This window comes from Erithacus rubecula, assembly GCF_903797595.1.
Source record: "Erithacus rubecula genome assembly, chromosome: 1".
NCBI classification, from domain to species: domain Eukaryota; kingdom Metazoa; phylum Chordata; class Aves; order Passeriformes; family Muscicapidae; genus Erithacus; species Erithacus rubecula.
In genome coordinates, this window is record NC_136658.1 from 58,855,995 (window position 1) to 58,928,083 (window position 72,089).

The window sequence follows — 72,089 nt, forward strand, 5'->3', positions numbered from 1 at the left end:
AGTTCAGCAGTGTGGACCTGGACATAGAATCATGTAATTTCAGGCAATATGCATGTACAGTCTGAAACATAAACTAAAAAGGTTTTACTAAATCTTGATTAAATAAGTAAAATCTTATGGAGAAAGTAGACTACCATTTTGCACTTATAGCCCAGGAGGATGCTAGTAATCTTTGCATTGGTCTTTTTCTACCACAACAGAAAACATCAACATAAGATTTTAGGAATGTCTGAAGTGAGCTGAACTCAGGTACAGCTATAATTTATAGCTATAATCCTCACTAATTTATTATTAAATTAATTTATCTTATATCCTTATATTATTCCTTCTATTCCACTAAAGCTCTCTTTCCAAGTATTGTTCTACTAATACAGATTTTTTTTAAGTTGTTTTGTCTGATGAATTTTTATTATTTTGGTAATTTAATTTTTTTTTACAAAGTTTTATGAGACAAATTTAAGCAGAGTAGCCTGAAGTTTTTACCTACTAAAGAGCTTAATTCTATCTCAATCTAAAGAATTAACATAAAAATAGGAACAGAGTCATGCCAATGGTTCCTCATAATAGGTTGAGAAAATTCTCCTTTTAAGGATTCCCCTTTTAACATCCTTAGAATCTTAATGTTAACTTGCTTCCACTGGCTAGAGAGAGAAGTATATGATGGCTATGTTCATGATAACGTTGGCAACATGACTCCACCTTTATTTCCTTGGAAAAATAAAATCTGCACATCAGGGATTTTTGTTTTACATTATTTTATTGTTTCTAGTCTAGTTCATAATTTTAATCATCCTCTAAATCCAGCCACCACAGACGTAGTTGTAGTATTGCTCAGGGACTGAAGAGGGACTGAAGAGACCTTCTATACATATCTTTAATCTTTGTTTCCTCACAGTTTTCAGTGAAAGCTAAAAAAATCTCCAATTTGTTTTAAATCTTTGTATGTTATTAATTTCTTTTACATTCACGTCTTCTGGAACAACCTTAAAGCATTTAAGTCAGATATTAAACACAAGTTATTTTTTTAACAGTAGCTTTAACAGTACTTCTAAATTAATCAGGAGTTTAGGTACTCTGGGGAAGAATATATAGCAATATGAGGCTGATAATATATTGCAATGTTATACAATCCAGAGAGAATTGAAGACTCTTGCATTGATTATCTGTTGTTTCAAAACATCTTATCTTTTCTTTCCCCCCCCCAACTAATTCAAATTGGGTATTTGCGTATGCATAGCATGGCCAGTGTTATGGGAAAGTGTTGCTTACTTCAGAGCTTTATTTCCTTGAAGAAGAGCACGACAAAAACACACAGGTTTACAATTGTTTGAAAGCAGTGTAAACTTATTCACCACAAAAAAATGTAACAGGTTTCAGGCATGTTGAGTTGTGCTCTGTGAAAATAGTCAATTAAACAAAAACCACATCCCATTCTGAAAAAAAATACTTGTATGGCACGTAGAATAAGCTAGGAGATCATGTTCAGTATATCAAATTAAGTGGAATACTTTTGAATGAACAATTTTAAAAGTTAATTCTTTTACTTATTCTGATTAATCTATACTTACTAAGAGAGATGAGGTGAATAACAATGACATTCCTGATTCATAGGAATAGCCTAATAATACTAGAATGATTAGGACATCAAGGACACCTTGCTATATAATTTTTATTTGCGTAAAATCACAACTAGTCCAGACTGAGTGGAGTTAATTTTTAGATGTTTGAATTTTTTTAACACATATTTAACTATATGGATGATGGTGAAAAAATATCATGACCGTAGTTACTTGCAGATTTTTGTTTGTCTAAAAATGTTTTGCTGACATGTAATGATTTTTCCTTGTATTCGTTTGGAAATATACAGCAGTGCAAGAAAACTGTCTGTTGTCTCTACAGTCAAGCTACTGTAACAACTAAATTACCGCACAGAGAAGTTGGAACTAATTAAGGAATTTTGTTACTCTGAAAATTTCCGCAAGCAGAAATATGAAGATAGTAGGCATCTGTCATTTCAACAGATCATTTAACTTTGTATTAGTACATGAAAAAGCACATGGATTCTATACTCATATTTTTGGACTGAAGTGGACATCAGACCAGTTGATTTTTCTCAGTCTCTGTAGAAAAGGCACATAATACAGAAGACGTGGTGAAATTTTTTCCCAATATTTCTCTTCTCTTGAAAAAAATCATTGTAGTTATTTTAAGATGTAGATAACAAATCTGAAGTGAAGGATTAATTTCCTCTTCTAAGTATAAAGGTTTCTGGAATAATTATATTTGAAAATGTATATTTCAAGCTATCTAGCTTTTGTAATGTACCCAAATAAACTTTTGCTCATGTAAATGCTTGCAGTTTTTGGCTTAGTTTCTCACAATCCAAATAAATTTGAATGGACAATAATTTTATATCTTCCCACACTTTTTAAATTTTTCACTCTTCCCTCTTTTGTCTTTTGCCCATCCTTAAGCCTGTTTTCCCCTCTGTCTTTGGGGCCCAAACATGTCCTTCAGTGGGTCCTACAGAGGGCAGCCCCATTGCTCTGCACAGCTGCAGATGATCCAAATGTATATATGTAAAGTGTACAAAATACATAGAATATATTGTTCTGTGCACACATAAAAATATGTATATGCTTGTGTGTGAGTGTGTGTGCACATGAGGAAGTCTGGATGGATGGATGGATGGATGGATGGATGGATGGATGGATGGATGGATGGATGGATGGGTGGATGGGTGGATGGATGGATGCATGCATGCATGCATGCATGCATGGATGTCGCTAGTATCGAATTCTGTGCTTAAAAGTATAATTAATGTTAATTGGAAAGATAAAACAAAATAAACCTAACCCAAACCCGTCACTCAAAGCAAAAGTGCTGCTCCAAATTTGTTCATATTTTATTTACTTCAATTTCACTACCTCAATTTCACTACTTGAAGAGTAAGGCAAATTATGTTGAGAAGTAGGATGAAGTATGTGGTTTGATATAGATATAAAAAAAAGGAATAAAGCACAAAAAGAAAAGAGTTGTCCTTTATAATTTACAGAAAAGTTATACTCAGAGTGTTATCTAAATCCAAATCCATCTAAAGTAGGATCACACCTAGTCCTGTAATTAAGTGGGATTGTGTTAATATATAATGATTTATCCGAGGGTATCATAAGCAGTTCATCCCTCTGAAAATTTGACTCCATAATACCATCAGTGTCAGGAAGCCAGAATTGTTTCCGCTTGAGTTAATTTCAAGTAAGTTAAGTAATTTTTTAGATCTGAATAGTTTTGAGTGACCTATTTTTTTTTTTTTTAATTTTTGGTTTTACCTGTTTGTTGTGGGTGGCTTGAATTTTTACCAAGCTTTTCCTCCAAGTAGCAAGTATCTAAAACTACATACTATATGTACTGGCTATGTGTACAAAACAAAATATTGACAAAGCATAAATAAATTAAATTTGTGCATTATTGTATTATTTTATCTTTATAGTCTTGATTCAAAGCCTGTCAAAGTCAAAGGAAAGAATCTAATTATCTTCAAGTAAATTTGGGAGAATGCTTATATGGGATTGCAGCAGTTTGCCTCTTGTCAGCAACCATTAACTATGAATTGTGTCTCCTGCTAATAGCAGACAACTGAGACTTATATTTTATCATAACCCAGTTGGAAAAAATTATTCCAAGTTTCTTCAAAGTAGTAGAGCTTTCTTGTCCTGATTATTCTCCACAGAACATTTACTTACATTTTTGCAGCCTTACTTGGAGAAATTGATAATTCCATCTTTAAATACATAATTTTAAGAAATAATGTCATATAAAGACTCCCTTAGAATTCCTTGATTCTAACCTGTGATACTGAAATACCAGTGGAAGAATATGTTACTACATGCACATAAAAATTTTTTTCTTAGATCTCAATCATTAAACCAAAATTGGCTGGTCATTAGCAGACAGCATATTAGTTGATCTATATATGCTACTGACAATTTTGAATGACCGGATCAATTTTTCTAAGCCAAAATGCCTAACAAACACTGAATTGTCAGAGTGAACATCCAAAAATTTCCTTCAAAAGTTATTTTCAAAGCTGGCTGAAGTTAGCACATCCCTGTAGAGAGGTCATCTTAGCTAAATATTAAAAAATAATTACCTAAAATAGTAAAATGTCTCAAAAAAATTAAATATATTATTTTAACCTACTCTAAACCTTTTTCAAATATATTATACTTATAAACATTTTCACATATACATCCAGCACAACAGTTTTTCTCATTGTCCAATAAACTTCCCTCTTTCTGCTTTTCCAGATAATAGTTAGTAAAACATTATGCAAGGCTTATTACATTTCTTATCTTGGAAAAGGAGAAGAAGATACATGGAAAGGTACTACATGGCTCAAAGTTATTTATAAGGAAAATCTTGTAATTGTTCTAGTGCAAGAAATACATGATTAAAACTTTGATTAAGAAAGAATATTTCAAATAATATGATCTTATATAGGCTACGCAGTATCTGATCACTCGGGAATAAAAGCTCTTTTGATATTAGCAAGAGGTAAAATTTCAAAGCTATGCTAAGATGTTTTGCTCCCATTGATGTTGACAGGACTTGCCTGACCAACGTCATACACTATGTTTAAAATTGACCCTATTAATTAAAATACAAGACTTCATAAATATGTTTACATCCTAAAATGTCCCAGAGTAAGAATGCTTCTATAGAGTGTTTGCAGTGTCCTGGGGGTCATGACAGTCTTGCAATTTCAGAGAAAGTGAGTGTCCTTAAAAGTGCAAATGGGTCAATCCAATAATTCTGCCTGGAAAAAAAACAAAAACAGTCTTTTAAACAATTATCTTTGAACAGAGGAAAAGTATTTTGAATGCATATTTCTGATGTATAGAATCCTAATACAATAAATCATGCATGTATTTTATCCATTGGGTACCTATTTTCAACAAAAATATATAGCAAAACATAGAAAAACTTAGAAAAACAATTCTGTGTGGGCAGCTGTTAAATTGTATGGTATATACGAAAACACAATATCTTTTAATTCACAAAAGCTTCTCTTTTTCAACTCTACAGGTAATGCCACATAACTTTGCTCAATCTTGGAACATTAGTGTATATACAGTGTTGTAAAAGTGTTACTATTACTTTTCTTCTGTCTAAATATTTTACATGACAAAAATCTTCCTTCAACAGCAACACAGAAATATCCTGACTTGCCTGCCTCTCCCCACCACCCCTCCAATAAAAAAAATCCATAAAAAGACAAGCAAGAAGTAGGCAAACAGACTGATCTGCTGGATGCATTCTTTAAGGCAATGTCATTGGCTTACTGTCACAAAATAAAAAAAGTCGTATTTCTCTGTAAATAGAAAGCATGAGATTTTTTTCTACTTTAATAAAGAGCCATGCAAAATAAGCCCTAACATATTACCTCCTCATCTTCTTACACAATCAGGAGCACACTGACTCTAACTTGGGCTGTTGCTGTTTTTGTGCTACACAGGGCCAGACCATTAGCAGTGCACAGGTGAGTCAGTGTGAATCCAAGGAACTGAATCCTCGTTTGCAGATTAGTTGTGTCCGCAATGTTCATTTATAGATTATATCAGAACAATTCCTATCTTTTCACTAGACCTACATATATTTAAATTTTGGCTGAGCTTTGTGTGCAATGTACCCTTTGATAATGGTACATCTATATATTTCATTTTAGCAGTTGTTATCAGCTATGAAAGTGATCAGGAGCTACCTTCATCAAGATGTACAAACTCCTTTCATTGTTGCACTGATAAATTTGTATCTATCAGTCTTTCCACTGGAACCCCAATTACACCATCACAGGAATTTGTAGTTATGGCAAAACTGCAAAATTCTCCTCAGAACTCCCCTACATTCTAGTTCTGTTAAGAGTTTTCTAGATCACCATGACAGAACCAAAGGATTTTTCCTTTAATGGAATAGCTGTTCACCAGAAAAGGTTCTGTAAAAAAGTAAGATTTTGTAATGAAATATTGCTTCAATGTTTATCCCCAAGTTGCACCTTCCCTGGCGACAGCAGGCATAGATCTTTGTCTCAAATACCGTCATCACTTAATTTTCCCAGGAAACCAGTCTGATTTTTATTCCTCATTTTCTGTAACCATGTAAAAAAAAATAATAAATATTTGCGTCTTCCAGTGACAAAACAGTGAATACTGAAGTTCATACCTTAAGGTTTGGGGTCTTTTTATATGTATGTTGGCTTCATTAGACTTTTCAAGGCAATTTAAATGTCAAGTGTGCTTTTCTTCTGCTAGTTTTACTGAGATGTCAGAGTTTACTTTGGTGTGCCCTGGACACATTTATTTATTTATGGTTTCAATAAGTGAAAGATCCTGTGTGCAATAAAATAATCTAACTGAACAGTTATTAGTATTTTGATATGTGGTGAAATAAGTAGCTGTAAGAAACTCACCCACTCTGAAACTATTAATACAGCATTAGAGACTTCTGGCATTGCACTGCATATTTGTTCCAGTTTCTTCTGATATTTGGTCTGGATTTGTTTTCCATGGCATTTGAGCCAGTTAGCTTCCTGTTAAAGTATAAAGAAATAAAAGGAAAATCACCTCTTCTTTTTAAACTGATTTGCATTTTTTTCCTGGGAATATAAAGCCATTTGCAATAAAATTTAAATCACTCATGTTGCAGCTTCCTTGATAAGCATCCAAGACTTTCTGTGAGTCTTAAACCCTGTGTTTTTCCAGCATCCAGTTTTTAATGTAAATGTTTAGAGAATCTAATTGTAGAATAATTCATTAAGAAATGTAGGATTTAGAGAACATCCACCATAGCCGTTTGAGGCAAATTAAGAAGGAGGGAAAATTTCATTATTATGATTATTATTTTAAAGATTTTTTAAATAATGCCTATATTTCTTTGTAGTTCTAACTAGATAATGTCAAGCACTTAAGAATTAAAATTATATGAAAAGGTAAATTATGTTGCTATGGAAAGGTAAATTATATTGCAGATCACATGAGGAAATTTAGAGAGTAGAAAATTAGAGAAATTAGAGAAATAACTAAGAAGGAAGAAAAGCAGATATAAGAAAATAATATAAGAATTAATATAGACAGAAAAGGGTGGAAGTCCTCTATGGAAGCATAAGGAAAAATAAAAGCCAAAACATAGAAATATGAGGCAACAGAAAGGAATGAGGAGCAGGGTACTATTTAAATAGCTATGTCATCTCTGTATTTCATGACAAAATATCATTCTTAGTACTTATTTTATTAATTGATATGGTCTTCAATATTTTTCCTAATCCTTTATAGTTTTACACTTTTAGGGGGTTCCATTCACTTGTTTTTTGGGTTTTTTCCCCCTTATTTGTTCATTTCTACTCTGAACTACTTTTCTCATTGTTTGTTGGTCTTATATTTCAGTCCCATATTCATCCTCTTGCTACCAACTCAGTGATCATTTCAGAAGTGTCTTTAGTAGAACTTTTCTATTATTACCCTTGAAAAAAGAAACTGCTGAGATAAACAGATAAAGTACTAAAAGTATGTGAAGAAACCAACGTTTAACATTATAATAAAATGGCAGACTGAGATTTAGCCAAGATCATGCTATTTGCAAAACCTCTAAGGACAGTTTCAGATACTGTTGTATTTGTCATAAATTGAAATATTTTAATGAATATGTGTACAATATGAGACAAATTTTCAACAAAATCTCCAATTTCTTGTTAGTTTAATTTCTTCAACCTGTTTGTGCTTTGAGATGAAGATTATCTGGACATTGTAAGATATGTTTTATGTCATATAGAGACATTAAAAAAGTTAGTATTTTCAAACTAAAACTGCTTTATGTTTGCATAGCAATTTCCAATCTTGAACTAAATTTGGTTTCATATGGCATTCATAGACAAAAATTAGAGTTTTAGTGTTCCCAGAAATCACTTTCTTTTAGAATTGCTCATTTTAGAATCCAGTGAGTTTTTTCTCCCTGAGTGACATTAAACCAATGACACCTTGTCTGCAAGTGAATGCACATTACGACCTTGTCCTTCACATTTTTGTTTTTGCTACCTGTTTAGGTAATCAGTACAGTCTGAATGCTATTACTAATATCAATTAATTCAGGTCAAAAGCATAACAGCAGGAAAAAGAGATCAGTCAGTTACCATATGAAAACCCAAGACGCTGGGGCACCTTATGGTATGTGCAAACAATTCACTATACAATTTCTGGAGAGAGGAAACTGGCATACTGTTGAATACTGTTTTCCTTTGGGTAAAATTTTAATTAAAAAAGCTGCATGGATACAGGTTTTTGATCTCACTATTCAAATAGCTGAGATAGCTGTTTGAATTTTAAAATCTGATAAAGTATTTCTTTTTTAAAAAGAGCTCCTGTTATCTTAGCCTTTAAACTCTTTATAATATGATGGGCCTGAATTTATGAGTAAAGTTAAGCCTGAAGTACATCCTGAGAAAACTTATGATGGGATAATGAAAATTTGCAATTAGTCTTCTTAGGTCGAACTTTAAAATCCCTCAGATAATATTCTCAGTTGTAATGGACCCATAAGGATCAGTAAGTCCAACACTTGGCCCTGCACAAGACATCCCCAAGAGCCACACCATGTGCCTGAGAGCATTGTCCAAACACTTCTTGAACTCTGTCAGGCTGGTGCTGTGATCATTTCCCTGGGGAGCATTCCCAATGTCAAAATACCTTTTTCTATTATCCAACATAAACCTTCCCTAATAGAGCTTCAGGTCATTCCCTTGTGTCTTTTCACTTTTCATGACAGAGCAGAGATCAGTGTCTGCCCCTCCTCTTCCTCTCACAAGGAAGCTGGAGACTGCAGTGATGTCTCAGTCTCCTCCAGGCTGAACAGGCCAAGTGACCTCAGCTGCTTTTTGTACTGCTCCCCTCCACGCCCCTCACCATCCTCACTGCCCTCCTCTGGTCACTTTAATAACATCATATCTTTCTTATATGGTGCTGACTAAACTGCAGATAATATTCAAGGTGAATACTGTTTTCATATCTGAGGCATGAGGAAAGGTAACTCGTGTCATACACACCTGCTGTAATTCACAATGGCCAAGGATGTCCAGGGTCCTGCAATGTTCTGACATTCACCTGAGCCTTGAGAGACATACTTCTGTCTTATTGAGGAGACATGCAGCTGGATATTCCTATATCCACACAGCAGGGTCATGAAATGGAAACAGGGAGGAAAGGTCATGGAGGAGCCTTGTGTCCAACTTTTTAGGTGCATTTCTATGTAAGCATTTCTGCACGACCTTTTTCCACACTTCTGCTCTGCATTCTAAGGTGATCAAATTTGTATTCATATAATATATTTGTGTAAATAGAGTTCCATCAATATATGCTGTAGCCAAGGGTGAATATTAAAAAAGAAAAGTATACATTTTCTGTAAAGATTATTTTTCCTTTCTCAGTTTAATGTGGTTACTAGAGGCATATAAGCACTTAATTGACATCCTTTCAGTTTGTGAAGCACTAGGCATTTCTGGAATGGGTAAAAGCTTCATTAATTCTGATTTCTAAAGCCTGGGGGTATAGAAGCTAAAAGGATTTTTTTTCTTTATTTTCAAACCAAACAGCAGTTTGTGCTTACCTGTGGATATATAAAGATGTGATGTCTGCTTATTACCCACAGAAATGTAAATATAAAACTGGAATAGTTGCAGCAGTAAAGGTGAAGCATTTTAAAAAGTCAATATAACAAGAGATAATAAAAGGAAAAAGAAACATCTTACGTTCCTACTTCTAAGAGATGATAAAAGCAAAATCAGAAATATCCATGAGGTATATATAAAGAAAAGTTTAACTTGACAAAATTTGCAACTCACAGCTTCCAAAATATTTTTTGGATATGAATGACATTTAAAATGGATTCATTGTCTTTATTTTTGACATTTAAACTTAACTTTCTGTTTCTGAATCAACCATCTATGAAACCTTTATAGGAGTCAGAGTTAGAAGCATGTGAGCAGGAAAGTTATTTCACTATTTTTTTTTTCATTTATAATAAAATTTCAGCTACAGAGGGAATGCCTCTGAAACTCTGTGCATGTTTCAGTTTGTGTCCCAGATGTGGCTTGGCTCCATGTTAGAATTAAATCTGATGATTCACTGTTCCTCTTTCAATTCCTATATTTTTATAGAAAAAAGTGTCAAATGCATGAATTGGAAGATAGATATTGGGGAGAGCAAGCTCTCACCTGGATACAGGTCACATCCTCATCAAGTCACATCCTCACATTATTGGCATCAGCTGCACATCACAAATATAATTTTGACATGCCTCATAATAAACTTCTGGAGGTATTTACCTTTCTCCATTGATTGCAAATTCATAGAATTATAGAAGCATTTATGCTAGAAAAGACCCTTAGATGATCAAGTTGAACCATTAACCATGCACTGACACACCCTCCATAAAAATATGTCCTGAAATGCCACTGCTACTTGTCTTTTAAATACCTCCAGGAATGAGGATGCAACCACTTCCCTGAGCAGCCTATACCAATGCTTGAGAACTGTTTAGGTGAAGACAATTTTTTCCCAATATCCAATCTAAACTTCCCCTGGCACAAATGAAGTACTTACTCTTGATCACTTCTTGCTTGGGAAAAGAAGCTGACCCTGACCTCACTACAACTTCCTTTCAGGTAGCTGTAAAAATCAGTAAAGTCTCTCAGCCTCCTTTTCTACAGGATGAACAACCTCAGGTCCCTCTGCTTCTCCTTATATGACTTTTCTCTAGAGCCTTCAACAGCTGTGAATCTAGTCTGACTAGTTCAGACTCAGAGATCTAGAAGAGGTGATCCAATACCCCTTCAAATTCCCTAGATATCTTTCCTGACTGCCACATGTCTTTTATCCTCTGAAAATCTCATACAGCTGGTGGAAGCCATCTGAAAATGTAAAAACTAATATCTAAGGTCACATTACCATGAAAAGATTAAGAATCTAGAAATCAGTTGTTCCATATAGATAACTAGTCTGGTTTGGGATGGTTGGCTCCCATTTCATAGTTATACCTCCTGCAGAATAAGAGTGTGGTACAGATATATGTTGTGGAAGATTATGAACTACACAGGTAACATATTTAAGTATATATGTAGATATAAATTAATTTTTTATAGATATACATATAGCCAAAGATTTTAGATGGTATGTTTTTCAAACTCTTATCTGTGAAGTAATTTTTGTGACAGAGTTAAAGTAATAACATTGATTTCATTCTCATAATGAAACTATGTTACCTATTTGGTACCTGTAAGAGGTGTTTTTGTTATCTCAGTACCATGGGCTTCAAGTCTTTGTGTGACATACAGGAAAGAAAACTGAAACAGTATCTGTGGCAGAACATGTGGTAAATACATTCCTTCTGAAACCTGTATTATTCGCTTGTGCTTACAATTTATGGGATCAAGTTTTCAAGAAAACATAAATCTTAAAATTTCATGTTGTAGACAAGTTTGAGTGTCCAGTCAAGGACCTCTTATATGTTTAGTTTGTTACATTTTTGATCCATCCACCACTTTTCTGAAGACAACTGGCAATTAGGAAAGATGTATATTTTTTTTATATGTCATTCAGACTTGAAGAAAATAATTCCTCTGTATCCCTCACCAATTTCTTGGATTATTTCCAGCCCTAATTTTTTCTATTACCTTTCCTCTTGAATTTTTGCCATTCTTCTCAGTATCTATGTCTAAATATTGTCTTCAACAGTTCTCAGTTCCTGCCTTCTGTAAATACTGTCATAAATTAAAAACTTCCTATACAAAGGTTTGTTTTTGTAAAAATAGTGGAAGTTACTAAGCCTACCACAACCCCTTTTGTATGGCTATCTTGTAAGTCACATATCCTGTACACAATAAATTTCAATTAAAAAAAAAATAAATTACTGGTTCTATGAGAGTATTTTATACTTAATACCTCACCCCAAGATAGGGAAAATATTGTTAATTTAGGGAAACTATTTGATAATGCAAGCAAAATAAATGCCTACACCCAGAATATGGGATTTTTGCACATTGGAGGTGTTACTAATGTTATTTTCATTTATTGAATGGCTGTTTCAATAAAAAAAATGGATAATTTTTTAATATGGATATATAAAATAATCTATATTTTAAAAAATGGATGTTTAAGTTTATCTAGTTTTGGTGTTTTGTGAGAGTGTTGTATTTTAGGGTATTTGAAGGGAACTTGTTTGGGTTTTAAAAATATTTAGCAGCAATTTCCTTTGTGATATTTTCAAGTGAAACCTTGATAAAGAATTTTCCTCGGAGAAATTGTGCTGTTCTAAAGATTGGCTTTGAGAGAATTACTTCTAACAGATAGAAATTTACACAATCTTCTCAAGTTACACGCCTCCACTAACTAAATGGCAAAAGTACCTTACGAGATTTTATCTAAAATACTTCTCTGATTACAAGAATGAAATGTGGCTTTGTGAATTATCAGATAAATAGACATGCAAGAAATATGAGAAGACAGACATACCAAGAAGAAGATTTTAAATGCGTTTTTGGAATACTGTGGGTGTGTCTTCTGATTTAACTTTCTGGCCATTACATAAAAATTGTTTTCCAGTATGGAATACTCTGCAGGTACCCACTGTTACTCTTTTGGGTAGTGCTGTTATAAAAGGCCTTTCGTCCAATAGAAGCTGCACCTAGTCAGAACTTTGTTTATATAAATTATGCACATGCATAAGCTAAGCATACAGATTTATGTTTTGTGTGACCCTTTTAACTCTCTGTACTTGCTGTTAAGTTGTATATTTTTCCATAGGAACACTGTAACTCATAAGAAAATGACTAATGCTGAAAACTCAGTTAAGTCTCAAAAATAGGCATTAGTTTTGAGGCCTGGCACTCCTTTTGGGAAATCAAAGTTTTTATTGCCAGATAAATTAGTACTTCAAAAGTATGAATACAGATGCTGTTTGCAAATTTGTCACAATCTGTCTTCCAGCAGAAAGAATTTATACTGTATATAGTAATGGAAAACAGAAAACTGCATATTTCACTAAATTGCAGCTGTGTTGGGAAGATTTATATGGTTGTTTTGTGTCAGAGAAACATATAGGTCTGTCAGTACGCACTTCAGCATTCCACACAGGACTCTGGAATACTTATTTTAAAGTTATTTTATACTTTTTAATAGAATAAATAAAATACAGCACTTTTTGTTGAGAAAGTCATACATAATAACTATGTTTATCAAGGTTTATTGCAGAAGATGACTGTAGTAACTGTGTTATTCTCACTATAGGCTTGACAGACCATATGTAAGAATTGTAGTCTTCAACCCATTTTCATAATTCCTAAGTGTCCACTCAGTGCAGTATTAAATGTTTTAGAGGACTTGTATATCATCCTAGGTGGGCAATACTGGAAGAAATGCCTAGACTAAGTGACAAAGTCACAGCTTTATTTTTATTATAACCAAGTTCATTCATTTAGAGATTGAATATTCTCAGATAACAGAAAGCTGAACCCAGCAAGTTTCTTTTTCCTTGCATGCCTTTACATAATGGAGTCCTACTTTTACCTTCTTTTTTTCCTTTTGTTTTTTTCTTTCTTACTGTCAATTCCCTTACAGCAACCAGCCTTCAAAACAAGAGCTAACGCTTTTTTGCAGTTGTGAAGTATTGGATCCAATTACTTCCAGCAACAACAACAACAAAAAAAAACAGAGTTCATTTTAATAGGATTTGTAGTAAAACAAGGCATATAAAAATCAGATGCATAGGCAAAGAATTTTTCATCTTTAATCATTAAGCTACCAGTACAAATTGAGCCCTGCAGTTATTTCATTCCCAAAGGAGAACAGAGATTTAAAGAATTCAGAGGATTAAATATTTGTGTTTGAGTGAACATGCTAAGTGTTTTTGTGGCTGCTATCATTAAAACTGTATTTCAACACTTTATTTCAAATACATCCAGCACATGTTCTGTCTAAATAATAGCTTGAAACTCTTACTAGATATGGGGCATTAAGGTCACCTGTGTTATATCACCATCCTTTCCACAGATGCCCCTGTTTGTCTGGTTAATAACATATTATTACCCTTTGTCAATATAGACAATTTAAACTTAGCATTTTTTATGCAATAGAAAAGAGCTACATACAATCTTTTATTTCTAAGACAAAAAAAGTTATATATTGCCAGACAAAAGTTTGTTCCTCATTTGAACCCCTGAAAATCCAAATATGTTCTACCCAAATTATTCTCAATGTTTGTTATGCTTTCCCATGAGACTGTAAATGTGGGACAGGTGAAATTTTTATTACACTGCTATTGAAAAAGACTAAGAAGTTAATAGCAAGATAACAAAATATGTAACCATTGCGAGAGAAATTAGTGAGAACTTGTCAAATACAAAGCACCAACTTGCAATAGGCCAGATCAATGTCCTACACATATGGTTTAACATGTCTTGCAGAATGAATGCTTAATGACAATTATTCCCTTTTATTTATTTATTTATTTAATTTCTGCATATTTAGCATATTTCTGTATGCCTCAAAGGTATATCAAAATCTAAAATAGTCTGCTGGTTCTCCAGATAGCTATAGACCACCTAGTGGTCCGTTAATCTAATGTTTTAATTTATGTTAAAGTGTGTTTTGTCTGTTCACAATTTCTTTTTCCTTATGAGTCTTTAAGCTACTACTGCGACTCATGCCACATTTCCAGTTACATAGGAAGTGTGACAAAAAACCATTATTTTAATGATCTTTCTTCTTCCTTTTTATTTAGGGACTATTCATTTGGAGAGAGGAGTTAGGAAATGCTTCCCATTATAATGCATATGAAAATAATCCTCCTATATACAGCATTTCATGTAGTCTTCTCAAAAGTTTGGAGTGTAGAGTGGACTATATGTAATGTCTGTATCTAAATAAATGACTGTAACATTTTTGAGGGCAATTCATCCCATTATTAAACAGCCATTTACAAGCAGAGAAATGAATAATGACATTGCCAGTTCTGTCCAAAGATTGCAAAGACAGTCTGGATCTGTCAGGACATATATCCCAGTGATATTACTAAACTAAATGTTGTGTATAGGCTGCATATTTAGAATTGCCTTGCCCTAAACTCCAAGGTTGCATATTCAGGGTTCCACATGCACTTCAGCTGTTCAGTTTTCCAGTGTCCACAGTAAGAGACCCCCCAATAATATGTAGTGTTTTGAACATGAAAAAACTAAGACCTGACTAAACAAAACTTGGCATTCTTTAAATTCCAATTAATATATAATCTTTAAAAACTGCTTTGGAAAATATTCCCCTAAATGTTCACAGACTATCATCTCATCCATTGTCTAGGTATCATGGACAAGAATCTCTAACTAGCAGATATCTTGAAAAACTTTAATAATGCACACCAGCAGTGGTATCATCTTTGCATGAACAGAATAGAACTGATAGGGTTATCCCAATTCATGAGTTTGAGTTTTGTATAAAGATATCCAGATGGACTGGAATATGTACATGTGTAGGAGGGCAAGTGCAGGGTGTGCCTGAGAGATAGAGAGAAGCTGCAGATGGTGTTTGACTGTTGAACTGAGAATATGTATCTGTAATTTATCTGGAAGATGAGGTAAACAGCACATTAATTAAATTTGCAGATGATACCAAATTAGAATGTGTTGCAAACACCATTGAGAAATGATACAAAGCAAAGTGACCTAGAAAAGGTTAGAAACATATGCAAAACTTTAAAAAGTGATATATATATCTTGGGAATGGAAGCTAGTATATTTAAAAACAGACCTTAAATAAACTTGAGATAACTGAAAAGCAGTAATAGTAAGACAATTTAAAGCATGACAATAGTCATTGTGTGAGCAGTTTTAAATTTTCTTTTTTCTCTTGCCTTCTTTCCCACATTTTAATATTTTTATTTTTATTGGTTATTATTTGGTTGGTTGGTTGGTTTTGTTGTTGGTTGGTTTGTTTTGGTTGTTTTTCTGGGGGGGATTGTTTTGGCTTTTTTGTTTGTTTGTTTTTTGTTTTGTTTTGTTTTGTTTTGTTTTTTGGTAGAGAGTCTGCTATATTTTTATTGACTTATTAAAAGTGTAGTTTATATCAAGTGCAGAAAATTAATATCACAATCAGAAAGATACAGTCCCATATTTTTTATTTCACTGACCCAAAAATATACTGTTATGGCTATAAAAAAATGTGGCATTGGATGAAGATTGTCATTATCTTAGTGACTATAAGCAAAGCAACTTCTTTATAGTCTAAAACTAAGATTGGAACCTTTTCTTTTAAGGCCTTGCTCCCTGATACCATCATGTCTACTGCACAGGAAAGGGATTCCTTTCCTTGCATTTGGTGTAGCCAGTGTAAATATAATTAAACTCAGACAAGTTGTTGTCAGTTTGTATTTAAACTTGAAGTTTGCTACTTCTGTTAAAGAGAGAGAAAGTGCTTTAAAATATTTTTTATTTCTTTCATCTATGCTACTTATGTGAAGCATATCAACCTCCTCTAGAAACAGCATCTTACTTTTGCCACTGTGATTACAATAACATTGTGACTAACAGTAAGTTACATTATGAGAGTAATTTAATACCAGAATATCTAAAATTTGAAGAAATAAGCATCAATGTCTGTAATTATTATAACAGTCATCCAAGAAGTGAGAACTCAATTGTACTTCCTGCTCTGACAGAGTTTAATTTCTATTTATAGTCAAGTATGAAAATCACTTTTACAGGAAGTGTTAAAAACAAACAGGAATAAAATCAGAATAAAGACAAGCATTGAAGGAGGAGATGAGTTTACAGGTAATGACTCTTTCTTTTACTTTTTTCCCAAATGCTTACCCAGAAATCCCTTTACCACTCCAATAATTGCTTTCAGCTCTTAAGCTTTCTCCTCCCTGAAGTTAAATAAAGTAATAGCTCTGGAAAGTCAGATCAACATCCTTAGATAATTTGATTGCCAGGATACCTTTAACCTTTACCTTTTACCTCTATACCTTTAAGTTATGGCTATGTGGCCTATTAATCTATGTGACAATATTTGATATACATTGTATTTATGTTTCTGGCTGAACAGTAGCATCAGTTTAATAGCTGGATTACTCCACTGCTGAATATCCGTCATCATATTCTTTTTACAATCCTCAGGAAATCCACAGCTTCCTGTAACATTGAGAAGGCTGCTGCTTCTTTTTTTTTTTTCTTCCCAAAGAAAATATATTTGCTTTTACTATGCCTGGTGAAGTTTACATGTTAAATGCCTAAAACCAGTGTGGTGCATGGACAGACAAGTTTAGCGGGGTTTCAAGGTCCTCTTATACAGTACAAGAATACTCCTAAAATCTAAACCAAATGCCTGTACAAGTGACACCTTGATCAAAACTTATAACAGAAAACCTCAATAACAAGTCCTAGGATTTTTAAGAGAGGTTGACAAATGCTTAAAAGAGAAAAAAATCCCTGACTTAGTGGCATCTGTTAATATAGTTGGGAAACATTTCTGAAGTACATTGACTGCAGTAGTGGAAAAGCATGTATCCATAGTTCAAAATGTTTGGATTTTTTTCTGAGCAGGAAGAAAGACAAAGATTTAGAATCCATTTTTATTGATTTATTTGCAGAATGCATATTGAGTTTTTCCTGTCACACATGCAGAGCAACTCCACTTGCAAGAACAAGCGAGAAGTCACATCAAGAGACCAGGTTTTCATGTTCCAGTGTTGAAGACTAAAATAAAATGTTCTTGTTATGACTTTGAAGCCTTTTATTATCCTTGGCACAACTTAACAGAACCCTGAGACAAACATAAATTATATTTTTTTTCATTTTTGCATTGAAGCTGTATAAAAAAAATCAAGCATAATGCAACTAATAATAATGCATAACCATATAATATTGTTAATAATACAAATAAAATGCATAACCATTACAGCTTTTATAAAATACAAGCATTTCACAGCAGAATATAATCCATTTGATTTTGATGTTGTAAGGATCTAAGCAAAAATTTTTGGCAGACGAAGGTCAAGGTAATACCAAAGGACTAAAAATAAGCAGACTACCCTGCCAAAGAACCAAAACCCAGTATGATCAGCAATGGGAGAAGACCCTCCCATTCTTGAGGGGAGTGGGAGTGTTTGAATAAAACACTATACACCTGTGAAGAAAACTGGAGACGAAATAATATGCGATAACTTTAGCCTCGACTTAAAGAACTCTGAGCTCTAGTCAGCTTTAGCTCCGTGAAATGTCAAATACCACAGACAATAATGCTAAATAAATTTAACATTATGAGCTTTACAGCACTGTATATTGAGATCTAATTTAAGAAGTACTAAGGACTAAAAGTTTTGTGTTCATAATAGTGATGGTTAATAAGGTACAAAAAGTAATCAAGAACAAAGGTAATACTAATCAATTAACTTAGTAAAGTTTAAAATTTCAAACTGTCCTGCTTTATCAATCCTATGACATCATTATAAAGTCCTAATTTTCATATGTATGTATATATGTGTATATATATATACATCTATTTAATGGAAGTTCTTCTCCCCCAATGGTCTGACTGAATATTTTTCTTAAAGACTGGGATTATTCACCTTGTATCCTTATACTACTACTGCATTCCTCTACTCATTGCATTTTCCTTGAAATTACACTTAGCATTAAGCAATATAGCTTTGGTAAGAGTATTCTCAGAATCCCTTCGGTTAGCCTTGAGCTTTCTGTTGCCATGCAGCATGACCTTCTATTTTTGTGTGCATATGAAAGTTGTTTTGAACAGAGATAAAAATCTAGGGGAAAAAAATGATAATATTGCAGAGACATATGACTGAATCCAAATCTTTCTTTACAAAATGATTATCTGGCTTAAAATAACTATGAGATAAGTGATGAAAACCTAATAATTATCAGCAATTTATAATCACAATCACAGCTTCACTATCAGTTCAGTGAAATTATTTTAAATTATTTTCTTTTGAGGTATTAATGTCTCATGAGTTTTCCACAGTGTCTGATGGTAAAAGTTTGCAAGAGAATTTTTTTTTCCTGTAATAGACAAATAGACAATAGATTTTTATCATATGACAGATTACACTGTGGAGAAAATAATAACAAAAAAGATTCAATAAATCAGATAGGTCACAAACATTTTTTCTCCTTCAGCATCACTGACTATAGTGAAGTGATCTGCTTTTAAAGATCTTTAAGCTTATGGGTGGCAAAAATTTGTCCTAGTTTTTTGGTTTGGTATATTTTTTTTCTTTTTCTGGTATTTGTTTTTGGGTTTTCTGAGTGGTTTTGGTTGGTTGTGAATTTTTTTATTTTTTTTAAAATCTGCATACTTAGACCCTCTGCTGGTGACCTGAATGGAGTTGTGCCAATTTGCATTAACAGTGTTGACACATATTTGGCTGTGGATTAAACTAATGCATTTTTCATCTCATACATCTGCCCCAGCCTGTTATCAGAGGCTGCTGTCCCTATGGCAAGGGCAGACAAATGAAAACCTATTTCTTAATCAAAGCTAACCTGTTAAAGAAACTTAAATTCAGCATTAGCTTACCTGAATGCGACTGGTTGCAAGTTGAAGAAAATGCTGAAGATCAATTTAACTCTTCCTGCTCTTGTGGTGGCATCTTCCACAAGTAGAATAGGCAGCTAAGGGCTGGACACAGATTCAAATATCAAATCTCAACATGCTGCAATTTTTTTTTTTCTGACATGAAGTCTGGTGGAGACAGATTCAAATGTCAAATCTCAACATGACAATATTTTTTTCTTTCCCAAATGAAGTCTGCTTTGGGAGAAAATCTACTTGCAGCTGCTAGGGATGGATGGCTACTGTTGCTCACAGGTCTGTACTGTTCACGTGTCTAACCCTTCTTTGGGTTAGAAAGCAAACTGATAAATAAAAACCAAAAAACCAAAACCAAAAGACAACAACAGCAAACCCAAAAAAACCCTCCCAAAAAGCCCAAAACCCAAAAAAACCCCAAACAAAAAACCCAGCCAACCAACCAACCAACCAACCTACCAACCAATCAACCAACCAACCAACCAACCAAAATAATCTCCAAAAGCACAGTCAAAAAAAAAAAAAAGACAGCAAAATGTAAAAATTGAGAAAGAATTAACACTCTGTTAAGAAAGTAGTTGAAAATGGTAGGGCATATCCCACTACAGTGACTTGAGCTATAAAAAGTTTTAATATCTGATGAATCTTTGAAATGTTATCCATTTTCAAATTTTCATCAGTCTTTGATACTATGTTAGACATTCATTATCCTATATAAACTGGACAGTAATATGCAAGCAGATTAGAGATCATTAAGCAGGTGAAAAATCTTTTTTTTTTTTTTTTAATAAAAAAAATGTATTTTCAAAATTAAAAGTAAGAAAATAAGGCATGGAAAATTGTCCTGAACCCTTAAAACAGTCTGGGTTATTGTGTGTATTTCTCTTAATATCAACCTCATTAAAAGCTGGCTGGTTTACTCCTTAGAGTATTCTAAATAAAACATACCGAATTACAAGAGCATGTGAGAGGGCTCTGAATAATTCCCTAGGTAGTAAAAGTACATTTTCAATATTAAATTATCAAATATAGCACAATGGAATTTTACCAATCTTTCCAAAACACTGTGTTGAGGGTGAAAAAAAAGCATGAGAAATATCCTCCTGACAGGTAGTGAAATGAAAAGCATTTGAAAAATGCTGCTTTGAATGAAAATGCCATTCCAGCCCCAGCCATAGCACCACATTTCCAGCTCTACAGTCACTTGCTTCCTTGCAAATACGCCCCTGCCTTTGAACACAAGGCCTTTATTATTCATTCAACAGCCTTCCCAGGATGTTTGTTAAAACACAAGGAGGCATAAGGATTTTAAACAATAAATAAGTCACCTCAATACCACTTGGCTGTAGATGAAACACAGAGGTCACTGAAAGTAAAAACAGGATTTGACCTTCATTATTTCAGTACACATTGAGCAGAGCAATGCAGAGCAATGGGAGCCCGCAGCCTGAGCAAGCACCAGTACAACCTGCAAACAGCAGAAGGTGCTGCCTGTGCCACAGTCATCCACAGCTCTAGCACAGCAGCCTGCGTATTTTCAAACTGGATTTTACTATTATTGCTTCATTCCCTATAGTGGTGTAAGAGAATGTGAATTGGAATATCTGAAGAATAGAAATAAGACAGGGTTTCTTTTTTGCGTGTGGTATTTTGTTGTTCTAAATGACTTGGGATAGTTTCTCAGTTGATAGGAATTTTTTTCCTATCACTCTTGCTCAATACCTGGTCACACAGAGCTAAGGACACAAAAGTTACAAACAGTTTTGACAAGTCGGAATTGTTATTGATGTACCTATATAACATCAATTGTAAATCTACCACCCAGAATATACTTTAAATAAATTCATATACAACATATTACTGTATGTATTGGAAGTATTTGATTTGAATACATTCATGGAATGCAATACAGTTTGCTGATTTTTTTTTTTCTCTAATTTATGATTCTGTGTTTCAGAACACACAACAAATGCTCCTTTTGATAATTGTATCCACACATGCAGAAAAACATTGACAACTGCTTTGTATCATTAATCAAGACAGAGAAGTTTCCTTTTGATTTGAAGGTCTGTAGTGGGTAAAATTGCCTGGCTGCCAGATTTCCTGGCTTGCCAGAGCCAGAATGTGATCCTCTACAGGCTGCAGTGGGCACACTTGGCCTGGTGTGGTCTTCCATGAACTGCAGGGGAAACCCATCCAGTGCCTGAAGCACCTTCTCCCCTCCTCCTTCTTTCACTTTGGTGCCTACAGGGCTGTTTTTCTCACATTTTCTTACTCCTCTCACTCACAGCTGCTGTGTATTTTTTATCCTGTCATAAATATGATATCATAGAGAAACCAGCAGCATTACTGAACAGCTCAGCTTTGTGCAGTGGTGGGATCATCCCACAGCCAACTGAAGTGGGCTCTGAGGTACAACTTCTGATCTCACAGAAGGAACTGCAGCTCTTCTGCTACCAAAACTGTCCTGTAAACCAAGTTCTTTGCTGCTATTCACTTCTATTTCTTCCTTTATCTTGATTAATATCGAATTGTATTCCTATCCTGTAGTTTAAAAAAGAAGAATCTTTTTTATACATTTCTGTAATTGGTAGCAATATTTATATGTTTTCCTGCCTCATCCATTCCTAATTTCCATTTTTGTCAATGTCAAAACAGCTCATTCTCATACAAGAAGAATTGGCCAATATGTTATAAAACAATTGTCATCGGGTAGCCTCACTCAGAAACAGGGAAAAAATACAAAAAATAAATTGGACAATTTTGAATTACAGAATTGTACTTTTTTTTTTTTTTTTTTTAATTGCAGGAGATTTAATGGAATTGCACATTCTTATTACTGATGATGCAATTTTGGTCACTTGGGGACAGCTGGATGCCATGAAACTTTAGAAATATGTTTTTGTTTCTATGGATTAGGGTTTGCCAATGTATCTTATCTGTTCTGTAGCAGCTGTAATGATGGGGAGCTACTGAATACACACTTTTTTAATGTCAATAAATAAATAATGGATAATGAAAAGAGGATAAGTGCTTATAATGTAATTGTATATCTTGAACCTGCAAGGTGTCACTTTGCCAGTTGTTTGCAATTGTTCTCGAACAGGAAAACAAACTCGTAGCAAAACTAAACCCCAGAAGGATAATAACTACTGAATTTGCATCCACCAGTAAACACAGTTCCACATGTTTTCCCTGTATAAGATATGAATGAAGAATTATTAAATTTATACAGCACGAGAATTACATCATCAGCAGGAAGGGCATAGAAGAAGAAACCAACCAGGCAAGTTGAACTTTTGAGTGTTAAATGTCAAAAGAAAGGCCATATGCAGCAGCTGTGTTTCAGTGAATGAAAAGGATCCTCTTCAGAGACATCTACTATTTTATTGTGTCTAGTATTCAATGTGATGTAGTTGTGTATCATATAATAAAAGAAGACTGAAATAAAAAGAATAGAGAAATACAAAGCACCAACATTTCTTTCACACAAATTAAATTGTAAAATTACTGGTTCCCTCCATTTTCAGTAATCTTTAAGGCTGATAATTAGCAGAAGATTAGCAGTAATCTTCTGTACTCCAAAGATGTACCAATCCCAAACCAAAAAAAAACAAAAACAAACCAACCAAACTTAACTTTGTGGGATAAGTTTCCCCTGAGGAGGGCCACTTTATCCTCCACAGGAATTGAATTTGGCTGCACAGGTAGGCATCTAGTTCCTTAAGAAAGTAAGAAATTTATGCAAGAAGTGTAGAGATAAAAAAGGACCTATGGGAGATGCGTGTTCTTCTGAAGCAGAAGCTGGATGTCAGACAGGCTAACAGGTATCTGAAATGTTACTGAACATATGTTTGGTCAACTGGCACTCACTCGAATTTTTTTCAGAGCAATTAATGATATTTCACTCAGCTGCACACTCTACAGAGGCAGCTCATGACATCTTCAAACCATGCAGTTATCTAAAGCATGTGCACAGGGCTGACAGGGCATGTGTACAGTGCTGTCTGAAATATCCTACACAATTCCACCTGGCCTGGGACTGCTGACTGTTGGTTCAGAACAGAGTGAATTTCCCTTTTATTTTGTATTTTTCCCCCCACCTTTTTTAATACAGATAAATCTGAAATCCTAGAAAGTTTCAAATAACAGTAGACATCACTGTTCAGATGACTGCTGGAAGTGTTGGAACTGTTAGGCTTACAGAGGTCACGAGATTACTCTGGACATATGAATAAACTCTCCATTAACTATAATGAGAATTTAAAAACTTGGCTCATAGGCAAACACCTTTACTGAAAGAACTGAATTTTAGGATCAAGTGTTTGAAGATGCATTTCCTCTTTATATGGTTACTGAATATAGGCATGGTTTGTGTAGGTTGTTAAAGCTGTATGTTATTAAAGATATCCAACACTATGTAACAGTCTTTTCATTGACAGATTGCATAGGATCCCACAGGGTGACTCAAACAAGAAAATATAGTCTCTGTTCCAGCAATTAAATTCAGATCTGAATGCTGAGTAATATAGATGTCTTGACTTCCCTATGGCCAATATTTTACATTAGCTTGTAAGAAGTTCTTGATAAATATTAATAAACTATAGAAGTATTTTTGAAACATATACGTAAATAGAGTCCCTGTGATTATCTCCTCTAAAAATGTGATCGAATAGACACCCAAATCTTTATTAACATTCCATGCATTTCAATGCTGGATTTGTTTTCCATGTTGTATTTGTATTATTAATAATTTAAAAGATAATTATTTTCTTTACCTCTGTTGTTTTTGTCACTTTGTTGTGTAAAAATGTTTTGTGATAATTTTGTCTTTTGAGCATCATAAACAGTAACAAATGTTTTTTGATTCACTTACAAATTATAAGAGAAGAGCCATGAAATTTTCCTAACCTTTTCTCCAGCTCAATAAATCACAAACAGACAAGAAAGTTAAGCACTGCTTCAGTGGAAAATCAGCAGACAGATGTAGCACACATTCCCCTCAAAATAATTCAGAACCTGTTCCAATTTATCAAATGCCTACTTTATCTGTCAAAACAATGTCCTTTCTCAAATAAAGGGCATTGTTTCTGCAGCAAGAAAAAGGTTCTGATGTATTGTTATCTGCAAATGGATGGTGGAATAATGGAATAACAGGCAGCATTTCAAGCTAAGAGATCAAAGGGCAGAATACATTACAATTCTTGTTAAAATAAATTAGACTGAAATCATAATTTTAATAAAGACATTTATAACCTTATTTTTTGAGTTCCCAAATCAGCAGAAACAATAAGAAAATCCCTTTTAATATATAGGCTGATGCATTTCTTCCCATTGTGAGAACTTAAAATTTCAGTAATGTAATGTACATTAGTTGGTATCTTGTGCTGACATGACACTATCTTACATTTGCAGAGGAAATATTTTCAATTGCTTTATTCATTTTTTACTGTATTTTTATTTTACCATCATGCTGCAAAAACATGCTTAGATTTATAGATTAAGAATTTCTGTAAGCAAAATTTGGTATCTTGAAATCTTCTGGGATAATTTTGATCTTTAAATGTTCAATGATGTAAATATTAGAATCAAACTCCTCTTTATAAGCAGCCATCCTTTCCAAATTCCACTAATAAAATTAAATCAAGAATTAAATCCTTTTGAAGCCCTATCCTCTCTAGAGTAAATTAGAAAACAACAACAAAAAAAGTAAATTGTTAATAATTGTCAATTAGCCAAACACAGGCAGGAGTTTTAAGCATTTAGCAAATCTGTTTACTCAAACCTGGTTCTATTATTAAGCCATTGTAATGCTCAGATACTTCCTTTAACCTCAACATGTCAGATATTTATGAAGATTCCTGCAGCCAGCTTGATCCTGAGCTGAACTGTGACAACTTTGCACTGATGTATCTGTCTCTTCCATGATTGCATGTGGCTCTTTCATTCTTATATTCTTCCATTTTTCAATTCTTCTTTATGTAACTGTGACCTCTGCCAGTTATTAGGTTTTTCTCCTTATAATGCATTCTTTAATATCATAGAATCCTCTAAAAATACATGATTGAATCAACTCCTTTAGAAATTATTTATGTATAATTTGCTAATGACAGCTTCAAAAATTAACAATATTTCTTTTTTAAATAAACTGTTTACTTACTCCTTGATATTCATAATCTCTAAAATAGAATCTCAAGCATTCTATGAAAAGAAACCTGAGGATAAGAATTACAGAAAAGTAAAAATAGAGCCTTTTGTTATATATCCTCTGAGGTTAGATTTATTTCCAATCTAAGTTTTTATTTTGGTGCCATTCCAGGGCAAGGTAAAAACTAAGCTCATCATCTTTTAAACTTGGACATCTGTTAAAGCTCACTTGTGCCAGCTCTTGCTCAACTGCATAAGTAGATGTCTGTGATTATAAATAGTCCAGCTGAAATCAATTAGTCCTTGTACAGTGCAATACAGCTGATGGGGAATTCTAGAATTTTCCTAATTAAGATTAGACTAACCCAGAAAGATTACTGATATCATAACAAGCTTTGACCAGTGCGAAACTGGATAGAGTTCTGGAAGAGTCATTACATCCCCAGTTGCACATCAGCAGTTCCTGGCTCGAGGTAGTTCCACACACTCTCGTCATGTGAGAGCCTTCTCTGTTCTTTTGCAGGCTGGATTAAACAGCTGAATTCCGAAATTTGTACCACTGTGACTGATTTTGCCCACACATTGTGCTAGGGAGCACTCACATGAACAAAGCTACTGAAAAGCTGCAGGATGACTGCCAGCTAGTGGGTAGTGAGAAAAAACTTGGTGATAGAAATTGTCACTTCAGCACAGCCCAAATGAGAAGGGGTTGTGCATTTAAGTCTCAAAGGTATGCAGGATTGGGCTAGTACATGCAGACTACAATTCATTGAGAAATGAGGCATTCTTTTACTGTTTTTTGCTGCTGGAAGCATTAGAACAGCATTAGTTTGTCTTAACCAAGCAAAACACCATTTCTCAGGACAGTTTTGTTGTATTGATAAAAACAAATTTAAACCAACAGATAAATAAAGAATCTTGCTAGCAGAATGAATAAATACTAATGTTTTGACATTTAGACATACATATTCAAGAATCACTTCAAGATCTTCATCCCACCTATATTTTCAAGTAGTTGCCAATAGTTCTACCATTTTAAAAGCTCATAGCTGAAACTCAAGATAACTTTATATAAGGCATTTTGAATAGATAAATTCTTATGACTGATATTTAGACTCACAAGTGATGAAAATTAAGAACTGAGACACAACTACAAATGTCGTTTTAATTTAATAAAGATATTCTGTAGTTATTGACAAAAGAAAATGGTCATTAAATAAAGATTAATGAGGAAGTGTATTAAATTCAGTGAATGTAAAGATAAAATAAAAAATGTATCTGGAGAAAACAAACCTTTTTCTTCCAGATATTCCTAATCAAAATCAGAGACAAATTGAAATGGTTAATTAGGATCCAGGCTGAAATCTCTAGGCAACCAGAATGCCAGCTGAAATTACTGAGGTTTTCAGATGCACAGAAGATTAGGAATAGGATGATCCCAGATCAGTGGAGTTTATACATAGGACCACAATCTCTATTGAAATCTGACTTTGGGTTGCTCTGGAAGCAAGCTGGAAGAATAGAAAACATGCAATTTGAATATCAGCTATAAACTATCTGAAATCAAAATCAACAGAGATGCATCAGTGTAAATGGTTGGCAAAGAGTAAATAATTTGCTATAATCTCTGCAGACTGCAGCAGGAACTTTTCCTCAGAGTCATTTACAATGCTGAGAAAGCAAATTAGGACCTTGTTAACTCTAGTCTCTGCTGCCTTGCCCATTACATACTCACCCTTTTCCATGAAACAATCACAAAAGTGTGACTAAAAATGAATAGATAATTCTGATGTGATAGCACATTTCCCAGGGAAGGATGACATGACAAAGCACAGGAGACTGGGAACTAAACCTACCATATTTAGAACATGCAAAGTACCCTATGTCAAGTGAAAAAAATATCAGCAAACACACTAATATTTTCTGTGGAACCTTTTCAGATTCATGTTTCTTTATGACATTATATATAAAAAAATCATGCAGGATTTTTGGTTTGCAACAGTTTCCTACCTTTTGACTACATACTTCTTTTGCTTAAGGGAGAATTTTCTCAGCAAGAGTTCAAAAAGCCAATGCATAGCAAACAAAGTGAAAAAAATGTTAATTAGGGTGATCAAGACTATAAAGAGTACATTCTGTGTGAGAAAGAACACTCACAGAAAAAAAAAAGGTAAGAAAAAAATTGCCTTCTTAAGGAAGTTAAAGTATTCAGGAAATGTTTTATTCACTGATAGCCAAAAAAAACAGGATCTTGCCTCTTTACAATACAAAGTAATCAAGAATAAAATAAATTATATACAAGTGATTTGACAAAGCTTTTCCTAACTGTAGTAAAATTTCACAAGGTGGTCAAAAACCACATTGTTATCTACAATTTCCACTAATACAATTCTGCTCAATTATCATTTATGCTTTGAATGCTAGATTCACATTTTTGCAGATGTGAAAGAAAAATGAAGCCACGGGTGTCACTCTGCTTTCAAAAAAAAAGATCAACAAAGTGGTTTGTGGTTTGTATTTCCACTCTTTTCTAACAGAAATTCATAGGAAATCAAGTGTGAAACTGAATAGATACATAATATCCTTATTTTCCACTTGATATTCACGTGTTGATCTTGTAATTAGGGAAAGAAAATCAAGACAGTTTAATCTGGCTTCTCTCAGGAAAATGACTTGAAGAATACAAAGACCTGTATATAGTCATTAATTTAGAAGGCAACTGTGACTAATACTTAGATGAACACTCAGGCTTATGAAACCTTGATCTTGTCTGCTAAGTAGCTTTGTGAAAGGTAGTCCCAAATGGAGCTCTTTTTCCATATATCATTTAGTTTGAAAAGGAAAAACAACTCATTTAATTTACATTTCAACAAATTATGTTGACTTTGTTAGTGTATAGTATCAAATTAAATTGCTACACATCATATTTTTCTCCAAAGTTAAAATTAATTGTGACCTTGAGTAGATAGTTAAACATACAGTAAAATGACAATTTAAAAATGCAGTATTTCATTCTTAATTAAAAAAGGTTATTCATAACTTCCCATTTGGATTGTTTTACAGTTCTTTATCATTTGAGATATACATCAAAACATGAAAATAAAAACTATGGTTCTTCCAGTCTAATACACAGCTTACAGTAAAGGGAACTTTGAATATCCCCTTAGAGATTTCGGCAATGATTTTCCACTCCATTACACCAATTTCATACTGGGGTAAGTCCATTGATGTCAATGGTGTTACATCAGCTTAAAAACAATATGACAGAATAGAAGATCAAGGTTATTCAAGCTCTTATTTATGGTTATGGAAAATTACACACGTCTGATGTACATAACAAGACTCTTGTATTTTTTTTTGTTGTTTTGTATTTCTTCGATAATGAAAATGTCCTCGTATACAAAAAGGCAGAAAACTGAAGTTGAAACATAACAGATATTTACCAGCTAAACATACATAGGTGTAGACAGCAAGTGCTGGTTGTAAAATAACCATGCAGGATGACAGCTGTTCAGCTATACTAAAATTAAATGTGCGAAAAGTTTGAATAGACTGAATTTTCAGAATTTATGAAGTCCTAGGGAATTATAAATCAGGAGGATAATAAGTTTAGAATTATAATTACTTCTGCAGTACTAGTATTTTATATTTCTTTATTTACCTTAGTATTTTATTTTTATTTATTTTATATTTCTAGAAATTGAACCAGACTGATTATTGAGAATTTGTGAAATAGGTTGCTCTTGAAACATTAGCCCCACAAGTGAAAATGCTGTCATAGTCACAAAGTTAGTCTCCTTTCTGAATCATAAAATTGATATAACTGGCTGAATTTTCATCATAGCTAAAACACTTTACCTGAGAGCAGTCTGCATCTACTTCTAATACACAATGCTGCCCGAATATTCCACCGAACTGTTTGCACAACATGTCTGACCTGTGGCAGAGCATATCTGAGTTTTCTGTGAAAAACTCTCAAGTGTCTGTGGTGGGGAATTTACTTCTCTTTTCTTCTAGATACTATTGCCTTTCTCAAGAGCAGAGGAGATAGAGGCATAGGATTCTTCCTCTCCTAGCTCATGCTACAAGTAATGCTGGAAAGACTGCAAACCCTTAGGGATCAGTAGATTTATTCACAAAGGTTTGTAAGAAACATACACAGACAGTCAACATGGACTCATTCTCAACCAGAGCTGGGAATCATGCATTCAGGGAATCCTTGGTTGACTCATCTACCTTTTATTCACAGACCTTCCAGATTTTTTTCTACTAAAGTATTACCTAGCAATACCATCAATACCATCACCTGCCTTGTATTTGTGCAGTATTTTTTTTTTTTGTCTAAGAGCACTTTGCATTTTTACTTACTGAATTGCATGCTTTTCTTTAATACAGTTTTTCTAATTTTCCTAATTTATTTTATTCTAATGCTAAAACCGCTAAATGCCGAGACCTTTCTCTGTATCTTGTCATTTATAGGGTAAGACCCATCAGGAGCACATGCTCTTAAATAGTCAAAATCACTAACAGATAATTGTGACAGGCTTAGGTCATTCTCATCTCATTTTTCTCTTTCCTTCATTTTTCCAATATTATTGTGATTCTCTCTTTAACACTTTGTCAATAGTTTTCCAACTACATAATTTTTGGTATTGGAAAATATGACATGGGATTATGTCAACAGCTCAAAATTTACAACATTCACTGCTTTTTAATTCTCACAAAGCCTTCTCTCTCCACAAAGAAGAAATGATATGTCATTTGAAGATAAATATATGAATTGTTTCTTGTCACCTTAATGTTAAAATCTTTTACGTGGCTGGATTTTGGCCCAGGGGTTTTATTTACTTTCTGTCTGTAAACAGATACAGGCTTGGAATTCTATTATTACAAGGAATTGTGAATAAAGCTACCCTATAAATGCAGCAGTATCCACCAGTTGTTGTATTTTCTTCTGAAAATACTTTGGAGAAGAGCAAACAGTGTGACATCTTGGTATAAAGTCCTTTTATTTTATGAAGCATCACATTGCAGTATCTAAATTTAGTGATTTGCAGAGTATCTACTTATCAGGAGGAAACTCAATCTATTTGCCTAAACATACATATCTAATACCATCCAAAATAGAACAGCTAGTTTATCACACCCAACTTGTTCCAGAAAGGTATTTATTTCCAGTACATTCTTCATCATATCTTTCCCAAGTAAAAGGAAGCTTGGACATGTAGACCACATGTAGACTGATACACTCTAAATGCTAAATTTTGGTTTTTTGAATCTATGCTTGAGCTCAAAATAAATATGAGATTATTTAACTGAACTATTAAACAAACAAACAAAGCAAACAAAGCAAACAAAACAAACCCAAACAAAACAAAAAAAATAAGCAAAACCCAACCCTCAAACCTCAAATACTCTTGGAAGAAATAAAAACCAAGAAGCAATAAAAACTTAAACTTAATAACAGAATGTATAAAAATGGAAAAATATTGATGCAAACAAGAATGCACACTAATCTATAATAAATATACCACAGAGAACTTGGATATGCAGATACATATTGATTTAAAAAATACATTAAGTTAGTACAAAAGAATGGATAGTTTCCTGTTTCTCCTGGGTAAAAGTAGGCTAAATCAGATTGGACCCTCTGCCAGGTCTTTTATCCTATTACAGACTCATTTCACGCTGAACTGAGCCACCTTCTGGAAAGGTCTGTCTTTCTTATGCAATTTAGAATAAAAGTAGCCAAGTCTTTTACACTAACAGCTAACATTCAGATGGGTACAGTTCAGTAAGATTAAACCCATCCTGTCTATTCTCCTACTCCAATTGTTTTGTAGATTTAACCTTGTGTTTCAAAAGTTACATCAGTGGGGTAAAAGTAGATTGCCAGAAAGTAACTTCATTGCTTCCTGGGTTATTTAATTGGCCAGTGTTTTTATCAATGATATTTTAACAATTAGCAAGCTGTCTCTAAAATTAATTTTTCTTATTTAGCCCTTTGCAATCTTTGACAGACTGAGAGAGTTGGGGCTGTTCAGCTAAAGAAGAGAAGGCTCCAGGGAGACCTTACTGCAGCTAAGAACAGGCTGGAAAATGACTTTTTCAAGGGCAAGTAGTGATAGGCTTAAAACTGAAAGAGAGTAGATTTAGATTAGTTGTGAGGAAGAAATTCTTTACTGTGAGCCACTGGAACAGGTTGCCCAAAAAAATTGTGGACACCTCATTCCTGGAAGTGTTCAAGGCCAGAATGGATCAGGCTTTGAGTAGCTCCTGTCCAATGGAAGGTGTCCCTGCAGTGGGATTGGGATTCTTTCCTACCTAAGCTATTCTAGAAATTTCCAGAAGGTTTTGAGGATTAGTTTTGTTTTGATATTTGTATTAAACAAACTATTTCCCTGGTTTGTCAGATGCAGGTATTGGAGAAATAATGTTTTGAACATCATTTTTTGATGAAGTCAAGTTTGTAAACTGTTGCAGTTGTTCTTGGCTGGCTGTCAGAAGCCCATCCATCTGCTCTCTCACTCTCGATTCTGGACAGGATAGTGAGAAAAAAAGGTGGATGAGTGGAAACAGAGAGGGAGAGAGGAGAGAGAACTAAAATGAGTTTAGTTTATTGATAAGTTATAGAGCTCTCAGAAAGTGAGAAATAAGGGCTCTTGGCCCATGGGATTTTAACTCAGCATTTTCAACAGGGCAGGAGAGTGTCCTATGTACAACATACAGTGCAGGAGTTATGGACAGATATATGTGAAACATAGTGAGCACTTGCTACACTTTTGTTGAAGCCCTTTTGTTCTCTCGGGAAAAATTATTCTCACAGAAGTTAGTGCATGACTCTTACTTTAGTAGTTAGGACACACCTTAGAACCATATACAAGAATTTAATTCTTTTCTTCTTGATGTTTTAAACATTTTATAAGCTAATAGTTTTGCCAGCAAAACAGAAATACTCGTTCAAATTCAAAAGCATTCAAAGGAGACCAAAATGTTTGGAGACGTCTCTTTTACAAGGTGTATAAGTAATCTTCTTCCAGATTCAAATTTCAAATCAAATCATAAGTGCAGTCATCACAAAGAATTCTCAATTTTTCTTATATATTTAAAGCTAGAAAATTGCTTTATTTCTAATCAATTTTGTATTTCTGTGTTGAACAACCATTTTTCTTAATGCATATTGAGTCCAAAACTGCTGAATTGTCTCTGAGTCACTACAAACCAGCAACTATAAACCTGTCTTAAAAATCCAGTTTCTCTACTTTAGTAACACAGGAATAAGACCCGCATACCATTCCCTTCTTATCTCCTCGAGCAGCTGATTACACATGTGTCAGTTTGTTAAATTTTTAGAATCTGTAGTTCAAAATGGAGTTAAAAAGTCGTTAAAACCCACAGTGAACATCTTTCTCATATCCTTTGTGAAATACAATGCTAAGCACGTTCATGCTCAGGAGAGCATTTCCAAATGGAACAAACTGGGCGCTTTCAACTCTTTTGTGAACTGGTGTTTCAAAATTTTCCTGAGTGTTTTCTTCCTGATGTATATACTAATTTTTTTTTCCTGGAAGTTGAGCTAAATAAAATTTTTAATTCATCAAGAAATCAATTTTGTTCACACAGTTACATATTGTAAGCATTTATTTTAGTTATTTGGTTATTCACTTTAGTCATTTCATTAATGGGAACTCAGAAGAGAAAAAATATTCTTTCGGCTCAAATCAAAAGGAACATTTTTAAATGTATTTTTTGCAATTCAACACCTGAAATAATTTCTTTGAATAAATTTTTGCCTATTTCATCTTCAAGATTTTGACACTCTAAGGTTTATTATATTTCTTTTGAAAGGCAGTTAAAATTTAAAATAAAATTTTGTGTTGCAAAAAAAAAGGAAGAAAAATGTACATTACCCATGCCTTATTTCAATAATTATAAAGTTTATTTGATTTTTTTTCAGTTTTCAGAGGAGTATCTGTTTTCCACTGAATTTTGTAATATTCACATGACTATGAGGAAACAGGTAGCAACTATATCTTTGAGAATTTTCATAAATATAGGCATAAAAACCAATAAATTTTACCCTATACTTCCAGCATTACTATCTGGCTCTCTAATGCTGTATCTAATGCCAGCTTCAAATTAGTTTTGAATTGACTATCAAGACATATTCATTGGCAATCTCAGTCTTAATCGGATCTACTGATTCTGTTCTCATCTTTATTTCAGATTCCTACAATTCTTTTCTCAATTAACCTCTCAAAATTACAGCATCATTTGGCGTCGAACATGCTATACTATTTCCATGTTTCCATTTTTCTTTACTTTCTAATTAAAATCATATTTCTTGTTATTTTTTTCCTTGTAAAGCACTTCTCACCTTTTTCATTTTAGGAATAGAGTTTTCATTACTTCCCTTTGTTTCATTTAACAAAAAAAAATATATCAAAATGCTCTACAGCCTCAGAATGAAAGACTTTTTAAAACTAAATGTGTTTCTTACCTTCCCCTTAGCTGGCACTCATTTTGTTTTTGTATAAAGAATGAAGTGTTTTCTAAACAACTTACAGTTGTTCTCTTTATGAAGTAAGAGGATCACCCATTTTACAGTAATTTTATTAGTTCACAAGTACTCCAGTTAAAGTATGACAACAATTATTCAAAACCAGGTATCAGGTCTGGCAGTGGTTCCTACTAATAACAACTCATCTTCTCAAAAAATATGTTTGAGAGAGATAAATATTCTTTTCACGAGGCCACCTTCCTTTCTTCCTTTTTTTTTTTTTTTTGGGGGGGGGGGGTTTGTTTTGTTTTGTTTTGTGCACAGGAAAGACTTGACACAATAGCTCACACTTCAGCATGATTGATGTTTGAAATCACTGGAAAGGACCCTGTGTAGTCCTATGCTGTTCACACAGCTCTTCTGCAGTCTTCTGTCATTCAATGCAAAAGTCTCAAAGATTATTTCAATGATACTTGACACATAGTTTAGGCTGTTTTATAAAGATCATAGTGCAAATACCAGCTCCAAATTGGCATCTACCTTTGGTCAGGTTATTTGGCAATACTGACGGAAATCTGGACTCAGTTTCTGATACCACTTCTTGATTTTTTATTTTACAGTTCATTCTTAATTGCTACTGTTGATATTTAGACAATATTTTTCCAATGCAGTTATAAACAAGAAAAAACTCTCACAAACTGGGAATAACATCCTGACACCAAAAAAGTAAACAGGGATGAGATTTATATTTCTTGAAGTTCAGCCCAGAAATCAATTGCTGAAACAGAGATATCTGGTGAGGTGTGAGAGAACTGAGGGCACTAACCTGACTTGCAGTTCCTCACCAGAAGCACACACGTTTCCTGCAGATCCTGAGTATCCTGGTATCCTGAGATACCAGCTGCATGCACAACACCTCAGATGTCATGTGTCATTTCAGATAGATCTCACTACCTAGGCTTCAGGAACTGAATCACACTACTTCTGAGAGGTAGGTAAAATACATCTTCTGTGTATTTATAAAACACAGCCAAATCATACAAAATAAACATTAAAGTAATTCTAGGAAGTTTATGTAAGATCTCCCTTAAATGCAGGTACGCATAGTTCAATTATTATTTATATGCTGATGAAATAGTTTTGTCTGTGGCAGAATTAAGTGAACATGCTCTCACACTCTTCTTCCCAAGTCATCTATTGGTTAGATATGAACATTTTGGTTTAAACTAGTGCTTTTCCTATGCATTTAATCAGAAAGTGACTTGAAACAAGAGAAAGAAATTATGATTACCTTTTTTGTGAAATTTAATTAGAAATCCCATGGAGTCAGCATGTCCATACCTTGAGGGAGGGTAGCAACAAGCCATCTGGTCTCTTTAGAAGAAATGCTGACAGAGTTTCAAGTTTCCTTGGCCAGAGGAAGAGACTGTGGTCTTATTTATTTATTGAGAGAGACGTAAGTATCACTTTATCACTGGAATCATACTGTTTATGCAACTTTTCTTAAAAATCCACTTTGGAGAAAGATTTATGAGCATTATGCATCCTAAGGTTATTCCAAGTCTCGGTGTGGCCTGACAAGTGCATAAAAAGGGAAAATCATAGAACATAGGCCACCTCCCATACCAATGAAGTGACTAGATTGGTAGACAGAGAAAGCAACAGGTTAATGGGTTATACTTTCACAGCAGATGTGATATTCTACTTTCTCTACACTGTGAGAGAACTGTAAGGGTCACTATTTATCTCATGTGCTGTTATTCACTATGCAAATATAACTTAAAATTTCGTGACTATAGATTTAGAGATAAATATTCAGAACTAAACAGTGTGTCTTTGTTGCTGAGATGAAGACAGTTTAATATGTCTCATACAAATGTTCCCATTTATAACAGTATTCTGCTTTGAAATTTAGGTCATTATCAATACACCATCAACTGAGTGACAGAAATACTAAGATCTTACAGCAGTCCAGAGAAAAGAAAAGCTTCTCATACTCAAGAAAAATGAGATATCAAGGGAAATACTGAAGCTTTTCTTTACTTTGAGAGCCTGGAACTCAGAGTATTTCTCTCTATAGCAGAAAAAAATGTAGAAAAGTTTAGAAGGAATAACCGCACTGTCAGAAAATGCAAGTTGTGTCTCTAAGCCTCTCCAATTTTCACTACAATGTGTTATGTTAGAAGAATTGTCATTAAAAATTTAGAATTGCATGAGTTGGATGGATCTTAAGATCATTTAGTTCCAACCCCTCTGCCATGGGCAGGAACACCTTCCACTAGACCAAGCTGCCTATCCAACCTGACACCTAAAACCAGCAGGAATGAGGCATCCACAGCTTCTCTGGGCAACCTGTTCCAGTGTTTCACTACCTTCACTGTAATAAGTTTCTTCCTAGTATCTAATCTAAACCTGCTGTCTTTCAGTTTAAAACCATTCTTCCCTGTTCTGTCACTACATGCTCTCGTTTAAAGTCCCTCTCTGGCTGTCTTGTAGACCCCCTTTAGACACTGGAAGGTATCCTAAGATGCCCCCAGAGGCTTCTCTTCTCCAGTCTGAACACTAATTATTTCTGCCCTGTGTGTGAATTTCACTGATAAATATCAGGGTTTTTTTAACTTTCTCAATGTACTGCACTACAAAAATCTGAATTATGAAAGAATAAGACTTTATTAATATTCCTTAAATGACACAAATTGTCTGTATTCTGTCTTTGCTTCAGAAAGCCACAAGAAACTGTGATTGAAAATCCTCTTTGCTCCATTACAAAGTTCTTCATTTGACAAGGATGAGTCCTTGCACCTGAGAGGTGTTAAGTGTCTTTGGAAGCTCACACATTTGCTGTTGAATTAAGAAGCTTCATATGCTGAAAACCTCAGATTAGAATCTCTCTTACTGTTAGTGCATTCAGCTTGCTGAGGGGCTTCTTCTCTTCCACTAATGAAAACTATATTCTTTATACATTTGTTTTGTCATAATTTTTGTGGTCTGATCCACACACTAGCTTCAGTACAAGGACATTTGGTTGGATAAGCTACTGAAAGATTCTTTGTAGTTCATGTTACTTTTCATTAGGTAGGAGAGGATATTTCTGTTTCATCTAACAGCATGATAAAACACATTTGGGGGTTGAATTACATGGTCACAGTCATCACAAAGTAATTGTCATCAAGTAGCTGTGCCACTGAGGGTCTACAGAGAAGAACAATGCACTTTAAGACTACACTTTTGTCTCTTAAGTTGGGCTTCTTCCATAAGCCAGCAGAAGAAGATCTTTAAACAAGTTATCAGGGTCAGGGTTGTTTTGAACAATGTTCCAATGTTTCCCTGATAATTGCTTGAATTCTGCCTATCTATTCTTTAACCTAGTGACATGGCTAATAGAAAGTTATTTGTGTTTTGATGCAGAGTTTTTTCAGTAAGAGCTCCACTTGTGCTTTTTTAACTCCAGGTTTATTCTAGGCATGAGGGAATTGTGCTTAAGGCAAGAACCTATAAAATAAATAAAACTTGTTTCTCAGCCCATCAGACCTTTTCAATAAAGGCCTTTATGTTAGAGAATCACTTGAATATAAAATGTTATTTAATCAGTAAGTCCCAGCTTTTATTAAAGCAAGCAATTTTAGTATGCTTTTTGTTCTTATGAATAGGTATATTTTCTATGATAGGCAATATTTCATCTTGAAACTTTTTAGTAAAACTATGTATCAAAATAATGTCCCTTTTTTCCATTATGTTCAATATGGAGATGAAATATTTTATGATTTTTCTCTGCACTTGTCAAAATAAACAAAATATAATTTCTAGGATAATTTGTAATGAATTTTAAACTTTGTTTTTTTCTTGGCAAGTTACATTTTCATCTTTACAATGTGGAAATAAAGAAGATTCATGTATGTTTTTCTCTGGATATATAACACGCCACTTTGACACAAATAAACGAATAAGCTTACAGTAAGGTATATAACATCTACTAAGTAATGCAACAATTATTATGTGTACTGTTATTATTTATTATTTTGGAAATGAAATAACTTGCATGTTAATTATACTTCCACACTTATTTAAATGCTATTTTCAACATATTTGTCTTGGTAAGAAAAAAATCCATGTAAAGCCTATATTTTGATTTATGATGATGAAAAGCAAAACATAATAAGTTTCCCTCCATTTCTGACAGAAACAGCAGTTTTATTCTTTATATCAGTGCTAGAATTCCAGCTCCTTCTTTGGAAGAAACTCTGGGAGTTTTTATGTTAAATGAAGAATGTTTTCTTCTATACCTACTGGAATTAACATTCCCATTGAACTAGATGATCTTAAAAGACTCTTCCAACCTGGATGGTTCTGTGATTAAAAAACAAACAATAAGCCCAAAACCATAAAACCCACAAAATATTGAAAGACAACACTTGTATTTGAAGTGAGTATCAATTGTGACTAAAATTATTGTGGAAAACATTCAAAAGGGCATTGAAAGTGCTTGTAAAGCACCTGAAAAGTAGTTTTGAAAGAATTTTTCAAACCATAGTGATGTTAGCCAGAAATTGATGACAAACTAAATAAACTCTCTATATACAAAACTGGGAGAGAGTTTACCATTTGGAATACAGAGCCCAAATTAATCATTTGTGTAATTTGAATTAAGACAGTTGGAATTATCTGAGAAATTAATATAGCCAAATTTGTTAAAGATATGGTACTGTAAATACTGCATTGTCAGATGTACATCTGCTCAACAACTGCCTCAGATAAATAAATAAGAGACTCTTTCCCCTCAACTAAAAGGAACTTAAACTTAACCCAGACTATCCCAGTGCAGAAGTGGCCTTCAAACAAAGTATCTGTATTTTTCACTTGGAATCAAACAGGCATCTAAAAATGATATAAAGAAAGAAAAGAAACCAAAATAAAAGAGAAGAAATTACCAAAGATCAGAAAGGAATAAAGGAAGGAGGGCAGCATGAAGGGGTACTCAGAATACAGCATTCAGTCACTAGCAGTCTGATCTTCAAAGGATTTCAACCAAGTCATTAAAATAGGAGGTTAGTTTTTAATGAGAAGGTATACAAGATGCCTAGTATAATTAGACAGTGGGCTCTGAGGATTTACAGGACTTATGAATTTTTTAAAGAGAATAAATAGCTGAGCAAACTGAGTTTAACAAGTACAATCCCTAACATTTTGCAACCTGCACATCTGTAAATTGTTTTAATGTTATTGTTTTTCAACCCCAGCTGGCAACCAAGCCCCACACAGCCGCCTGCTCACTCTCTCACCAGTGGGATGTGGGAGAGAGCAGAAAGAATAAAAGTGAGAAAACTCATAGATTAAGATGGTTTAAGAGGTAAAACAAGAGTTGTGTGGACACAGGCAAAGCAAGACAAGGAATTAATTCACCACTTCTCATGGGCAGGCAGGTGTTCAGCCAGGAGAGCAGTCACATGTGACTGTGTCTTGAGAAGACAAACACCACCACTTTGAACAGCCCCTTCCCTCTACCTCCTCCTCCCCCAGCTTTATATGCTGAGCATTACACTGTAAAGTCTGGAATATGCCTTAGGTCAGCTGGGGTCAGCTGTCCTGGCTGTGTCCCCTCCCAGCTTCTTGCACGCTCTCAGACTTCTGCTAGTGTTGTGGGGTGAGGGGCACAAAAACCTTGACTCTGTTTAAGCCCTGCTCAGCAATAGCTAAAAGATCCCTGAATTATTCACACTGTTTTCAGCACAAATTCAAAACAGAGTTCTATACAGCTTACAGAAAAATAAGTGTACCCCAGCCAAAACCAGCACAAATACATATACTTTGAACCTTATGAGGCACTGTAAAACAAGTTCCTTCCTTACCAGCAGTTTAATTGGAAAATCCTACCATGGGTTGCATTGGATCCTCTCATCTTCTCTCCCCACCATTCTCACACAGTGAAAGCTATTCTTTTTTCACTAGACAATCCATCATGTGTACTTTACTTATGTACAAAAGAGTTTAGTAGGGTCAGTAAGTGAGAGCAAGGCCGTGCTTTCATGGAGGATTTTTTCCCCTTTGTTTACTGCTATGCAGTTAAAAGGCTCAAGATTTACACAAATGCATCATTTACTTGAAATGTTGATAAGTTCTCCTAGTGATCATCACTTCTAAATGCTAGACAATGACAAACATTTGAGGTAGAGTAAAAAAAAAGTAAGAATTGGTATTTATAGAGAGAAACTTTAAACTGTATCTTGCTCACACATATATGAAGCCTACAGAAGCATTGTTTAGAGTTCTATTTCTCACTAGCTTGATCTAGTAAATCTAGTAGAGATGCTTTTTTCTTTTCCATGTCATGGACCCTCTTCCTTTACTTTGCTTTTGTTTTCCATGCCTGGCTGTGGTGGCTTCCTTCTTGAGCTCTGTGCCTCTCTATTTTTGCCATATGAGAAGGATTTTTGCATATAAGCATTTACCAACCTTTTTTATTTTTAGGAAATAAAAGAGCTGAATGCACATTTTAATACATTTTTAATGGCTGTTGCTGACAGACAAGAGACTTTGTTGGTATTGTCTTACATTACTATTATGTTACAAGACTTTTATTTTTATCAATATCTATTGTGCCGTCTGGTTAAAATGACAAAGACTCCCACGCTGAGAAAATTGAACAAGCTTTTCACTTCATTGAAGAAAAGGACCAGTTCGGGCTGCAATGGCTTTTTTTTAGGAGAGGGGGAGTCATTGTTCACATTCTATTGACTCTATAGTTCCTGTTAAATAATGTTCATGTATTATTAAGAGAATATTCATCTTTAGGGTACAAATAACTTTTTTAAACCACTGTTCCATCTATCGCGTTTCCTCATGAGACTTGGTCTTCTGCTGCCACCTATAGCCAATATAAGGTATTATTGCATGGAGTGCCTTGCGCAATGAAAATCATAGGGGCATGTTAAACAGTTTCAGAGATATTCCTCCAGTTTTTCTGTCAGCATAATTTTGTTTATAAAATACCTTGGAGACAGTCATGTAGAGATACAGCAAGGGAAATCACAGAACTGGGCAAAACCATTCTCATTTACCTGTAGTCATTAACTTTTTGTTATAGGATCAGCATATTCTAGTCTAATTATTGTCCCTCCAAAAATGAAAAGAGTTCCATCTTTTGACTACATACATCAGTTCTCTTCTGTGTTTGATCATTGTTTTTTGTGCTCCTTGTGTTCAAGATAGCACTTAGTGATAAGGTTTTCTTGCATCCCACTCTAAGCTGGTGAAATATCCTTTTCTTTGTCCTTCATGCTCATCATTCTTTTGCTGTATCAGATTGTGAGGAAAATTCAGACTGGTGGTTTTCTTCTCTTGTTTGTAGCACACAGTACAGATTAAATTCCGCCAGGGTCCAGGCCTCCTGGAGCTGTAAATCTCACAACAGGCACTGCACAGATGTCAGAAGGAATACCAACATTTGCTTCCTTCTGCTGAACCTCTGTAGGCACTATGAAAGAAACTTCTGCTAAGAAATTGTACAACACAATGAAGTTCTAAAAAGGTGTAAAAATGAGAAAACCTCAGTATATTGCCCTTTACTTAAACGTGGTGATTACCATCTACGGAGGATTGAGATCAAAATGACTCCACCTGTTCCATCTCTGGGGTCTTGCTCCAGCAGCAGAAACAAGTTCCAGACCATAGCATATTGTAGCAATATAGCTGCAATGCAGCTGGAGCCAACTCTTTCCTATGCAGAAGAAAAACAATAGCTTAGACTGTGAACACTGAAAGGAAACAGGTAGTTTTGTGTGTATCTGTGTTTTGAGGAAAGGGGAGGATATGCCTCAAAATCTGAACTTTTGAATATTCAAGAGGAAGCCTGCTACATGCTAGTTAAGACTGGGATAGGCTAGCTGTAATTTTCTTATTTGAATTTGACTATAAAAATGTCACTTCCAGAATCCTGCAGTTTATTAAAGAGGCATGAGACAGAACCACCAGCTGATACAATAAGCACGTTTCTGCATTTAAATTACTTAAATTGGGAAAACTGGAGATAGAAGTTCAGGTAAAGGAGGGGAAAAGAAATGAAAAGAGCAAGTGACTTCAGGAAACTAGAGGCAGCCTCGAAAAAATAAGGTGAAAATCACTGCTGGAGGAAAGGTCTGAGAAGCAAGTGAAGATTCCAAATGTCATATACATGGAGGAGGTGACATGGGAATTGTCAGGGGCCTTGTCTGATGTCCCCCAAGGTGGCTGTCAGCAGCAGCATGGTGTAAGAGGCACAACTTCCTGCCTGATTTTCCCAGACCAGCAGCAATCTCAGTGTGGCACTGGGAAGATGAACCTAGAAAGTGTAATACAGAGGAAAGTGAGCAGGTGTGCATCATAACCGGTGGAGTGAAAGCTCTCATTCTCAGGGTTCACTACTTTTGATATATCTTAAATAAATATCAGTTTACATATCCACTATGGTTTTTACTCTCTCTGGTCTCTATCAGCATGACAGACCATCTCATGCACAGGAGTAGAAGTTGAAAATACACAGAATCCCTGGTAATATCCCTACAAACTCAGTAGTTCCCAGCTATTGTTTGTTCTGCTCTCTGTTTTCTTTGAAGCAAAAATTATTCACAAACCAAGAAGTAAATGCCTTATATATAAGCATAATGCTTATGTTGAGCACTACAAATTAAATTGGTCTAGTCACTGTGAAACAAGATCAGGGAACTTCTGAGGAATTTAGAACTGAAGAACCTTAGGCTTAGATGTCTGTGCCTGGTGGGTACAGAGAAACTAAAAAACATTACCAATTTAAAAAATATTTTAAAAGAGGAGGTTTTTTTCCTGATGAAGGAATAATTGGTGGTGACATCTTTTCCTGTTAGACCAACATTATTTTATCCATCAAATAGATCTAAATTTTAAAAATATCCCTTTTAAAAAACACCCCTTACTCTCATCATAATTTTCTTTCTTGCTCACCTCCTCATTTTTATAAATTTCAAGGCCTGAAAGTCCCATGAAATTTCTGATTGACCTTCTTCTTAGCACAATTTTTAACCCTGTTCAGTGGCTTCTCACAATAACACATTTGCATAACTGTGTTTATCAGCTACAATGACCTTCCTCTTGCCTTCTACCAGTCATTGTAATTTAACACAAGAGGTACTTCATATACTACAGATTTTAATATGCCTTTTGCTGAAGAAGGTCTCATTTGTAAACACAGCCAGAATGTAAGTTTCATGGTTAAAATTACTCATAGATGTGCATTGTGTCTTTCACAGATTCATTATATCAATCTGGTGAATTTTATTTCAAATAATATTTTTACCTGCAGAGAAATAAGTTTTATTTCCTTTGTTTTCATTCTTAGTAGTAAAATATAAAAAAAATTAATTGAAAACCACCAATAGCAGATTTGACATAGCAGATTCTTATAGGCATAATACTAATGTTTTCTGCTTTATCTTACAGTAAAAAACAGGAAATAGTATGCCGACTCAGAGTAGAAACAAATTGCACCAAAGGGATAATAGGGCAAGTATTTTCCAGATTATTTCTATATATTAAAACATAAACTGTGAAATAAAATATTGGCATAGTTCATAAATGTCTTCTTTGGACTCTTTTTTTCACCCTCAAAAAATTACACCAGTTGGTATTAATTCTCTCTAATTTTAATTATGTGCTGATAGAAATTACAAGTGTTAATTGTTGTATACTTTCAGAAACACATATACTACATATTTTGATGTTGCCATTTTGAAGTGAATTAAACTGCTAAATGAGAACATGTACAAGAAGAATCTGAATTTTTCATTTTGATGGAAAAAACTAAACCAATGTTTCTTCCACAGGAAATAATTATTTTTAAATTATGCAATAAATAATGTCCAGACTGTGGTTCTCTTTTCAGATTATTAATATGAATTTTTACAGGCTCTTCAAAAATGCTGCAAAATTATAATATATTATATAATGTAATAAATATTATTTGTTCCTGTGTGAATAGTGTAAATATATATTAAAGAATTTATTCCTTATCAGCCAAAGTGCTTGTTCATTACTCACCTCCAACTGACTTCTTTGCCTGAGAACTTATATCTTTATTCATCTTAATGAAGGAGTTAACAGTATTCCATTGGCATGAATGGCTACTATGAAAAGAGTCTGAGAAATCAATCCTGGATTAAGGACTGAAGGATTTTGGCCCAATCTGTATGAAATATAAGAATATAATTCAGGGAAGATGAATTATCATAATCTATTGTCTGTTGATGGACTCTGTGATGACTGCACAACATGGCACTCTGGATAGCAGTAAATGACTATTGTACTTGAGAAGTCAGATTTATTTTGCACATGTAAGACATTATTTTCATTCTTGGTCTTCAAGGACTCTTTGCTCAGAATCTAAAATGTTTCATCAAACAATGTAGCATCTGTTAAAATCATAATCACTTGCACCAAAATTCATATAAAAATTTAAACTGTGCTTTACTTTCTTTGTATTTATTGTCCCCCCAAAATAAGTGCCTTAACAGTTTGGGAGTTATATATCTGGTTTATATGGTGGAAAAAAAGTGTTTCACTATATTTTAGTTTTTAGCTAACATCAGAAGTGCAGCAATGTTAATTTAGAAAAATAAATGTGCTTTAACTGTTTTTATGGGCCATGCAAAGACAGAGTAATAAAACAAGCATGTGGGCTTTATTAATCTATCATGAATAATGTTATTAGCATGAATATATTATGCAAACTTTAGTCGATTTGCAGTGTGATTTGTAAGAAATTAAACCACAGCTTGTTAGTGTGTAGGTAAAGAGGAATCTTAAATTCTACTAGACCTAGCTGTTGAATCTTAACTGTACGTAAAAAACTCAGGAAACCAAGAAGAGATGAAAGAAAGGATCAAAGAATGTCAAAGATATCTATTGCTGCCTAGTAATTGTCATTTTGGCATCCAGTAACCATTGTCTTTTTAAAATCACACTAAAGTCGTGAAAATACAAATATTAGCTTAATAGTAACAGCCTAATCTGTTTTGAAGTTCTGAATCTCCTTTTAAATTGTCTTTTATGTCTTCATGCACTACATCATTCTGTGCATATTTGTTTTTAACCCAGGGACATGATAATAAATGATAAGGTAAAATCTACTTTTTTGTTTTGTTTTGTTTTGTTGGTTTTTTTGGGTTTTTTTAATAGTCTTTTCTGGGTTTTTTTTAATTTCTTTTCATTTTCTCTAAGGTTGTGAAAGTCCTTTAAGATTCTGTTTCTTTTTGGAGAAGCATAGTTTGGAAACACACAAATTTTCAAATGGTATTCTCCCTGTACATCAGGAATATTCTCTTGAATAGCAGGAGGGACATGAAGAGAAATTTAGTCTTACAGAAAATATTCAGAGATTGCACAGTCCTTTGACTTGACTGAGAGCAATTTGACTTAACACATTTCTGTTTGAGAAACACCCAGTGATATCCAGGGTTGAAAATCCATTGTATAAACATAAAAGGGGACCTGTATGTACTTCAATGTTAGTATTCAAATTAAAGTAAAATGTTTAAAAATATTTAGTAGCCCAGTAAATCGGTACAAAAGCCACATTGTCTCTTTGGAATTTAAATTCTTTTTCCTTAGGAGGTAAAATGAATTATTTATGGAAATGACTTGGTGAAAGAATTCTGTCATTTTACCTGTAAGTTGGGTAAGTAATAAGTCTTTTACACCTCCCAAAGAAGAATCAAAAAACCTTGCCCAACAAAGATCCTGAAGTTCATTGAAATAATAACAAGTGAAAGAAAAACAAGAAGTTTAGAGTTGTGGCTGAACCTCAGTGCTTTATGCATACACACATGGACATGAAATACAAAACACTTTTAATGGACTTTATTCTACTTGAGTATTACACAAGCTTAATTAGGTCACTCAATTTAGAGCAGATCTAAACATTGTACAATGAGGTTGTACATGACTCTGTGAAGTGACCATCTTATTTTCTACTTATTCCCTATTCCGACTTTGATTTTCAAAATTGATGTAAATAATATTTAAAATACTTAAGAAATCTTGAGTCTATCAAAACCTCAAAAATAAAACATGATACAATTAAATGGTACATGTGTCATATCAAAACAATTGGAAACATATCTCAAGAGGACAAAAAAAAATCACAAAAGATTAGGGACATATTTCAAAATACAGCACCGAAGCAATCAACAATCATTAAAATGAACAACATATCACCATAGGGAGTCCTAAATTAAAAATCCTTCATACTTCAGAAGTCAGTATAGTTAGTGTTGGCAATGGTACACTTGGGATTATTTTAATATACTATAGGATCTATCTGTTTGGTTGATATGCATAGTTAACTCTTTGATCAGTTATCATTTGTAATTTCCATTTGATTTTTTTTATCATTATTTTGCAGATAATACTTATGGTGATTTATCATCATCAGCCCCCTGTTTTAATGGAACAGTTATTATTTATTGTTTAGAATTTGTTATATATATTGTTTTAAAATTGTTTTACCTCTCAGAAACAGAATGGATTACCTTGTCATTTATTTTTAGGAAAAAAGAAGAGGCAGTTTGCCATATTTCATATTGTCCAACTTCTGTCTAATGGTGAGGACATTTACCTAAAGATCCTTGCTGTTGGCTACAATTCCACTAGCCATACTGCAGAAGAAAACAAGTTTGATCCAGCATTTTTTTCTAGGGTTTTTGAGTCCCAATATATAGAAACATCAATGCCATTCAGTCCTGGCTTTACCTATTAAAAAAAAAAAAAAAGAAAATAAAGTTAGTGGATTGAGGATTTAATCTGTGTCTCTTTTGTAGACACTGTTTCTATGACTTTTTTCTGTTTCACTTGAGCAGAGGTTGAGTCAAAAAGAGGGAAGCATTTTCCATTTTATTCCCATCTGATATAATCTGTGTGAAGATTCAAGACTGAAATAATTTAGATATTCAGAAGAATAAATATTCACGGCATGGAAAATAATGCATTTTAAAAAATGGTGCAGATATGTACTTTATAATAAAGAGATGGTAGCAGGAGAAAGATACGTTCATAAAAATATTGTAAATAAAACTTGAGAAATATTCTCAAATTTTGTTTCATTGTCATTTATAAATAGTGATGAAGGAGCTTTTCAAAAGGAAGAAATTACATCAAAAATTGTGCGACTGAAGGGAAATAGTTGATATTTATTTTAAGAGCTAAGGTTTAGACAATCCAACTTATAGTTATTCAAGTCATGAGTGATATGGTGGTGTTGGACTAGAAGGTTCTAGCACTCTATTTGCTGTTATAGTGCCATTAAATTTAGAGAAGAAATGCTGGAGCTGGAAGTAATTTCTGCTTGTGTTTCTGTTTTGATATTATGAAGTGCATTCCATGAAGAACAAGACTGATTGTACTAAGATAAACACAGTGTTAGCCACTTCTGCAAAGAGCAACAATGATCTCTAGTGGCAGCAAGTTTTATTTCAAGCTTAGTGAAAATAAGAAGGTATTCTGAATCCCCATTTAATTTACATTGTGTGTGTTGATTGTGATAAAATTTCCTTTTTTTTAAAAAAAAGGCACTCAAGCAACAGAAGTTAATGAAACTTGATTCCATTTATTCAGTATTTCTCTCCTCTCAATAAGTATTCAAGTTCCCAAATCCAGCAGCCCTTTTGAAAATAATCCAGTTTTACACATGCAATTTATTTTCACAAACATATTCAGATATATTATTTCATAACACTTTCAGCTGAGGCCTAAAAATCTCTGAGTTACTGTTGGTATAACACAGAAAACAACAAAATGCTAAATTAACTCTCCCCTTTATACAGAGTAGCTTTATATAGTCATGTATATGTCTGTATGTCTGCATGTCTATATGCCTGTAATTTATTTTCCTTCAAAAATATAAGGTTTTAGTCACCCTAACCAGCAGCATTGTTATTTAGGAATACATTATTAAAAGTATGATTAGGAATTCTTGTAAAATTTTTGTAATTAATGGGTATTCAGGATAATATGATATTAGGTTTTCTGTTAGTTTTGAAGGAAGAGAAGAAAGAAAAAAAAAAATCAAAGATCAAAATTCTATTCTTTCCCTATGCTGTCCTCATTTGGTTTCAGAAATATTCCCATGGCCCACTCCTCAAGCTTGTCCAGGTCCCTGTGGGTGGCATCTTGTTCTTCAGGTGTGTTAACCACGCTGCTCAGCTTGGTGCCATCTGCCAATTTTTAAACTATTGACATTTTCTGTCTAATTGCAACAGTCAAACCAATTCCTTATTCATCAGAGTTCACACACTGAATCCATCTCTCTCCAATAAAAGAGAAAGATGGTGTGGGGGACCATGTCAAAGTCTTCACAGAAGTCCAGATTAATGACATCTGTAGTCCTTCTCTGGTCTGCTGATGCAGCCACTCGTTCATAGAAGCCACTGGGTTGGTCAGGGCAGACTTGCAGGACTTGCCCTTGGTGAAGCCATACTGGCTGTCCCAAATCACCTCCCTGTTCCCCATGTGCCTTAGAAATGCTTCTAGGAGGATCTTCCCACAGAAGGGGACTGACAGGTCACTAGTTCCCACTAGTCCTCCCTTTCACCCTTTTGAAAGATAGTTCAAGAAAAGTAAGATATTCTCTTTTATTACTATGTTTCAAAGAAGTTACAGTATCAAAAAATATGTTGTTGATTAATTGTTTATCTATTTTTATGAGCAAGGAACTCAGGATCTAAAAAGACACATGTGGTGAAACATATTCATGAAATACATGAAATTAAATCCCACATCCTAAGATAGGTGTTAGGAATATGTACAATAACAGAAAAAACATCATGTTTCAATATGGGTCCCAAAGCAGCTGGTAATATGAACAATGTTTCCTAATGACATAGTCTGCTTGGAGTTAGTGGAGAAACATTGAGAGCCAAAAAATCTTCACGTTTCAATCTGAGGCCTTTTTCCTGTTTTGTGATGAGATGCTTTTCTGTAAAAAACTCGATCTTTCTCCAAAAGCAGACAACCCTGTATACTGTATAGTATACAGTACAGAAATGGCCTTCTTTCCAAGACCATGAAAGAAAGTCTTTTCAGGCTGCAGTGCCATAACCTGTCTGAGCAGTATTAATGCCCTACCTCTTTTTTCCTTGTAAGACTTCCAAAGTGCCAGCTATGTTAAAGAGGGCTTTCTTCACCTCTTACCTTCAAAAATTCTAGCAGTGCTATCTTCTGAGTCAGAAAAAAAGAGAGGAAAGAAAGAGAGAAAGAAAAGAAGAGAAAGAAGTAAAGAAGGAAAAAGGAAAAAAAGGAAAGAAGAAAAGAAAGAAAGAAAGAAAGAAAGAAAGAAAGAAAGAAAGAAAGAAAGAAAGAAAGAAAGAAAGAAAGAAAGAAAGAAAGAAAGAAAGAAAGAAAGAAAGAAAGAAAGAAAGAGAAAGAGAGAAAGAAAGAGAAAGAGAGAGAGAAAGAAAGAAAGAAAGAAAGAAAGAAAGAAAGAAAGAAAGAAAGAAAGAAAGAAAGAAAGAAAGAAAGAAAGAAAGAAAGAAAGAAAGAAAGAAAGAAAGAAAGAAAGAGAAAGAAAAATAATCATTGCTATTTTAGCCTCAACAACTTGTGACACAGTGTAGTAATGATGGTGTTTTGAGGCAAAAGTTTTTTTATTAATTTTTAAAAAAGGACATTTTTGTATAGGTTATATATTCCCTCACTAGCATTACTGGTAAGATAAATTTGGAGCCTAAAAGTTCTACTGGCTAACTGATGATTTTATTTAGATTTGTATTTATGTGACTTTTACAAAAATTCTAGTAATTACTCAGTAGATAAACTAGTACACAGATATTTTCCTGTCTTTTACACTACATCTCCACACAACTTTTGCTACTTTGATAAAGATGAAGAAGATACATTCAGTAAAGAAACTGTTTTCTTGCTTAGAAGATGTAGTCAAAATTAGCTTATTACTGCAGGGCTTCCAAGTTACCACTATCTCCACACGTTTGTGGGTTCTATTCAATGTATTAATATTTAATTGCTCCTTAGTATACTGAATACTTAGGGTTTAGCTCCTCTGAAGCCTCTTTTCTTCTTTGTATTAATACAACAATAGAGATCATTTGATGTGATATAATTCTAGGTCCGTGGATATTTACATTTTGGATGTAAAGTAGACTGTTTCAAATGAAAATTGTTTGACTGCACATATATTTTACTGATGATCCTTCCAGCCAGCTATTTTCATTCAGTGTTTAACCTGAAGCAAACTCTGGTCTTCATCTACACAATATTTTTTACTTTTTTTTTGTTTGTTTTTGTTTTTGTTTTTTTTTTAAGTCTGTGCACAGACAGGTGACACAAAAGGGAAATCAGAGTTGGGCAAAAGAACAGAAAAGGTGTAAAGTACTTCCATTCACTCAAATTGCCTGCAGCTTCTTTTCCTTGTAATCCTTCCCTTTCACTCTAATCACCTCCTGTCACTGAAGTAGCAGGTGAATTCTTGTCTCATGGTAAAGGCTGTCTTCTTTTCCTCCCTAGTGTTTTTCTTGTTTCTCTCCACTCTAGCATCAACATTTCAGACCCACTAAATTCCTTTCAGCCTTCCTCATTCACCACCTGTTCTGTCACCACTTCCTATATCACTGCAGAGCCTGGAGCTGGCTCTGTTAACAGCCTTTTGACTACAACAATTTTACATAAACTTTGCCATCCTTTCTAGCATAATTGCTGATCATAGCTGGTTGTGCAGGCATTATGAGCACGTGTGCATGTATTTAATTATACATATTAGTCTAATAGTGCTTAGATCCCAAAAGAAAAATATTTGAACATGGACAGCATACTACCATCTGGGATAACAAAATGGAATGACAGCAGTTTCCCACTGGAAGATAGTCTAAAGGCCTAAAGGGTTGTTAATACTTCAATTAAAATATTTTCATAATATAAACAAAAAGACAGACACCAAAAGTCAAAATTTAACAGATGTTTATCCCTTTATCCTGCAGAATTCTAGAGTTACAAATCCCAGTTTGCTACATCTAAGAGAATGCCTTCAGGTGTTGAGAAGAAGGCTCAGAGGAGGAATATTGTGTCTCAGAGTGCTTTCTAAGTTATTTATTTGCATGAACTCTATGACTGGCAATTTGATGTGCCTGATTTCATATAGACTGATAAAAGGTACTTGTGATAATCCAGCTAGAGCTCAAATCTGGGATACTACCACAGCATCAGTCACCCTCAAGGATTTTCTTGACTCATTCAGTAACTGTACATGGTCAAATGATTTAGTTTCCAAGTTAGTTTGTATAATGTTGAACCCCCTTGATTAAATAAATAAATAAATAACAATCAGTTCTCCATGCTATGTAGACATGAATTGTCTCTTTCACTCCATTTTCTGGTCAAGTAACAACTCATGGAAGAAAAAATTGGGTGAAGACTTAATAATAGTTACTGTAAAGGTTATTTTCTAAGAACCATATGAAAATCTTGCTTCATGTTTAGTTATCTTCAGTATAAGTTTTTCTACATTACCTAAAGGGATTTCTGTCTTTGAATCCTCTTTGTCATCACAAGGTGTGTAAAATATATGGTTTGAAATGCCTTGGTGGGAGGATATGACAGCTTTTTCAGAAACTCCATGTGGTTCTTCAGAACCTCACAGATATTTTCATCTGAAAAATTCAAGATACGGAGAAACTAATATTAATGTTTTAAGTCTACAAGTATGCCACAAGATGCCTCCCTATTCAAGTGATCTGAAACTCCAGAGCCTTACTCAGTTGTTCTCCATCATGTTCATTTTGTTAAGGCATGCATAAACACTGCCACCAAAAGTATTTGCTAATATAAGCTGGAGAAGATTGTGGTCCCTGGTACATTACTGAGATCCACAAATCCTGAAGTTCATCCTATACAATTTAAGGGAACAACTGAAAAACTGAAGCATCACCAGCAATTTTGTCTACTTAGGGATTAAGGCTGCAGTCTGAAAAGTTCTATTTCTTTCTGTTGAGTACGTGAAGATGTAACTGGGATCTGAAAGCTCAGTTATGATTTCCATCTTTGTTGACATTTCATGGTAAGAATTAGCCATTAAGAACAGGATCCACACAAATCAGCAGGCTGAGCAAGATATTACGTAAGAGTAGGGTAAGAGCTATTATTTAATGTCGACCATGAGCTCTCAATGGAAAAGGCACTTAACTGTGTCCATTATTTCTCACAAGATGCACCTGCAAGATCCAAATTAAAATCTTTTTACTTTTGGGTACAGGATTTAAAGACGCATCTCCTAAACTGGTCTATTACTTTAAGGTACTGTTCCCATAATCTTAATCACAGCCATTCCCCTGTATAAATTTAATACACTGCCCATAGTAATTAGGTCAAAGAGACAGGAGAAAGGTTCAACACGGGTTTGTGCTTCAATGCATACTTGTTTTTTAATCCTGAATGGGACTGAGTGTACAGAACACATTTGGGATGTTTTTGCAACTCAGGCATGTTCTGATAATTGCCAGCCAGTCACTACAGATAAACACACGGAGACAAACAGAAATAACATTTCAATTGTAAAAATATAAAAACCAAGCAGTAAATACAAATTAGATAATTTATCTGTAGTCAGCAGAAATATTGACAACTGGTGATTAAGGCATACACAGAATTAAGCAATGCTGAGAGAACGAGTTGTGAGCTCTGTCTTGTCCCTTGTATTTAAACTCAGAAGTAATTTGCCACTGAGGAACAAATGCTAAATTACTCAGGATCTAAAGTGTGCAAGCACTGTACCTCACCATAGTTTTTTGAAATGCAATAAATTTTGCAGTTTCTGAGCAGTATTAGAAGAAGGAAATTTATATATTAAATACAATAAAATCTGATCCCAGCATATTAACAACTATCTTATAATTTTGGGTTTTTTTAGTTTCTCTTGTTATTTCAGTTTATTTTAATTTTTATGTGATGAAACGACCACTCTTTGTGTTCTGAAATATTCTGAGATGTTATGGAAATATGATCTTGTGAAAATCTTTTTCAACAATATAAAAGACAAATAGTCTTGCAAAAGAAATATTGCAGAAAGCAATTATTTAGAATGGCAGTTACTTTCTATACCCGTTTGACCTGGAAATAAAGAATAGTATTGTTAATTTTGGCATTTTATTTAAATGGATAACCAGTATATCCTAGTATAATTACTATGCATTTTAAATAAGTTTTAGTAAATGAAACTTAATACAACTTATATATTCCTAGCAAAACACCTGCTGGAATTTTTGTTGATTCTTTCCTCTAAATTTCAAAAATGCACAAACTTATTTGAAAAAGTGAAAAAATTATAGTCCTTTAGTACTTTCTCTGACTTTGTGAAAAGCATCTTTAAAAATGAGAGATATATAAGTGAAGAAGCATGTAATTTTAGGAATTTGTATTTTCAAAAGCCACCAGATGCATTTTGTGTAGTATATATGGCAGCAAGTGAAAAACAGAAGAAAAAGATTTTGAGACGTATTTTATATTTCGATAGGAAAGAAGTATAAAATAAAGTATAAATAAAAGAGAAACATGGCCTAGCTGGATTTCTAATGTATGGATGCTGCTTTAAGTTGGCAATGAGAATTGGACATATAGATTGGCTCTGCTACCAAAATGAAATTTCTCAGGTGTCAACAGAAGTGGTGCTTTAATTGATAAAATTGTCTGTCATTTACTCATAGGTATTTAATTTTTTCATGCTTCAGGAATGTAACTCTAATATAGTATATATATGTGTGTGTGTGTGTGTGTGTGTGTGTGTGTGTGTGTGTGTGTGTGTGTATAATATGATACTTACAACATCTTCAATTATCCAATTTTCCAAAGTGCTGAGTATATGAACTTTCACTGAACAATTTGGCTGCATTATCTGCCCCACCTTTTATGTGCCTTCTCAAAGAGGATATCTGAAAGATTAAAGCAGTTTGATTGTTCATGTCAAGCTGATATTTTTATTGGAAATTTTCAATTCAACATTTACAGCATAGACAGTGGAAGGTCTGTCATAAGATAATAGTATATAAATATAATTGTGAGTAAGTGAGTTCATTGTTTATTCACTATGGATTATGGATTCTGGACTTATCTACTGAAAAGTCATGCAGTGATGATAACTAGAAACAATCACTTTAGTTTCAATTCAGTCTGGGTTTATCTCTACTCAGAATTGCACAGAGATGCCTGAAATAGCTATCAGGAAAGAAAGGCAAAAACTAATTGCTAGATCCTCAAAAGGGCTAAAAAGATGAGTATTAGTGTAGACAAAAGAAAACAGATTCCTATTAATATCTGTGACCTATTTCATTATTGTTTTTTATCCTGACTCTTGCTAATGAAAGAAAGTATTGGGAAAGTATTTTTGTTGGGAAAGTATTATTACATTAAATTTGCAGTTCCAGTGTAGTGCAAATCACTGTCTCTGTGGAAAGATAGTTCAGAATGCTTATAAGTGGCTTTTGACTACTTACCTTATATTATCTCAGAAAATTTCTGTTGAAAGGACAGCAAAATTTGTTAGGAATTTTTTAGAAAGTGACATGCAGTAAGATCTGTAGAGGTAAAGAAACCAGCATACTGACAGATAAGACTACAGCTAGCATGGCACCGCAAGAACTTTTGGAAGATATGGAAGAACACTATTGTGGAACTTCCACTATTTGGACTGTGAATACTATCATAACACATGAAACCTAATGAGTACTGTTGGAAAAGTAGCTCCCTAATTAAGCAAATTAAAAATATTTTCATCATCTTCATCATCAAATTGTAGAATAGTGCAAGTTGGAAGGATCTGAAAGATCATCTATTTCAAATTCCCTGATCGTGAGCAGGTACATCTTCAAATATACCTGTTTACTTAAACACCATCCAAGTGTGAACACAATAAACTAAGCCAAGTCCTCTAAATACTTTTGTTGTGGTGTGTAGCACAGGAATATGGATATGCAATTCCAATAAAGCCATTGTGAAATTGGACATTTAACTTAAACATCTGTAATGCTGGACTGAAAAAGAAAGATTTTTCTGTATTAGCTTTATTTTGTCACGGTTTGATTATTAAGAATAAAATCCATACATAAACAGAGATAATTCATATTGTTTATAAGAAGCTGAAATATTAAGTGCTCCATTACCACAATCAATATTATGAAATAAACAGATTAAAAATCACAAATCCAGCCTACCATCAAAACCATAAGAAATCAAATAAAATCAATCACCTTATAACCTTGCTTTATGCATTCTTGCTGACTCTTTGTTAGATCTTCTGCCTGAATATACATGAATACAAGCAACTAACTTCTGGTAAATCCAGTGGTTCTCAGGGATACAAAAAATATTGGTTTTAGTCAACATAATTTGCCTGCTATGCATTTAAGCCTCTGAAAACCAAAAGTGACTGCAGTTGGTTGACTCTGCCTGAGTGTGAGGCCCCACCAAGACACTCTCTCCCTGCCCTCCTCAATTGGAAAAAAAAATATGATGAAAGACTCATGAGTTATGGACACAGAGTGATCACTCATCAATTACTATCATGGACAAAACAGACACACCTTGGGGAAATGGATATATTAGCCATCAGAGCAGAACAAGTTACTGAGAAATAAACCTAAACATTAATGCCATCTTCCCCATATTCCTCCCTTCTTCCTGGGCTTAAATTCACTCACTGATGTATTTTCACTACCTCATCCAAAATGGTGCAGGGGGATAGGGCTGTAATCTGCCACTCCTCCCTTCTCATTCTGTTCCACTCATCCAGCATGGGATCTATTCCATAGAAGACTCCTCCACAAACTTCTTCAATGTAAGTTCATAATGAACTGCTCAATTGTGGTCACTGTTCATAGACTGGAGACCTTCAGTAACAAAATACGTCAGTGTGGGTCCTTCCCACAGGATCACAAGTCCTGCCCACACGTGTTCCAGTATAGGCCACTGTCTCCATGGGGGAACAGTCCTGCCAGGAGCTTTCCCAGTGTGGCCTTCCCACAGGGTCACAGCCTTTTTTCTGGCATCCACCGGGCCTGTCATGGGGTACCCAATGGGCTGAGGGAGAATCTCTGCTCTCCCCGCTATGGGACAGGGGCACAGCTGCCTTACCATGGTCAGCACCACGGGCTGCAGGGGAATCTCTGCTCTGGCGCCTGGAGCATGGCCTCCCCCTCCGCCTTCACTGACCTTGGTAGAATAGCCTTTCTCAGATGTTTTCAGTCCTCTCTGGCTGAAGTGTAACAGTTTTCTCGCCCTTCTCAAATCTGTTTTCTCAGAGATGTTATCACCATGGTGGATGGGCTTGGCCTTGGCCAGCAGTGGATCCCTCTTGGAGCTGGTTGGCATTAACTGTGTTGGACATGGGGAAACTTTTGGCATGTTCTCAGAGAACTCGCTGCAGTAACAGCCCTACCACCAAATCTTTGCCACATAATCCAAATATAACTCTACTACTACTCATAATAGAGCAAAGTAAAATTAAGGCTGACTTCATCTCACATAACACCTATTTTAGAACCACTCATATTTACTGGCTGATTTTCAGCTCATCAGGCACTACCTGTTACTGTGAAAGATGACCATGCCAATGGTTAGGATTTTAGCCCTTTATTTTACTATTTGATTTTATTATTTAATTTGTTTGATTACATTCAGTAACACTGGTGCCTCCCTTTCCATGTTCCCCCCATCAGGCTCTGTACTTGGCTGTAGTACCCGAAGTTTCATTGTTGCAGCATAGGCAAAATGGCCACAGCACATCAGAGGAATTAGACAAAAAAAACACCAATTTACAAGGAACAAGAAAATTCTGTGCAGGATAAGAATTTTGTGCTATGTACAGAGATAAACCATATGGGACAAAAGTATTTGTACTAGTTGAAGACATGCCAAACACTGTTTCAACAATTCAACAACCTAAATGACTGGGTTCCAGATCCAGAGAACTTGGCCCAACAGTGTTTGATTTTCTCATATGGATCCACGCATGCTAAAATAAACCCTAATGAATTTTACTATATATATATGAATGCTACATTGAGCTGAACTAGATAATTTTTCCTCATGGTTGGCAAAGTCATGGCATGAAAATGTCAAAACAACTACCAATTCAATTCTGTCCTTCTGCATCTAAAGGCTCTCAAAATACTGCTGATCAACAGAGATAAATAGCAGATCAGCAGTGCCTAAGCAGAAGCAAACAGTTAGGTAGCTGACTTCTGGGAACATGGTCACAGGCATCCCTTAAGAAAATATGAATGACATGTTGCTTACTGGAAATAAAGGGATACAGGTTGTGTCACCTGTCAAATTTTTCCATAGTAGTGCAACAGGAGGAGCATGTCACCTTTCAGGATGTTTGTACAATTTTAGGCTCTTAAATTTTAAATATTTGGCATAAATTATTGCAGATTAAGTCAAACACATTACAGATATGCAAATAGAGGCATGTATCAGCTATATTATATCTTTTCTCAAACATTCTTTCAAAGGTCTTTGTGAAGCCAAGATTAATAGACTACAATATTCAAGTTCTTGTCTTACTACCAAAGTTGCTTTGTTCAAGGCAGTGACTCTGTGGTTCACAGTGTAAATGTTTGTTACTCACTTCAAAAAACATATAAAGCTACTGAATACTGATTTTTTCTCAGAGATCAGTAATGTCTGAACATAAAGCTAGTGTTTCTGAGTCTGGGCAGCTCATAAAAGAGTGTAGATAGATGTGTATGAGTGTAAATGAAAGAAGGCATGGAATGACCTGGAGAATTTGGCCATAGATTATCCACATTGCTTAGCTATCTTACTCAGAACTGCATGTTACCACTTACTCCAGCTCCTTCCAAAATAATGTTCACACACAATTCCAGGACAATACTCCCACAAGACAATATATAAGCCTATATAAGGTCACCAAGGTTCATTTTTAGGTTGATAGGAAATGCAAAAGTGCATTTTTATCACAACTGTCATTAGAACACAGTCAGGCAGTAATGCACATGCCTCTTTCAGTGGAATAAACATTGATCTGAGACTAAGAAAGATGTGTTCACACATATGAAATATTTAAGCTCTGAAATTCACTTCCACTCATAATCTTTTATTGTCCACATTGCTTTGATAGTAGTTTTACTCTAGCATCTCTTCTGGAATGAGAAACTTCTGCAGTGTAGTTCCAGAAACTGAGCTATGACAAGCTTTGACTGTATCTGTTGGATTTTCTTTCTTTGATAGTCTTCTAATAGTCTAGCTGTATTTAGTACAGAGACCAGCAGTCACAGCCTTTTTTATTTAAAGTCACAACAAAGAATAGTAGCCTTTTTTTTTTTTTTCATGAGATGTGAAAGGGTTGACAAATATTTCTTGAACACTTTCCCAGAAAGCAAAAAAAATCTGCAATTCCAACCATTGCTCTTCATAAGGCTTTCCAAACCAAAACTTTTAATCCCCATCTACTGAAATTGTGTCATTAGGGCAGTGTGGCAGAAATACAGGATCCAGAAAGCCAGTGATAGTACAAGAAACACTGAATATGATTTTATAATGCGGTAATCTGAAGAATTCCAAGTGAAAAATATTACTCAGACTTCTGGAAAACTTCCAGAGCTCTACAAGCATATTTCAAAAAGTGTGTTTAACTTGAAGTGGATGAATGGATGGAAAACCAGACAAACAGGGATTAAAACATAAGATCCTTCAGTTATACAAGCCCATTGTCAGCAAGGCTATGGAAGTAGGGATCTTTTTTTTATTTTATCCTAATCTTACAGTTCTTGCTATAGCCATCAACAGTGACAGAGCTTCAACAAGAAAGAGAACAGGAAAAAATCCATGCCAGCTCTTTAAACAATGCCAGTCCAATGAATGAGGAACTGCTGTCCCTGTAAAAAAAAACACTGGAGTGGGGATTTTGTTTAGTTGGATTTTGTTGGTTTGGTTTGTTTTCCTGGTGACTTTTTTTGGTTTCATTGCTAAGATGGGTTTTGTTTGGTTTGTTTGGTTTGAACATGAGGATATTACCTAGGTTTACACATTTCTCTCCTCCAGCCACCTTGGCTTCGAGCTGTGAATTTGGACACCACTAAATAGTGTGGAAGAGAGCTGAATAAGAAATAACTGAAGAAAGATGGTCCCTGATAATGAGACTGTTGTAATCAAGGTATGAGATTATAAACATGATAGAAACTTGATTTGGCAGCATCTTATTCTTAAGTTTTCCTGCTGATGAATAAGGGGGAAAAGTAGGGAATAGGTAGTTATGGAATTTTGCTGGATCTCTGAAGTTGAAGGTCTTAAAGCATAAAAATTAGTGTACTGGATATAACTTGAAGATTACTTTTCACAGATTTCTGCTACATACCATGACTAGGAGACCTACATTTACTTCAGAGCAACAGAAAGAAATACTGATTAAAACAGTTCTCAGGAAAAATATTTCTTCAAAATAGTGTTTACTGCCCAGTTAAGGTTCAGTGTAAATTCTGAGGACATAGTTTAGAAAATTGAGTAAGGAAGAAAAAACCCCCAAAACCTTACGGAAGTTTGTTTTGCAGTGGGAACTCAACTATACAAAATACACTATTTTTGTGCTCTTATGCTTTATTCCTTCATGCAAAAGACAATTTTTTATCTTCATCTTTGCCACAAGATGGCACCAGAAGATTGAATAAAATTTAGTCCTGTGCATGGCCTCACACACCTTGATCTTTGCCTCCAAAGTGCCGGATATAAATATGTATGGCACACACCCAGAAATTTGCACCTATCAAACGCATTTAAATTACGTATAGTTTTAATAAATGCAGTACTCATCTCAGATTGATTAAAATGGGCAAGTTAGGTCAATACCTAAAAATTCATACTTTGAAAAAAATACCTCAGTCATGGTTTAAAAAATGTAAGTTAATTCCCAGGTAAGAATATTTCTTCAGTAACATGATTTGAGTTTACTACTTGATATTCTTTTAAAGGTAGAGTAGCATGTATTTTATTAAACACCTTTAAGTTTCATAAAATTAAAATATTTATAAATTTGAAAGAAATTAATACAATTTTTAATGTATTTTTATCTAAAGTAGGAATTTTTTTAGTGAGACAATCACTGAGTAACATAGAGCTGATGGAAATTCATTTATTTTCTTATTCATTAAGTCTTAAGAAAAGTTTTAGTGTCCGTAGTAATACTAAGTCTGTTATGAATGTTCAAATTACCCTCCTCTGGGAACAGTCCACATAAATATATTTTATTTGTAAATTGAAATAAGAATTTATTTATACATTAGTTCCTGCAACAAAGAAATTTATAAAAGGATTATATGAAATTTTTCAAGATGATTGAACCGTAAAACTTGTACAAAAATTGAACTTCTACAGAAGAATATTCCTCCACTTTTATAAAAAAAAATATATTTAGATTTAAGTTAAAAAAATAATCTGATTTATTTCAGAATTCAGGTATGTTGCCTTTTTTCTTATAAAAGATATGGTTTACATACAGAGTGAAAATATGTATGAAGAGTATTTCAAAAAATAAGACCCTAAGAAGAAGAGAAAACTAGCCAAGGAAATTTTAAACCTCATGTCACAGCACTCTGCAAATGCCAACAATATGTAGATTATTTGCCACATCTGCAAAAAGTAAAGAGTAGCATATAATAAATCAGAAACATATTCTAGTAACGTCAATATGCTGAATGAATAATTTGTCCTTCTCTTCCCAAAACTCACATGGAAATATAAAAAAAGCAAGTCCTGAATGCTCCTGTGAAACAGTCAGCTGTTAAGCAAAGAGTAAATGTAAATTTTTATGTAACAACCAAAGGCAACTCACCAGTATGCTGAGTCAAGATCTGCTGGTCAAACTTTAGCTAAGAAGCAAATGAACAACCAGTGGACACAGGGACAAGAACAGAGATGAAGTTCAGATTGACAGGGATGGGATCAGAAAAGCCAAGGTGCAGCTGGAGGTGAATTTGGCAAGGGATGCAAGGAAGAACCGGAAGGGCTTCTACAGGAATTTCTGCCTGAAAAAGGAAGACCAAAGAATGAGTATCGCTCTGATAAACATGACTGGCAAACTAGTAACCATAGATGAGAAGAAGGCTGAAGTGCTCAACAACTTTTCTTTACCTCGGTCTCTACTGTCAACCTCTCTTCCCACACATCCTGAGCTGATGGGCAACAGGATGGGGACTAGGGAAGCAAAATCTTTCCCACTGTGAGAGGTTTGTGACCAGTTGAGGAGCCTACATAATCCTATGAGACCTCATGAGATCCATCCCAGAATCCTGGGGGAGTTGGCTGATATAGTTGCCAAATCACTCTCCACAATATTTGAAGCCACTAAGGTGAAGTCCCTGGTGACTGGAAAAAGGGAAACACCACACCTCATCTATAAAAAAGGTAGAGTGGAGGCCACTGAGAGCTACTGACCTGTCAGCCTCTCTTCACATGGACCCCCACAACCTCCTCCTCTTTAAATGGGAGAGATATGGATTTGAAGGCATGTCTGTTTGGTGAATGAGGGATTAGTTGGATGGTCCTAACCAGAGGGCAGAGGTCAATAATTGCATGTCCCAAAGAGCATCAGTGACAAGTGGTGCCCCTCATTTGTCTGTATTGGAGCCATTACTGCTTCATATCTTCACTGATAACAGAGGGAGCAAGTGCACCCTCTACAAATTCGCACATGACAACAAGCTGAGCAATGTGGCTGACACACCTGAAGAACAGGGTGCTATCCAGAGGGACCTGGAGAAGCTTGAGATGTGGGCCCACGGGAAACTTATGAGGTTTAACAAGGCCAAGAGCAAGGTGCTGCACCTGGATTGGAGCAAACCCTGGTACCAATACAGGCTGGGAGGTGAACAGACAGAGAGCAGCCCTGCTGAGGACTTGGTGCTGATGGATGAAAGGCTGGACATGAGCCATCAACATGCTTGTGCAGCCCAGATGTGTCCTGGCAAGTGTGGCCAGCAGGACAAGGGAGGGTGTTCTGGCCCTCTAGTACACTCCATGAGACCCCACCTGGTACATTGCTCCAGCTATGGGGTGTTCAGCACAGGAAAAACTTGAGCATGTGGGAGAGAGGCCAGAAGAGGGCCACAAAAATTATCAGGTTGATAGAATATTACTCATATGAGTGTAGTCTGTGCGAAATGGGATTGTTCAGCCTGGAGAAGGGTCTGGGAACAACTTATTGAGGCCTTTCAATACTTAAAGGAACAAGCAAGGAGCATGAGTGAAGACTTTTTACAGGGGACTGTTGTAATAGGATAAGGAGTAATGGTTTTAAATTACAAGACTAGATAAGCTAGAGTAGATATACAAGACACAGTGAGATATTTTTTTTACAGTGGAAGTGGTGAAACATTGCAACAGGTTTCCAGAGAGGTGGTAGATACCCAGTTTAGGGTCAGATTGGATGTCACTCTGAGCATCATGACCTAGCTGAAGATGACCATGTCCATATCAGGAAGGGTTGCATTAAATGACATTTAAAGGTCACTTCCCACTCAACACAATTTTTTCTGGTAGTCAGTGACTGCATCATATGTCATCAACATTAGATATCTGAAGTATTTTTTAATCTAAAATTACTAAAATAGTACTTCAGAATGAAAACAAATTAGACTAATCTGATTTTAATTCTGTGAATTGCAGATAATTTCACTAAACTGAGGCAAATGAGTAAATTACACTCAAAATTCATTCTGGTGTTGCAGAAACCAGAACAGAGACCTTAGATTCAATGTTCTCTTTTCAATATAATTTGAATGAGATTTTAAAATTAGAACTTTTCAAGTCCCTTTATGAAGTCATAGAAATAATCTAACAAAGATTCTGTTCTATATTTTTGACACTCATGTTGTAATGGGAAAGCCTGGTCTGAATATGTCTCCTTTTTTAGATTAAAACATCATCATACTTTGTCAATAAAGATAGTTCATATATTTCAAATATGATCACTATGTAGTTTACCCATGTATAGTTGGCACAAATACATGCTGCTCAGCTTTTTTTTTTCTATTTACATGTGGATTTCTCACAGGGATGAACAGTCAGCGTCACCCTGTATGTAAATAATTGTTCATGGGTGCTCTTCATTTCTATTTCTGTGAAAGGATTGTTTTTTCCACATTAATTACTTGTAGGTAAATCCCCATCTTTCCATAGTCAACCCAGCTGTGAGTTTCCTGAAACACCCACTGAAAGGGACATATTTTAGAAAATGCTGTCACCTTTGTAACACATTTTTAAACAATGACAATGCATGTCAGCAGACTAATATCATAAAGGATGTGTTTCTTAAGAGAATGTATGATTTTTAATTCATCAGTCTCTGGGTTCCATATAGGAAAAGCACAGCAAGTGCTACTTGAGTCAGTGTCTGTTGATGTTTTAAAGTAGAGGGTAATAATAATAACAACAACACTAAAAGCAAGGCATACATAAGCTAGTAAATTACAGAATGAAGGTTTCCCTTTGCCTTGAATGTTTCTGTTCAGTAAGTCTATTAGGTTTATGCCTTTGAGTGACTTCCATTTTCTTGCACTGCCCTTCCTTCCCATTTGGCACACAGGATGGATGGTAATGACAAGCTGTCCCTATTTCCTCCTCTGAGATATACTGCAAATATATAATATCCACATTTTGTTCAAGACACAAAATGAAACGTAAATGGCTTATATCTTGATATTCCCTATCATCCTTTCTGGTCTTGTTGTGACAGTATTAAAATTCTTCATATCTACTAAGAGGCAGAGTTATCCAACACCTCTTTGGTGCTGAAGAAGAGGTCATCAACCTGCTTCAGTGCTATACACAGTGCATTCTAACCTGAATTTAGAAATTTGATTTGGATGCAAAGTGCTACAGGATGTGACACTCTGCTGTTGCTCATGATGGAAAACTTCCATTTATTCTCACTTTAGAACCAAAAATAAAGTCACATTCAGAGTATTTTGTATGTGAAAAATCCTGACATTCCAGTATTGTTATATATTTTTTATTTTTCAAACTTGAAATGGCTGCACCACCAAAACTCTCTGACCATGAGAAATTCAGAAAATGTCCTTTAAATAACAGGTACCAGATATCACAGCAAGTAAACTATACCTCAGCTGCCTGTGGGTTAGCAAATTCCCTGTGTTCAACATTGCTTAGATTAATTGGCAGGACATTTGCTTTTGATGTGCTGCTATTTGCACTGTAGGACAGGGCACAGCCTCAGCTGTGTGATTACATAAAAGTTTAACAGAAAAAAAAAGCTTCAGCTTTAGCTAATATAGAAATTTAAAAAAAGCAACAGACAAAGGCCCTCAAAACTAACATGAATATTTATATTCTTCAAACAGATTTCTTCAGCATATAACCCACAAATAAAAGTGACTTCAACAATTCTATCTTAAGATATTTAAACAACCAAAACTGTTTTCAAAACCTCTGACTGTTCATTTATAAATTAGAACTGGTATTATGCAGTTTTATAGAACTTCTCACTGTCACTCAAGAGGAAGAATTGTATATGCAATAAAAATGAGCTGGGAATACTGATGATAATCTAAATCAACTAGTTAAGTTCAATACCCATCTATTTATTTTGCCAGCTTGTTCAAGGTCTACAGGACTCAAATAATCCTTTTTCTCTAGCATCAATCATAAAACAAGCAAGTAAAACTGTAATCTCTACATCCTACGAAGCATTAAATTGCTCGTTTTTAGTGCATTTTCATGTTTGTTAGGCAACATCAGAGAGTAGAATGGCCCTATTACTTTATTATTCTACAGAAATATAGGAAAATAAAAATTGAAATATTGAACAAGTATTTAATGTACTATACTAGTTCCACTCCTTTGAAACAGGGTGAAAACCAGCCTAAAACTGAAAAAAAAAAAAAAAGTGGAAAAAAAGAAGAAAAAAGGCTGTAAACAAAGATCAAATTTGTTCAGGGAGAGAGACCATGATTTTTTTTAAACTAAATTAATATTAAATTTTAGACTGTTTATTTAAAACCAATGTGAAGCTAATCATTCAGCCTTCATCTCTAGCAGTTTTGATGCAAAAGTAGAGCCAAATGCTGTGTCCATAATGCTAATCATGTTAAGCATGAGAAAAGACTCAGAAGAGCTTTGGAAAGGTTTTGCAGTCCGATGTTTGACAGCAGCAGCTGTCTTCAGGCTGTACACTGCTGCAGCATGTGTGTTTCAAGCCCAATTGGGAGCTGAATAATACAGACAATTTTGGTCCAAGAGCAACCTCACATAAGGCCAGCTCCACTCCTTTCTCCTAAAGCCTTCCCTCTGACTCCTCCTACAGGATGGCTGGGTTTGGTGCTCACAAAGACTCACAGGAGGTGGTGCTGGTGGTAATGCACATCTCATGAGCCAGAGAAGCCCTGGCATACACAGAAGCCTGTCAGGTGGCTGATGCTGCAGCCTCTTTGCCTCTAGGCACTAAGGCTCTGGAGTCCTGATGTGCGTACCAGGGCACCTACATCTGTCCTGCCACTGATCAAAAGGAGGAACAGGAAGAAGGCCTAGACTGATCAAAATCTTCCATTTCAATGCTTTTCAGAGATACAGATACTCCAATGGCAAGAAGAATGCTGCTGTGTTCCTTCTGTCACCTCTAAGAGCTATATATATAGAGCATGCTTCATTACATTACTCCTGATACACTGAGAAGAATGTTCCTCACCTGAATCCTCTAGACTCAGTAAAATCCCTGTTCCACAACCACCCCAGACAGAGACATGCCCTAGATCATAGACAATAATTCACCACATCCCTTCCTAGAGAAGCTAAATTGTAACCTTGACCTGACTGTCTTTAGCCCAGAGTTTGGCTGATAAGAACAGAGAATAATGTGTTGCCATCCCTGCGACTCCTGATTTTATAGACCTCTATCATATTTCCTCTAACATTTTTTAGATTAAATGTTCTTAGTTTATTCAGTCATTTCTTCTATAGAAATTATTCTGCATTTTTCTGCCTTCTTTGGACTGTTTCCAAGTCTATTGCATACTTTTTTAGAATCAGAGCTACTTGCAATATTCCAGGTGTGGCAGTCAGCTACCAGAATGATCATGGCTTGTGTCATGTTCAGTCTCCTTCTCCTAATTGTCCCTAGCATTTTATTTGTTCTTCTGAACACTGGTATTGTAAAACTGGTATTTCAGGAAATGGTTTTTTACACCCCAAGATATCAGTCTTGAGAGGTAATGGTTAGTTCAGAGTCTATAATTTTATATGTGAAATTAGGATTGTTTTCCTCCCATGTACGTTGCGTTGTATTATTTACACTGAATTTTATTTGTCACTTTTTTGCCCTTCAGTCTTACAGTCTTCTTTTAATTCCTCACAGTTAGCTTGCAAACTTGCTGTCTTAAATAATACAGTATTGTCAGCAGCCTTTCTCTTTTCAGTAATCTTCTGCTTTCCAGGTCAGTGATGAATATGTTTTACAGTGCAGGCCTCTGCTTACCAGCATTGATGACCTGTCTCCACTTCAAGGACTGACAACTTACTCCTATTTGTGTTTTCTTTCTCCTAACCAGTCATTTATCTATGCAACAAATGTCTTTGCTCATGCCACCTAATTTACTTAAAAGCTTTGTGTGAGATATTTTGTCCAAAGGCCCTTTGGAATCTATGTAAAGTAAATAAATTCCCCTTTGTCTCCCACAATCACTCAGTTTCAGATAAGTCTCCCACTGAGAGCAGCTCCCTAATGGGAATCTCCTCTTTTTCTTTTGCAAGGTTTGCCACTGAAGCCTCTCAAAAACGACCTTTTTCTGCTTCTTTGTTTTTAGTATACTTTTTGTATTCTGATCATCAAATGGCCATATAGACTTCTTTATCCTTTATCCTGTGTGAAAAAAAAAAGTTAGTTTTGTTTCATTTTGCCACTAGCTTGTTCTTCTTAATTACTCTTTATGTGTTCACATTTTATAATTCCTCCTAGTTTCCTTTGAATACAGGTGTATGGATTCAGCTGTTTTCTTAATTGTTTCTAGAAACCTCCTGTATATTACTATTAAACTTTTGCTTTATATCTCATAGGCTAACTTGCTTTACAGAGGTATTAAAAATACTGATTGATTTTTATGAAACAATTTGCATGTTGCTTTTTTTTATTTTATTCACCTTGGAAAACTGGCTTTCTTGATTGCTACTCTGTTTAAAGTGGGAAATTAAAAAAAACAAAAATGACATTTACTCTCTCTCAAGTGATCCAGAGACTACTTTTCTTATGAAAACCCCCTATACACACTATTGGAAATGGCTTTCCTACAGTTTATTCCTGTTGCCTTTTTTTTTCTGGAGATGGCAAGGGAATAATTAGACTAGATTGGCTTAAGTGCATGGGTCAATTTTTTCATGCAAAACTTAAAACACACTACAGAGATTTGAAGTTGATAAGAGAATGAAAGACTGGACAACAGAAATTAATCAGGATTTGCATTTCTGGGCAAGTAGCTGAAGAGAAACATCACTCTTTTGGTCATGTGCAGGAAGTCTATATTAATTTTGTTCCTTGCTGTAGATGTCATGAGTGAAAATCATAAGGAAAATAATGTGTTCTGAACATTTCATAATCATGTCTGTGTGTTTAATATTCTATCATGGGATCATTTTAACTACCACCTTCTTTAGACTGCTGTAATTTCCCCAGGCTAAAATTGAAGTAATTTACAAAAGATTATGACATCTTTCTTAAAGGTTACAGGGTAAAGAGAAAATTACCAAAAGATGAAATTTCACAAAGAGCAATTAAATAGCAAATCTCGTGTGATGAAAATAATCAAAAATTTAGATTTTTTTCATAGAAAAGTCTGCATTAACAACCTCTCATATAGTAAGAACACTAACATTCCAGATCACAACTGTTTAAGTAGAATAATATTCTATTTATTTAAATATATATCACTGTAACTTTTGTCTATTTTTAGACAAAAGTTTTTCGTTCTTTATCACATCGTTATTTCATTTTTTGAAGGTGAGTTCCACTTATATTTTTCTTGGAGTATGACTTGAGTGGCAGAAAGGAAGCCATTTATTATTTCATCAGAAGTTATATATTTCTAGTGTCATGCATGTCAGCTGCTGGTGAAATGAGGTCCTTCCATTTGGGACCCTTTTATATTGCCACAGCTAATAAAAAAAGAAGGAAGACTGAGTATTAATGAACTACATAAAGCAAGAATTAGTACTGTATTTGTATAGTCTATATGATGCAGTTACTATCTTTGCACTGTCTTAGTTTTTGCATTGTCTTATCCAGTGTTTTACTTTGCAATGTATATATAACAGAATAACTTGGTAAGGTTAAAACTGTGTCAACACTTCCTCCACTCAAAAGGCTTTGACTCAAGTAGGGTCGAGGCTAAAGGTTGACAGGCAGGTTAGGTTCTGTAAAAGCAGTTCATATAGAGGAGGAAAATGAAACAAGGTAATGCAGTTCTTCAGGGACTGACAAAAGGGAATGAGTTTGGTCTCCTTTACTCAGAGGGGCATATTACATGGAATCTCATTCATTGCATGCAGTTTGTTGGTCCATTCTGACACCTCTGCTCCAGTTAAAATGAGTTCAATTAACTAGAAATTCAGCTTTAAAGTCTTTCCTGCAGTAAAAAGTGTTTGTTACTTGCCTTTGGCAATGTAGTGGGTGAGGGCTTTGGTAAACATTAGAAGTGAAACAATTCATGTTTCTTAGTTTCTAAGCCTCCAATTTGACTGTGAAGAGTTACCACAGATCCCTGTCTGTACTCATTTACTGGTCAGGTATGTGACCTGAGATCAAAGGAATATGTCAGAATATTCCAGCCTCTCGAAGCTCTCCAATTAAAAAGAGTGTTGCAAAACAAGATTATGAAAAATACAGATGTTTTCTCCGGTTAATATAAATATCAATAACAACAATATTATGAACTGTTATGAGTAAAATAAAATGTAGCTTGAAATTTTCAAAAAAGAATTGTTAGCTTTTGTGATGGATAGTCCTTGGATAACACCCAGACACCCACACAACCACTCTCTTACTTCTTCTCAGCACTTGGGGGAAGAAAATAGGCTGAGAAATAACAAGGTCGAGATGAAGGTAGAGCATTTATTTACTAATTACTGTAATGGGCAAAACAGATTTGAGCAGCAATTAGAAACATATAAAGCATCACCCTTTCTGAAATTTCAAGGGCCATGTAGAAATAGATATATGGAATACCCTTTTGCAAAATTTTATTTCTGTGTGCATGTGTTTGATATTTACAGATGGTGCTCAGGTGAAAGGAAATCTCTTAGATAACCAGCCAAATCTCACCATATGCACCCTTTAATCAAATTTCAAAATATTTTAGATTTTATTTTTCATTGCTAATGATTTTTTTTTTAAAGAATGACAAATATTCAGAAGTTTTGTGTAGAACATTCTTTAAAACTGAAGTTTCACCAGTCACTTAATAGAACTTGAAACAGCAGATGCATTTCACAGCTCGGACTACAAAAAGCTTTTATTTCCTAACAAGGAATAGCAAACTGTCACACAGTAAGCAGAAAAACAGAGTCTAACAAAAAGATGGTCTTGACAAGTGTAATGAGAGAAATTCTAACACAAATCTATGCACAATTCAATGGTTGTAATGCTGAATTCAATTTTTATTGCCCACGAATAGTGAATGACAATATATTTAAATACAGTAAATTGTAGACTGATAGCAGGTGAAAAGCGAAACTGAAGACAACAGACAGATCTTTAGTAACATTTAATTTCAGCTAGTTAATCTACCTTGCTCACATAGTCAACAATGCCCAAGAGGAAAGTCATATCCAAATTTATATTTCCTAAAACTCACCAGATATTAAATCTCACAGTTCTGTGCGTTTAATTTAAATCAAGTAAGAGGTCAATAACAGGGAAAAAGTTTTACATTGGCTAATTTGATATTTCATTTTCATTTGATAGATACAGTATAGTTAATTGCTTTCACATGCCCTTAGGAATGTAACAATGTAATATTTTAAATTTACTTACAATTTATTAAAATGTAAAAAGCATAATATGGAAATGGCTTAATATATCCACTTATCTTAAAGTCCTTAATGATAATTGAATAGATTACTATTTATGCAAAATTAAGCGCTTAAATTTGGCCTAGGGAATTACACAGGTAGAAGAAAACATTTATAAGCATTTGAGACTCTAATTTAGGTTTTCAATTCACATATCAACTAAAGTGACAAGTGATTTGAATTTTGAATTTTTTTTTTTTTTTTGACAATATGTTTAATTTGTTTACAGACAAAAATAGTTCCCAAACAATATTTTCTGGACACTGTCGAATGATTAATATATTTGAGAGTGTTCTAATTTGCCCACAGAGAATTCAAGAACATAGAGAGGTGAAATTCAATGAATAAATTAAAAAAAAACTTTCTCAGCTTAAGTTAGAATGCAAAGATCAGCAAATTTAGTCACCTTTTTTCAGTGCTTCCACTGATTAATATATCATCCCAGCATTTTTTAAATTTGCATAATCTCAGCCATGCTATTTGTACTTAATGTGCATCAGTCATTTCTACTGTATATTAATGGTTGTCAAACTAATTTTCTGGATTGAAGTAGGGCATCACAATTAAATTTTAAGCTTATCTCGCTGATAATTTTTTATATCATGTTATGTATTCTTCATGTTAACCTGCTTTTTAGATATGAAACATAGAAATAATTGAAAAGAATACCAATAAAAAGAATTAGTTATCCTAATCAAGCAATTATTAAGATTAAAGTGAAATAGACATCTAAAAAAAATTGAACTGAAACAAAAGAATTTAAGAAAAAAGTATTTGTCATACCCAGATAATACTTGAAGTGTTCTATATTGAGTAGAAATCTCCTTTATGCTGAGTGTGTAGCTAAGTACCACCTGAGGCTCATTTTTGGTGATAATTGGATTTTATGAAAATCTTTGAAAATTTTCAAATCCAAGTAATTCAGTGGCTTTAAATTGAGCAAATCTGAGCATAGCCACTCATTTGGGAGAAAGAACATGTCTGTTCTGTAAAAATGAGAATTTTATGAGAATGTACCACAGTTTGCAAGAATACAAGAAATTTGGTAAACCAGCAGGCATAGATAAATAAGTTAAGTGCTAAAATCAAATCTTTGTTTCATTGTACTGAAACCTCCTTGGTGCTATTCGAAGAGTGCAGGTAAGAATTGTACTTTTTTTCCTACAACTCATTATTTCATGAAGGTGAAAAGATCTTGAAATGAAGAAATAATTTGGACAATCTAAAAAGTATTCCTCCATCAGTGCTAAGCAATGCAGTTATTGCTTCATGATCTATGTTTAAATAATAGAAACTATCTTTCTATGTGATTGGTAGGAGGGCCAAAACCCAAATCTAATGCAAGAAGTAGTTAAAATATTTGTATTATTTTACATATACATAAATATTAACGAAAGGCAAATATTTGGTTGATTTAGCAAAATGATTACCTTGTCAGATATGAAATATGATTACAAAGGGAAATTTTATGATAAATGAAAAAACCCATTACTTGAAGAAAACATGTTATTGCAGTGAAAAAAAATTGTAAATTCATGGACCCAGGTGGGTATTATTTTGCTTCAAATATTTATGGAAATATTGTGTTGTCTGTATTTGATGATAAGTGGTTGTTGAAAAGCTGACATGTCATTTTGTCCAGTTTTTGATGCAAGACTATATTAACCTTGAGTTCAGGATGATATTAATGCTTCTTGTGTTCTCCTCACACAATACAGCAG